The sequence below is a fragment of the Panicum virgatum genome, chromosome 5K (genome assembly GCF_016808335.1).
Source record: "Panicum virgatum strain AP13 chromosome 5K, P.virgatum_v5, whole genome shotgun sequence".
Classification (NCBI taxonomy): Eukaryota; Viridiplantae; Streptophyta; class Magnoliopsida; order Poales; family Poaceae; genus Panicum; species Panicum virgatum.
In genome coordinates, this window is record NC_053140.1 from 45736023 (window position 1) to 45804434 (window position 68412).

Sequence of the window (68412 nt, forward strand, 5' to 3'; positions counted from 1 at the left end):
GCGCTCATCGCTTTCCTCCGGGCAAATGTCGACGTGTTCGCCTGGGAACCGTCACAGATGCCCGGGATCCCCAGGGAAGTGATCGAGCACAATTTGAGGATCTACCCCGACGCCACGCCGGTGCGCCAGAAGCCTCGGAAGCAGTCCGTGGAGCGGCAGAACTTCATCCGCGAAGAAGTCCGTAAGCTCCTACACGCCGGCTTCGTCGAGGAGGTCCACCACCCCGAGTGGTTGGCCAATCCGGTCGTCGTCCCAAAGGCCAACGGGAAGCTTCGGATGTGTATCGACTACATCAGCCTCAACAAGGCATGTCCAAGAGACTCCTATCCTCTTCCGCGTATCGATCAGATCGTGGACTCCACCTCCGGGTGTGACCTTTTGTCTTTCCTAGATGCATACTCTGGTTTCCACCAGATTCAGATGTCTAGAGAGGATAGGAAGCATACTTCTTTTGTAACAGTAGATGGGCTTTATTGCTACATTGTCATGCCGTATGGTCTAAGGAATGCCTTACCCACGTTTGTACGAGCTATGAACAAAACCTTCTGTAATCTAATTAGAGATATTGTTGAGGTTTATGTCGATGACATTGTGGTCAAGACTAAGGTAGGGTCAACACTAGTGGAGGACCTGTCCCTCGTCTTCGACCGTCTTCGCTCCACGCGCACGAAGCTGAACCCAGAGAAGTGCATCTTCGGCGTCTCAGCAGGGAAGCTGCTGGGTTTCCTGGTCTCGCATCGAGGCAAACCCAGCCAAGATCAAGGCGATCGAAGCAATGAGGCCTCCTGGCCGCATCAAGGACGTCCAGAAGCTTACTGGATCTCTCGCTGCTCTTAGCCGCTTCATATCGAGGCTGGCCGAGAGGGCCCTTCCCTTCTTCAAGCTATTGAGGAGGTCCGGTCCATTTTCTTGGACCGAAGAGGCTGAACAGGCCTTCCAGGAGCTGAAGCAGCACCTCACCTCGCTGCCAGTATTGGTGGCTCCAGAACCCGGTGAGCCGTTGTTTCTGTATCTTGCTGCATCTGCGGAGGCGGTCAGCATGGTGCTGGTCGCCGAAAGGATGGAGCAAACTCGCGAGGGGAGCTCCAAGGTCCTGTTGGCCAAGGATGGTGAGCCGGACCCCGGACACGGGGGCCCGTCAGCCTCACCCCAGCTTGAAGGTCCGGATCCTGCACAGGCAGGTCCGGGGGAGCCTCATCCTAGTGGGAACCCAGAACCACTGGGGGCCCAAGGGACAGATGTGGTGGACAAGGGCGAGCCGGACCCGGGAGATAGGGTCCGGACCGTCCAGAAGCAAGTCTACTACGTCAGTGAAGTCCTCCACGAGGCAAAGGCCAGGTATCTTGAGATGCATAAGCTTATCTATGCAATACTTATTGCGTCCAGGAAACTGCACCACTACTTTCAAGCACACCGAGTTGTTGTAGTGACCTCTTACCCATTAAGAGCGATCCTACACAACTCCAACGCCACAGGCAATATCGCCAAGTGGGCAGCAGAGCTGGCAGAATTCCAACTGGATTTCCAGCCACGCCATGCGGTCAAGAGCCAGATCCTGGCTGATTTCATAGCGGAGTGGACTCCTTCCCCAAGCAACCCTGGGGGTCCGGTCATAAATGCTGGACCCCCGGAGCCGGAAATCAGGACACCAGTCTTCACCGAGCCTCACTGGACACTCTTCTTTGATGGGTCCGCCCGCGAGAAGTGGGCCGGGGCTGGTGTGGTCCTCATCGACCCAAACGGAGATCAGCTGAAGTACATGGTGCACCTTGAGTTCAAGGCCACCAACAACATGGCGGAATACGAAGCTCTGATCTTCGGCCTGACGCAAGCCCTCTCATTGGGGGTTCGGCAGCTTCTGGTGAAGGGGGACTCCCAGCTAATCATCAAGCAGGTCCGAGGGGATTGCAACTGCAACAATCCCCAGCTCGCGGCATACCTCATACACGTGAGGAAGCTCGAGAAGGACTTCGACGCCTTGGAACTGCAACACGTTCCCCGCGAGCACAACTCAGCAGCAGATGATCTCTCTGCGAGAGCATCTACCTGGGCATCTGTGCCCGAGGGTGTCTTTGAAAGACGGCTGCTGAAACCTACCGCCCAGCCTGCCGAGCCGGGTGAGGGGGATCAAGCTGGCACCTCGAAGCTAGCGGTCCCGGCAACATTCCACCTATGGTGCCCGACCAGGGCTATGTGTTCTGTTGAGGAACCTGGTGACCTCACAGAGCCACCCCCACCTGCTCTGGGAGCTCCCGATGCATGGATCTCCGAGATCCGGGACTACCTGAAGGATAACATCCTCCCTGATGACGATGTGTCCGCTGAGCGCGTAGTCCGATTGGCTAAACGTTACGCGGTGGTAGAAGGGGACCTCTACCGCCGTGGCACCAACGGTGTCCTCATGCGATGCATTTCCCAGGGAGAGGGCCGCGAGTTGCTCGCGGAGATCCATGGAGGCGAGTGCGGAAGTCATTCCTCCTCTCGCACGCTTGTTGGCAAGGCCTTTCGGCATGGCTTCTACTGGCCAACAGCACTCCAGGATGCGGCTGAGCTGGTAAGGTCCTGCAAAGCATGCCAGTTCCATGCAAAACAAATACACACCCCAGCTCAAGCTCTGCAGATGATTCCACCCTCATGGCCATTCGCTGTGTGGGGTGTGGATATCCTGGGGCCTTTCCCCCGGGCTGTCGGCGGATACCGGTTCCTCTATGTCGCCATCGACAAGTTCACCAAGTGGCCGGAAGTTACTCCTGTGGTGAATATTACTAAGAAATCAGCAGTCGCATTCCTCAGGTCCATTGTGTGCAGATTTGGCGTCCCAAACCGCATCATCGCGGACAACGGGACCCAATTCAAAAGCAGACTCTTCCAAGAGTACTATGAAGACATCGGCATCCAGCTATGCTTTGCGTCTGTAGCACATCCCCGCAGCAATGGACAGGTTGAGAGAGCGAATGCAGAGATCCTCAGGGGACTCAAGACCCGCACCTACAACTGCTTGAAGAAGCATGGTGCCAAGTGGGTTGACGAGCTTCCGTGTGTACTATGGGGCAACCGGACCACACCCAGCCGGGCCACCGGGGAGACTCCGTTCTTCCTGGTCTACGGGGCTGAAGCATGCCTTCCCCCAGAAATTCACCTGGGCTCACCACGGGTCCAGGCCTTTGACGAATCCATGCAGGAGCAGCTGCGGTGCGACGACGTGGACCTCGTCGACGAGCGAAGGTGGCGAGCAGCAATCCGAAACGCACGCTACAACCAGGCGCTCCGGCGCTATCATCAACGGTTCGTGCACAGCAGGGAGCTCCGGGCTGGCGACCTCGTCCTCAGACGGATCCTGAGCCGAGCAGGGCTCCACAAACTCTCCCCCAGTTGGGAGGGGCCCTTCAGGGTTACAGAGGTATGCCGGCCCGGATGCGTTCGCCTCGCCACAGAAGATGGGGTGCCGCTGCCCAACCCATGGAACATAGAGCATCTGCGTAAGTTTTACACCTAGGCAGAGCAGGGAAATAAACTTTTCCTTTGTAATAAGATAGAGTCAGCGTGCGGCCCAGAACGGTTGAGGGCCACCCTCGTAAACCCGACCTCTGGCATCCATCGCACCGTCGGCTAACGCGCGGCTCAGAGTGGTAGAGGTCCGACCTCATAAACCCGGCCTCTGACATCCATCGTGCAAGCCATGTACATCAAAGATTGCAAAGGAAATAATTTCTCCCAGTTCTGTCTTTGTGTCAAAATTTAAATTCGCATGCCGATTCTCAAGTTTTTATCTAACCCCCGCGGGGACCTCTACTCTTGTTGCTGCAACTAAGATCTGCATTGAGCTGCTGGACTGCCGTACAGATCCGGACCCTCTTGCTGCTGGAGTGGGGTCCGGATCCCTAGGGACCTACTCTGGGGAGCGGGTACTTGTTTCCTAGGGTGGTCCGGAGCCCAGTGTAGCCGCTTAGCTGGTTCCGTACCCAAAAGCCTGCACACTCCACCGCCCTGTAACGAGTGCTCTAGTACCTGGAGCCGGGTAATTAGGGGCCCGGACCTCGTCCCAGCTCAAGAGCTGGCTTCCTAAATCCAACACGACATGTCCAGCACTATATCTCAAAGGATCGAGCACAACAAAGTGACCTCACCCACTGCTGCGAAGGGTCTGGGACGGTGAAGCCAGGTCCGAAAAGATCGTGCTGTTTCCTGGAATGGTCCGGAGCCCTGCGTAGCGCCTTAGCCTGGTTCCGACCCTAAGCCTACGCACTCCACCACTCTGTAACAAGCACTGACCAACCTGGACCTGCGCATCTTGAGCCCCGGACCCTGTACCAGCCTGGCACTGGTCAGGGATGAGTCCCGCGGGCCTGCTACTAAGCTGTGAATTTGAAGTGGTATACAGGTTAAGCCTCCTCTAGGGTGGTAGCCAGCCTCAAACCATTGAGCCTACCTACCAGGGGGTCCTAGCATCCGCTTCAAAGCCTTCATGCAGACCAAGGTCCAGTTTCAATGGTAGACAGACTCAAAACAACTGAGTCTATCTCCCAGGGGGCCCGAGCATCCACTTTGTCCCAGACACCATGAATGGATTCTGCATGCGCCAAACAGCTAAGTTGCAGTATCATTGCTACCATATAAGCAAATTTGATTCTTCTCTCTGTAGTTCTGTATGCTACGCAGGGAACAAGACGCTTGCTCGTCTTACAAACTATGTGACACCTATGCCCAAGGAGGTCCGGAGTATCTTCTACGGCTCACGTGGCAGACAGGTCCAAACAACTGAACCTATCCGCCAGGGGGCCAGGGCGCCGGGGTGCCGCATACCGCAAATCAACAACCGACAAACAGCTAAGTTGAAGTTTCTTCTATTTCAAAAACTTTCAACTAATACAATGTTTGTTACATAATGCAAAAGGAAAAAAGATACAATCCCCAGCCTAAGGGTCCGCAGGCTCTCGCTTGAAGTAGGCGGCGACGAAGTCAACGACCTCCCGCACGCTGTCCCGAGCGGCGGCCTCCGTCTCTGCTACAGGGCCATCGACCACGGGCGCCAGCGAGATGGCCGGGTCGTGGCTCCGGAGGCAGGTCAGGATGTGCTCCGCCACCATCCGGATCAGCTCGCGGCCCTCGGTTTCGAGCTGTCCAGTAAGGACCGGCCCCAGGCGCTGGAGCCTATCCGAAGCAGAGCTCAACACTGGGAGGGCGTCAGCTATCGAAGCTGGCGGCTCCGCCACCTGGATTGGGCTCATTCCAAATGGCACCAGTGCGAGGCTCGCTTCGGCCGCCCAGTCAGCGATCCGCTGGGCTCCAGCGCGCTGGTCTTCCTGGTGCTTCTGGACCGCCTCCTGGACCGCCTCTTGCACCCGGGTGTCCAGGGCCACCTTGGCCACCTCCACCTCGCGGGACCTCTCCTCGAGCTCACAGGACCTCTCCTCGAGTTCGCGGGACCTCTCCTCCAGCTTGGTCTCCCTCTGTAAGGATCACCGGGGTGTCCGACCCTAGAGGGGGAGGGGGTGAATAGGGTCGCTAATCGCTTTTCTATCCTAGGGCTCAATCTAATTGCTTAAGATAAACCTAACACGTCCTACACATGCTAGTTATGACTAAGGTTTATCTATGCTACCCTCTACTTACCCCAAAAGACTTGCCATCTATAGCCAATCCTAATCAAACTAACTAGGAAAGTAAAGGTAAGCAAGAAAGAGTAAATGCGGAAACGTAATGCGGTAAGTAAAGCGGTAAGGGAGAGGATATGCAAACTCCCGTGAAGACACCAAGACACACGATTTAACGTGGTTCGGTTAGGACACCAAAGTCCCTCCCTACGTCCACGGCCACTTGCTCACAAAGAACAAGTGTGATACCGAGTCTCTTCGCTTGATCACCGTCTTGCCACGCCTCCAAGGCTCCCGACAAGCAAAGGCTAAGTGACACCAAGTCACAAAGACGAGGTCACCGCCACCGTCTATCTCGAAGCGTCACCACGGCACCGTCTTCACTATCTTGGAGCTTTAACACCAAGTAGGGGCCTCCTTCCCCGCACAAAGTGTCGTTGCCACTCGACACCAAGTCGGAGGGTCACACGACGAGTACAAGTGTTTGCTTGCCGCAGCAAGACTTCTCTCAAGGGAGCTCTCGCAAGAACTAATCCCTAATCAAGCACTAAGCACTCTAACAAGTGTGCTTAAGCCTATATGATGTACAATGAAGTTCTATGGTGGTTGGAGATGATCTTTAGCTCTAGTATACTTCTTTGAACTCCAGCACACTCAAATGGTGCGGCCTTGGGGGTATATATAGGCAGCACAAGCAAATATAGCCGTTGGGGAAAAGCTGCCAGAAATGTGCTTAACACCGGTTAATCCGATGCTCCCCAAATTGCCATCGTCGGTTTAACCGGTGATACTAAACTGCCCACTGAAAACTAGCCGTTACGTGTACGGGCAATCAACCGACGCAATCGACCGGTGTATGTAATGTTAGCGTCGGTTTAACCGGTGAGTGCAACTGTCCTCTGATCCTTGAAAAACAAACTCTCTGGACAACTGCACCGACGCCATTAACCGGTGCATCATCGGTTCATCCGATGTATGCATTTTTCTTGGTCTGCTTCTGCCATTGCACCGACGTATTCAAACTTCCTATCGTCGGTTCATCCGGTGCCAAACCCTAGCCCGCAGGCCATCTCTGTCATTGCACCGATGAGTACATTTTGCCTTACGTCGGTTCATCCGGTGATACTAAAACTCCCAGACGTGCTCAAGTCAATGCACCGACGTGTGTAATTTGCTTGGCGTCGGTTCAACCGGTGACTTGATTTCTTTTAGGGGAACCCCCGTAGGGGCGGCCCTTCGGGCCTAGCTTCGCCTCTCTTCTCTTTGTCATCACTTGAACCTAAAAGCCTGAGTATATCATCTAAGCAAACACATTAGTTCAAGTGTTGCGTGTGTCATCAATCGCCAAAACATTATATTGAAATATGGCATGAGAGGCCATTTTCGCTACACCCTCTGCTCAGCCCATGCCTTCAGCTTCTTGAGCGAGTCTCGCTGGCGCCCGAGCTCCTTCTCTATGCCGGTGGCGTGGGCCTCCCGCTTGGCGAGGGACTTCCGGCCCTCCTCCAGATCCGCCTCGTCGGCAGCCAGCTGGCTGGCTCTCTCCTGCAGTTGCTCGCGCCATCCCTGCAGAGTCACAGAGAAGACGTCGAGCTCCTGCCTCCGGAACTCGAGGTCCTCGCTGCGAGTCTCCAGCTCGGACTGTTGAACTGCGAGGTGAGCCTCGAGGTCGGACCGCTGAGCAGCAAAGCCAACAACCTCCAGGGTGAAGTCCTGCTCCCGCTGCGCCAAGGATTTCTCCCGGTTCGACACTGCGAGCTCTCGGTCCAACACCTTCTTAAGGCTGGCTCGGTAGGCCTCTTGGTCCGACTTGAGCTTCGACCGAGCTTCCGCAGCGCGGGAGGCTTCTGCCTTTGTGTGCGCTTCCAGGCGGGTGTGCCAGTCGGAGAGACGCTGGCGCTCGCTCTCCAGTGCAGACCACTCCCGCCGGAAGGCCGCCTCGGCGGAGGAGGTTGCCTCCTCGATCGACCGCCGAACCTGCAAACAGCACCTGAGGAAGGGGAGCCGCATCCTCCTCCGGGGGTTGGAGCTGCAGGAGCCGCCTGCCAAAGACCACCTCCACTCCTCCTCTGCAACAGGACCGGAGCTGGAGGTGGGGGGCTTCCGCGTGCGGCAACTATCTCCGGTGCCCCCGCTGCGCCGTGGTGGACGCGTGCCGTGCCACAGCTCCGTCGGCCCGCTGGCAGCTGCGCGTGTCGGAGCGCGGGGGCCCAGCTCGCGCCCCCGCTGCCGCGTGGGACGCGGCCAGCCTGCTCAGGCCCCTGGCGTCGGCCCCGGCCTCAGCCCGGCCGCCGTTGGACCCGTGCCAGCTCCGCGGCTCGTGTCGGGCGCGGCCGGCCCAGCTCCGGGGCCCCCGCTGCGCCGTGGTGGACGCGGCCGTGCCCAGCTCCGGCGCCCCCTGCAGCTGCAATGTCGGGCGCGGCCGGGCCCAGCTCCGGCGCCCCAGCTGCCGCCGTGGTGGACGCGGCCGTGCCCAGCTCCGGCGCCCCTGCAGCTACCGTGTCAGGCGCGGCTGTGCCCAGCTCCGGCGCCCTTGCAGCTGCCGTGTCGGGCGCGGCTGTGCCCAGCTCCGGCGCCCCTGCTGCTGCCGTGTCAGGTGCGGCTGCGCCCTGAGCCGGCATTTCAGCCGCCGCGGCATCGGGCGCGGCAGCACCCAGCGCCGGCGTTTCCACCGCCGTTGTGTCGGGTGCAGCTGCGTTCAGTGTCGGCGTTTCCACCGACGCCGCATCGGGCGCGGCTGCACCCAGCACCGGCGCCACCGTCACCGCCACCGCGTTGAGCGCAGCAGAGTCTAAAAATGACACGCCAGTTAGCATCACGTCATGCTCCACGGGGCTAGCACAGGTCGCCGTACCTGAGGGTCCCGTACCTGCTGTCGCCGTCGCTGTCGACGCCAAGGCCGCCGCCGCCTGGGCACCTGCCGATGTGCCAGCGATGGTAGAAGAACCGCTGGGGCGGGGAGTCCTGGCAACAAAGCAGGGAAGCCTTTTAAAAGAAAAAACAAACAGAGCACCGGCGCAAGGGAAGAGAGCAGGATGACACTAACCCAGAAGTACCGGGTACCCAGCGTCCCCGGAGCACCGGCCTCTTCTCTTGCAGGTGCTGCTGTTGCTGCTGCTGCCCCTGCAGCTGCAATGCAGGCGCAACCTGGGCTTGCTCTTGCTGCTGCTGCCGCTGCTCTTGCGGCTGCAGCTGCTGCTGCTGCTGCTGTTGCTGCCGGCGGGAGGAATTCCGCGGCGGCGATGGTGGTGGTGCAGTCGCCCCAGAGGATGCGTGGGGGCCGGCAGCCCGGGAGCTACCCTGGCCCGCGCCCTCAGAAGACCTCTGGCGCTTCGCGGCGGGCTCCGAGACCAGGGTCCCGTCGCCCCGGAGTAGCCTGCGCCGGCCTCCGTCGCCCGACGATGCACCGGAGCTGCCTTGTGCCCGGCTGGAGCCGGCTGTGGCCGCGCTGCTAGCCGCGGCCTGCTTCACCTTCGTGGTGGCGCCGGATCTCGTAGCGCTCAGCGTGGCCTGATCCCCGGATGCACCCGGGATCCGGAGCCCGCGGTTCGCGTCGCCTCCGGTCTGGCGTGGGGCCAGTCCCCCGTCGTCCAGAGTCGGCAGGGTTGCCAGCACCGCCACCCTCGCGGAGTCCTCGCAGAGGGGGACTATGCCCTGCGGGAGGATCAGGTTCTCCGGGATGAAGGCGTCCCCCGTCACATTTCGCACCAGAACCTCCAAGGCCTCCTGTGTCAGGTCGCTCCCCTCTCCGCGTTGGGTCCTGCTGCAGTCGTTGAGACCGGTGAAGTTCCACGCTGCACGTGGCCGCTGCTTCAGGGGAGCGATCCGGCGCTTCACGAAGTCTCCGAGCACGTGCCACGAGGTGAGGCCGCTCTCTGCCAGCGACCTGATCTTGTCCAGCACGGAGTCGAACTCCGGCTGCAGCGACGGCTTGGCCCTCCAGGATGCCTTGTCGGAGGCGGGCCCCTCGGTCGGCAGGGTGAGGCGCTCGTTGGCTTCAGTGGTGGTGATCACCCAATCCCTGCGCCACTCCTCCCACTTCCCGCCAGCCAGGCCGGGAATGTAAGGAGTCGCCAGGTCACTCCTCACCTGGAAGTAGTACCCTCCCACCTCGTCCTTGCTCCTTCCGGATCTCACCAGAATGAAGAAGTAGCGGAAGAGGATGACGCAGGGCCGAACTCCCACGAACATCTCGCATAGGTGCACGAAGATGGACGTCAGGAGGAGGGAGTGCGGCGTCAGATGCTGAAGTTGGAGGCCGAAGTCTTCCAGCAGCAGCAGCAGCAGCAGGAACAAAGAAATCGGCAGTCCCACGCCAGTGGAGATGTGCGAGATGAATAGCACAAACTCCTCGGCGCGGAGGTTGCCAAGGGGAACCGAGCCTGCTCGCACCCCCCAGCCGGTCTCCTGAGCGCTCCATCCCAGCAGACGGCGCACTGTGTTCAACTCTCCCTCGGTCTGGTATCGGCGGGGGTGAACAAGGGATGCCATTGCTCAGTGGAGATGAGAGGCAGCCGGCGCGAGGGAACAAAGGGCAAAGGGGGCTCGAAGGCAAAGGGGCGCAAAGGTTGGAAGGGAGAAGACGAATGCGGGAAAGTAACCGCGGAATGCGGTACACCCCATTATAAAGCCTGACTCAACCGGCGCGCCCCGGAACCGTCGCTGGAACCCAGGCGACGTCCGCACCTAGTGTTAACCGCCCATTCCATGGCAAGGGGGCCCAGGCCCACCTGTCAGGGAGAGCGGGTAACCAACAGAGGTGTGAAAAGGCGGGATCCGAACCGCCGCCCGCGCGCGTGAAGCGAGGCGGAAGCTGAGCTGACGTGCGCGCATTAATCGCAGGCGTGGCCGAGCTTTTCGGGAACTGCGCCGGTGGTAAATATTCCGTTTACTACGGCCACAACAATGCCGAGCGTCGCGCGCATGACTAGGTGAACCACTATTATGCGTGGGGATCGTGAGTCAGTAAGCCGTTGCGATGTGATGAGGCAGCAACCAACCCAATGGGTGGTCAAAGCCGGTCAAGACCCCTGCGGAAAGGAGCTTCAAGCTATATAGAGCCAAATCGCAGAAGTGGCCCCACCTGTGGGTTCGTACCTCCCCCAAGGTGGGCCCGGGGGCCACTGTCGGTACCCTGTAACAGGGATACCCACTCTTACTGCAGCAAGGCAGGACCCGCGTAGTTATCCGTAGCTGCGCGGGAAAGACGGAGTAGCCAGGCCCCACAAGCCAGGCTTTTCCCTCACCAGGCCAACGGCCCCGGACCGTTCCCCGCCTGAGGATGGGTCCGGTGACGCCACGTGTCTCCACGGAAGGGAAGCTCCGAGCTGACCGCCGAGGCCTCGGACCCCCCAGAGGGGTCCGGGACCTCCTGCGCCCGTCCGGACTCCCCTCACCGTGTAGGGGTCCGGAGCCGCCACGTGTCCCGGAGACGTGGGATCGTGCGCGAGTCTTCCGCAGGAAGACTCGCCCACCTACCGCATTTAATGCGATGGACAAGGCGTGCTCTGCCGCCGCGGTACACAAGACAGCCTTTTGTCAGGCCCCGCTGCGCGCCGCGTATTACCAAGGAGCACAGTACAGCCGCCTGAGCCGCGCCCGCGCAGAGCCCGTCTGCCGCGTTAAATGGATACGACGGCACGGCACTTTTCCATCATGCCACCTACGCCGCTCCCTACACAGCCGTTCAGCTACGTGGCAGGCGATGCTACTAGCTACGTCAGGCTCCGTCTCGACAAGACAGCGCCAAGACATGATGGACGGAGGGCTCCGGGAGCAGGCGAGGGAATCCAAGAGAGAGATCTCCTTTGCCTGCAACGCCATAATGTATGAACAATCCGTTATTTTATATTGCATCGTTGGACCCACCTGTCGGGGATCCAACAGCCGTGTACGCACCCCCTTGAGATATAAAAGGGAGGTGCCCACTGTGCACAGGACGATCTCCACAATCCAGACTGACTCAAGCTCTCGCAACCTTCTCACTCTCGTGGGAAGGCAATACAACACACAGTGGACGTAGGGTATTACGCTCCGGCGGCCCGAACCACTCTAAATCCTGCTGTGTTCCTCGTGTTCTTGAGTGAGACCGATCTAAGACTAGCTACCCCCTGAGTATACACCCTCTGGACTAGGGCGGGTGCCTTCCGCCACCCGACTGTGGTTTGCAGCACCACGACACAATGCTTTACAAATCTTTGGAGCATACAGAATACTCCACGGGCTCACTGCAATTGGTACAACGTAGTAAAACAGAAGCTATCGAATGGTTCAGTTAGACAACTGATGCTGCGCAAGCCTCGACCCCCCCCCCCCCCCCCCCCCCCCGGTCAGGTCCAATTGCGGTGGCCACCCGTCAGCTCCACTCTCGGCGGCGACGATCCGCAGCCTCTCTGCCCGCGGCCTCCATGCGCCTCGTCTCCGGTCGTGGCGAGTGCGCCGACGGTCCTCCTCCCCGCTCGCGCGGCTCCCCAAGTGCGGCAGGATGATAGGCCCGGCGTCCTCCCGCGGCCGCGACCTGCCTCCCAGCGACGTGGCGGCGTCTCTGGCCTGGCGCTCGCGCGAGCTGGGGGCAGGGGCGAGCGGGGTGCCGGAACGGGTCAATTTGGGCTCGAGCGGGGTGAAAACGGAGGTGCGGCGGACGGGTTTTGGATGCCAGTCAGCGTCAAAACGGGATGTCGCGGTTGGATGATCACGAGCTGTCGGATCCTTGTTCAACGCCCCAGATGGCCTGAATGTCAAGCCGTGACATGCCACACGCATGTCCCCGAATCTGCGTCCCCCGCAACTACCGTCGGCCGCTTGCTTAAGCCCGCGACAACCACTAACCTTACGGGCCCACCACGCAGTCTCTAGAACAAACAGCGCAAATGTGCTAATCCCTCTCGTATCCGTCTGCCCCAATCCTCCTGACCCGATCAAACAAGTCGAAGCCACCTCCCAATTTCCCCACGCCCAGCCACGCGGATCGCGGTCCCCGTCAAATTCGCCTCCGGCGTCCACTCGATCCGACGCCGCCGAGTCGATACTGTTGGATTGTGTCTCCGCAGTGATTTGGCCGCGGGATTTGGAGGGCGCGGGTCGAGGAAGGAGATCGAGGCGTGCCGCGAGCAGCAGCCATGAGCGAGGTGTTCGAGGGCTACGAGAGGCAGTACTGCGAGGCCTCGGCCTCCCTCTCCCGCAAGTGCACCGCCGCCTCTGCCCTCGATGGAGGTAAAGCAAGCTTCCCCTGTTTAATCTGACCCCCCCCCCCCCCCCCCCCGCCTTGATTCCGTTGGGGAACCCCCGCTTTTGTTGATTGTTTTGCTGATTCGGTGGAATCTCCGCAGAGAAGAAGAAGCAGAAGCTGTCCGAGATCCAGTCCGGCGTGGAGGAAGCTGAATCGCTGGTAAATAGATGCCGCAACGGCACTGGCACCGGGACTCCGGGAGGCTCCTCTGCAGCCTTCCCTCTGAAAAAAGAAAAAGAAAAAGAAAAAAGATGCCGCAACGCATTCTGTTCTGGGATCCCCTTGGCTAGATATACGATTATGGCGCCCTCATTTCTGCTGTGGGGGAGCAATTGAATTGGGGGTGGTACAAAATTAGAAACATAAAAGTGGAAATCGGTGCCGTTTTGGGAATTTGAGGGAGTTGTGTACAAGGGCTGTAAGACATTTTATGTGCTTTTGTCTGGGTTTGGGAGGTTGGGGAGACAGTAGTTTATGTTTTTGTTCTATGCGTTCGCAGATTCGGAAGATGGACCTGGAGGCGAGGAGCCTGCAGCCGAGTGTGAAGGCTGGTTTTCTTGCGAAGTTGAGGGAGTATAAATCTGACCTCAACAATGTCAAGAGCGAGCTCAAGAGGATATCAGCGCCCAATGCTAGGCAGGCTACCCGGGAGGAGCTCCTTGAGGCTGGCATGGCTGACACTCTTGCAGTGAGCTCCTGGACTCCTATCAATAGCTTAACACTAGTACATCAGGGCGTTTATTATAGACTGCATCGGAGCAAAGTTGTGTTTGGTCCGCTGTTTGTGAGTTAGTAAGGAGCTGATAATAATCTGCATTCATGCTTTTAAATTTTGATGTTGTATTTGATACCAGGTGACTTGGTAGATGCTGAAATGATCATTGAGAATTGTTGTTTCACCATATGTATTGGTATCCCTATAGGCTATATACATGATTGATGGTGACGGATTGGACTTCAATTCGTTTTGGAAATGAGTCTGGGCCTTGTTCATTTATACAGTCTGCTATTCAGCTGTATTTTGCTTGTAACATTGTGCACTAATAATATAGCAACGAGATATCTGAACTAGGAACATAAATGCTTTTAGATTACAGCTTAATCTTGTTGTCAAATGGTAATTCAATTACTGGCTCTGTTAGGTCCTGTAGTTAGAACATAAATGCATGTTGATAATCCAGCTAACTTGCAACATTACATTTAGGGCTTTTCTTTCTTTAACATCCCCGTTATGGCTCTGTGGTAGGATCCTGCCAGCATGTTTGTATATGTTCCCATCCGTATCTGACATTCAAGATTTAATCTATGGCTTGTTGGCTTTCCTAATCTGTATATGTTCAGCTGGCATGATTACAAACTTTTGTTTTATGGGAAATATCGTGCTACAGGTTGGAAGTTGGAACTTAGAAGGATATATCACATAGTTTTACCTTTTCAGTCCTCATATAAATTTTTAGATTTTGATTCTTAATACCGTACCTTGTACAAAACCACTGATTGGCATCCAGATGGTTGAGCACGTTGACCTCTATACGCCCCTTCACTAAATGTGCATCCCTTAAGCTTGCTAATTTTGTAATCACCTTTGTATTAGTATTGGATGAATGAAAGAGGTGGAAATTATGATACAATCAAGAAATCCTTGGTCACATCCTATATAGCTGTAATGTTCTGTTGGTCACTAAATAAGACATAACTGTTGCAGTTCTAAAAAAGAGCCTTTACATGTAGATGTTTTTTCTGTTATTATCACTAGAGCATACTTATTTAGTCTGACAGAAGTAAACCACATAATCATACGGGCATACTATTGTCCAATTGCATTTTACTTGTCAATATCTATTCACACAGAAATGTTCCTCAAGTAATAAAGTAGTATAAATTTTTTCCTGCGTGTTCGAGAAAAATACAGCAGTATAATGTATAAATTCAATAGTTGTTTTATAATGCTGTTTAGTACCTAGGGAAGTGATTCAATTACCTACATTAGTTATTCCTAGAGTTGACTATACAATAGGAATGCTGCCTCTGCATTCATGTTGGATCTATCTTGGTTACGCTGAGGTGTATACTGATCACAGAGGATTGTTGCATGTCTCAGGTGTCTACTGATCAGAGGGGACGATTGATGATGACAACTGAAAGACTGAATCAGTCCACTGACAGAATTAAAGAGAGCCGAAGAACTATGTTGGAGACAGAAGAACTTGGTGTATCAATTCTTCAGGACCTTCACCAACAACGACAGTCGCTACTACATGCTCATACCACTGTATGTGTCCTTTCTTAACAGTTCTACCAATTTTGGTTGTTGTTTTCTGACTTTACAGGTTGAACAGATGCAGTAATTCGTACTAACAAAACATGCATCACAACACTACTAGTTTGGTTCATTGGACCGATTTACTCTATCTTGTCTTTACTCATAGCAATTCACTTTGGATTTTGCTTTGTGCAGGATATCTTGTGAAAACCAAATGTTAGTTATCAACTGGTTTTTGATTCTGTGGTTTGCTAATGAATTTTAGTGATCTGTGCTGTTGCGGTTGAGTGCGGGTTTTTTTCCTTCTTTTGTTTGAAAGATCTATGTGTTGTTGTGGACCCTTCTTTTTTCTCCCTATAATGTAATGACACACAGTTCTCCTGTGTCTTTGATCTAGCCCATCAAATATTCTATCAGGCGTACTAGCTCTGAATATGTCTCCCAAACAATTAATCATTCATATTTTTTTGACTGTTCAGAGTAGAATTCTGTTTCATCCATGTCCTAAGTAGTTCTATCTCATCACTCCATGTGGATACATAATCTCGATTGCTACAGAATAGTAGAGATTAGATTGTGCGGAAGGAATTTAGACTTTGTCTAGTACTTCTGTGCACATGTTATAGGTTAGATTGTACTTCTTCAGGAATGTAGACTGTGGAGCTATATTTTCTGGAACTCATGGGTAGATTAGTCCATCCTGTGAGGGTGAGCATGCACTTATTAATTGTTCTGAATCATGTGATATCTCTACATTTTTATATGGATGACAAAGGTATGGTGATTGAATTTAAAGGGGAAAGATCCTTAGTCTCAAAGGTGCAAGGACTGTGTACGCTTGATTTCTTATTTTATAGATCAGGATGGAAGATTTCAAAACTTTGTTCTCTTCAATGGATTTCTTATTTTATAGATAAGGATAGAAGATTTCAAAACTTTGTTCTCTTCAATGTAAAGAGGAATTGTGACATCCCTTTTAGTATAAAATGCATGCAACACACCTGTTCCTTGTTGAAATGAATATCAGAGCTGGTCAAGTTTTTGTTCATGTTTCCTGTTAATAGTGAGTGTAGCAGTATGGATGTGGGGTGTGATACAGGTCCACAAACCTGCATGTTGTCTCTTGAGTTTCTAGACCCCTTTCTTCGTCTTAATGTTACGTATTGATATGCAGGTCTCCTGTGTCACGTATTGATATGCAGGTCTCCTGTGTCTCGAGTAAAGATATACTTTCGCAGTATGAATGAGTTCCGTGCATAATCTAAAATTTTAGTACAAATTTGTGTTTAACTAAAAATACTTGCAGCATGATCCCCTCGATTGGTATGTTAATATGCATTTTTTTATTGGTGATACAACTTCCCTGTTTGTGTTGATTAATGAGATTGATGTCCTTCTGTTGATAGTTGCATGGTGTTGATGATAACATTGGCAAGAGCAAGAAGATCCTGGCAGCAATGTCAAAGAGGATGGACAGGAACAAGTGGATCATTGGGGGAATCATCTCGACTCTGGTTCTGGCCATCCTCATCATACTCTACTTCAAGCTTGCTCATTAAGCCTGCTTCCAGGTAGGTTGGCTCGCATCTCTCTGTCCAGTAATTGTGTGTTACGACTTGTCTGAATGCTGTGTATTGAGTAACACGCTGTCTCTCCAAGCATCATTTGTTTACCCCCAAACCTCTAAAGCTTCAAGTGGCTCATATTGTGTACAGTGTCAGACACTCCAATTATGTAAACTACCCAAAGAGTGAAAAAAGATTACTTCTGAGTGTGTCTGCCTGGGACAAGTTGTTCTGTCCTGTGAAGGGCGTGTAGCTAACTTTGCGTGCATCTGTCCATCTGAATTCTGAACTGCTGCCGTTGTCTACCTTCCAATTATTATAATTAGGCTGCTCTGTGGCTAGTCTGTTATTGGTGTCGTGTTGGGGTTTGGCCAGATGCTTCCTGAATGATTGGGTGGTAGAATGGGGCTTCGCAGGCTCGCAGCTGCCTTGCTGGTGTGCATGCGCAGAAGGTCAGGTCTATCAGTGCTGCAGTAACTGCAGCCGCAGGGCTAGAGGTTGGCAAGTTGGATGTAGCGATGAGGCCGCCGTATGGTGTCGGTGTGTGCTTGATCCGCATCCGGTTTGGATAGGGGAGATGGGCATTGGGGGTGATGCTCCGGTATCATGATTTGATTGTGATGCAGGATGAATTGTTTGATAGACGATAATGATATCAGCCGTATGCCATGTGATGACCGGCTAGGAATGGCGACATCATACGTGTGACACTCCGGCCCAGGACTTAATAGGATTAATAAGATATTTATACCAACAAGTTGTAATTTCTATTCCGGAAGCCGTTTTCCAAAGAACTCCGAGGTTAAGCGTGTTTGGCCCGGAGAAATTTGGGGATGGGTGACTGACCGGTAAGCTTTTTCCGGGTGCGCACGAGGGTTTTCGGGTGCGCACGAGTGAGGACAAAGTGTGTAGAAAAGACTAGTGTTGGTCTGTGAGGGCAGTCTATGTCCTAGAAAGCAGCCAGATGTAAGCGGGCCCGGCCTCGGGGAGGCGGGACGTTATAGAATGGTATCAGAGCCCACTCTCGCGGTTTCACGGGCACGTACAGACGTAAGTGCGGAGGCATGAGCACGGGCGCATGAGGGCGCAGATGCCACCGGCATGTGCACGGGCGCGTGGCGGGTCAGTGCGCGGGCATCTGGGATGCGCCGTTGGCACTGGATGCACTGGACGTATGGACGTGGCAAATGGGCTGCTGGCACTGGACGTACGGGACGTGGCCAAAAGAGGACGTTCCTAGCTTGGGATTGACCGACGAGGACATCGGTCTCTTAAGGGGGTGAGTATGTGACACCCCGGTCCAGGATTTAATAGGATTAATAGGATACTCATACCAACAAGTTGCAATTTTTTTTTCGGAAGCCGGTCTCCAAAGGACTCCGAGGTTAAGTGTGCTTGGCCCGGAGAAATTTGGGGATGGGTGACTGATCGGGAAGCTTTTTCCGGGTGCGCACGAGTGAGGACAAAGTGTGCAGAAAAGACTAGTGTTGGTCTGTGAGGGCAGTCTATGTCCTAGAAAGCAGCCAGATGTAAGCGGGCCCGATCTCGGGGAGGCGGGACGTTATAGAATGGTATCAGAGCCCACTCTCGCGGTTTCACGGGCACGTACAGACGTAAGTGCGGAGGCATGAGCACGGGCGCATGGGGGCGCAGATGCTACCGGCATGTGCACGGGCGCGTGGCGGGTCAGTGCGCGGGCATCTGAGATGCGCCGTTGGCACTGGACGCACGGACGTAGCACTGGGATCGTTGGCACTGGACGTACGGACGTGGCACATGGGCTGCTGGCACTGGACGTACGGGGCGTGATCAAGAGAGGACGTTCCTGGCTTGGGATTGACCGACGAGGACGTCGGTCTCTTAAGGGGGTGAGTATGTGACACCCCGGTCCAGGATTTAATAGGATACTCATACCAACAAGTTGCAACTTTTTTTCCGGAAGTCGGTCTCCAAAGAACTCCGAGGTTAAGCGTGCTTGGCCCGGAGAAATTTTGGGATGGGTGACTGACTGGGAAGTTCTTCCCGGGTGCGCACGAGTGAGGACAAAGTGTGCAGAAAAAGACTAGTGTTGATCTGTGAGGACATCCTATGTCCTAGAAAGCAGCCAGATGTAAGCGAGCCCGGTCTCGGGTAGGCGGGACGTTACAACAGGGGAACAAGTGGTACGCTTGGGGAGAGAGACTAGGAAGGGAGTGAGTGGAATCGATGTTCACTGTTGTGGTACTGTGTATCTTGCTCAAAATACCTGGTTGAAACGAGGCAGGTTGTAGGAAGGCACTGTTGAGCGTTGACCATTATCGGACGCAATGGCAGAGGGCGACGGTTTCCCTTATACTATGTACTATAACACCAAAGGTTGGACCGTTTGGTCAATGGTCTATCCCTATCCCTTGAGCCTATAGCTGGACTGCAGGAGGCAGTGTTCCTCTCTCCAGTACGTATTCTACAATTATCGTGCAAAACGGCAGTTCAATCAGGCTAAATGACCATCTGAAGGGAGTTATGTCAGTCTCAATGGAAATTTTATGGAGAGTTTTATGACATTAAATATCATTGATTTTGTTGGTGTGGTAAGGAGAGAGAAAGATGGAGTTTTATGGGTTGTGAGGAGAGTTTTATCACCATAAAACTCATCTGGCACGATTACCTAGTTCTCAGTCTACGTATCTGTATCCATGAAATTTAGTCTCAGTGAGAGTTTCATGGACACAGATATCTAGACTGTAAATTAGAGAAATCGTGCCAAATGAGTTTTATGGTGACGAAACTCTCCTCGTATTCCATAAAACTCTATCTTTCCCTTTTCATGCTACGTTAGCAAAATTAATAATATTTACTATCATGAAATTCTTCATGAAATTTTCACTGACACGGACCTTATACACAGGCACCCACCGCTTGCATGAATGGACCGTGATGCTACGGTGATGCGACGCAAGCGCACCGAACAGAAGTTTCGCGACACCGGCCGGCCGCTGGACGGGAGGAAGAAACGCGGGTTGGTTGGTTCCTGAACACGCCCGTCGTCGCGCGCGTCACGGACGGTTCCTGATCGAATCAGGCGTGACGCGCGCGGGCCGCCGCCCGCCCGGCCGGCCGGCCGAGCCCAAACTGAAACGGCCAACCGAATCCGCCGTAGCCAACATGCGACGTCCAAAGTCCAAACTGCTGAAGCGGCTTTACCTCCCCCAGAGTTCCCTGATGAACAAGGTTAATCCATTCCCGGATCGCGTTCACGACATTTGTCCATCAAATTATAATCCACGCACATGCCGTATAATTGGATCCGAATGGTAGTTTTGTCAAACAGCAGGAAAGTACGTGCAACACCAACATGCATGCAAGTCATGATGGCCTTGTTTGGTTTCCTAGCGCAATTTGTGCTGGAAAAGGAATCTTGCATAAATTTATTTGTAAAATCTTTTTCGAGATTGGTGTAACCTTTCACAACAATCTAATAACGGTAATTAATTTATAATTTGCTACAGTGATGCTACAATAATCATGTTCTAATCACGCGGTCAAAACTCTCATTAGATTCTTCAGTTTTCTAGCGCAGGAGTTTTGAAGCTAATTTTATAAACTGTCTTCATTTAATATTCTTAATTAGTGGTCAAAATTACTACAGTTCCTAGCGTAACGCAAATCAAACAGGGCCGATAACCTGACGCCGGGCTCCCTGCCTGCTGCCACCAGTACCTCCTTGAATTCTCGTGTCAACCCCTGCGCGTGATCCCGGATCAATCGTGACAACAACGATAAGGTCAAGTTGGCCTTGGATCCATCCAAACAGCTGAAATTCCGCAACTCTCCTATCTTTCTTTTCGTGGATAGATGCTGATAACTAGTTTAGAATCAGTAAAATGAAAATATACAATGGATGAACGATTCTCGTGTTAATCTTGAATGAACAGTAACTATATATATGTTAGGTGTTCGAGGGAACCAAGGCATCGGTTCGGACGGGACCGGCCCCTTTCGAACGGCCGTTTCTGTACGGACACGCCTCTAATTAACGATGGGATTAACTGACTAAACCATGTGTTAATCACGTGCTTAACGCTAATTGATCACACGTCTAACTATTGCTAACACAAGCGCTACGTCCGTCGACGTACTAGCACATTCAATTCCCGGCCGTTTTCCGGACGCATCTCGTCAAACGGCCTACAGCAGATAAGTACTTGCAGCAGCTGGTCCGTTGCTACATGCGATCCAATCATGACCACACGCATGCAACGTTTTATTCCCTTCCCACATGAGCAGTCAACACGTCTCTCGTCACCCGGCCGCCTCCCCGCGCCGGGTCGAGATCGTCGTCGCGGTGACGCACCGCGCGGCTTTGCCCCCGGCGATAGGCCACCGCCGCCGCGCCGCGCCGACGAGAGGGTGAGGGTCCCGAGACGACCTCGACCGGTCGCGCGCGGGCGACGGAATTGTCTCGTCCGCGTGTTTGACGATCGAGCTAGATAATACTATACGAGCGCATCCTGGAAAAGGAAGGGGAACGGAAGGAAATTGGAGCGTGGATGGATGGATCGATGATCTGTTCCGTTCCGTTCCGTCGCCTGCTTCCCTTCGTACAAGAGTTCGGCGGCGCGTGATCCTGCCACATTTTAAGCCCTTTGTTTTTTTAACATGTTCGGTCGTACATGCATGTTCTTCACAAAATTAAACTAGGAGCTTTTTTCTATAAAAAAAAAGAAAATCAGACTAGGCCCGAATTGACCGGTCAAACCACGGCTCGTATACAGTACATAGTGCAGAAAAAGGGGGAAGGGTGTTGGCAGGGTGCACTTTTTCTCCGTTTACTATACACGTACTAGCTCTAGTAAAAAGGGAAACAGAGAGAAAGGCTAGCTGTTCGTGTTCCCATCCCATGCATGTAAAAACGCACGCTCTGCGCGTCCTAGATTTACCGCGCCGTCTATATTGCCACCGATCGATCGAGCTGGAGCGCCGTGCGTGCAGTGCAGGTGACAAGCTGCCAGCCCTCTAGCAGTAGCACGGAGCACTGCAGCAGGGCTAGTAGTATTGTTTGTGCTTGTGCGCGCATGTGGGGAGCAACGCGCTGCAGGGGGCGCGGGCGCACGCGCCTTTTGGAGCCGGCCCGGACGGTGTTCTTCTCAAGGCGCACGCCTCCGCGGCCTCGGCCCCTCGACACGAGCTCAGGGGCGCGGGCGCGGCGCGCAGGCGGGGGATCGGAGAGGAGACCGGCGGGGCAGCGGCGCGGCCTGGGCCTGCCGTGCCGCCGTCGTTGCCAGAGCGAGACAGCGCTGGTGGGCACACATGCATGCATGGGGGTCAGCCCCAAAGGGAATGTCTTTTGGCATCGGGCAGCCCCCAACCAGGGTTAAAGGCGCCTCGCCGCGCTCGGACCCGGTCCGGCCGATGCCATTCCTCCTCTAGTCCTCCTCCTACCCAGTTCTAGGGTAGGGTAGGGCTGGCTGGCCCCAAAAGCGCCCTGCAAAAGCGCATGCATGATGCAAGATGCACTGTTCACCCCTCTCTCTCTCTCTCTAGCTGCAGTGTGTCCCTGTAGTGCTCTCTATCTATCTCTCCGTCTCTCTCATGGCAGGAGGCAGGAGCCATCGCACACACCGACCGAAGAGTAGACTCCGATTCTTGACACGAATGAGCCAGGAAAGTAGAGGGCTAGAGGGAGAGCTCCATGAGAGAGAGAGAGAGAGGCCTGTTGCGAGGAAGGAAAAGGACGTGCCCAAACTCCCATACGTGTGCCCGGCTTTGGGCTAGCTCTTAATCATATGCGCCATGATTCCACTCCGCAAGGCCACCGCGCGCACCCACCCGCGCATGACTACACGACCCCATCGATCGGGCGCGCATTTCGTCTAGGGTTTTCCCCCCTGCTGCTGCTATGCCACTATAGCTTTCGCAACGCATCGACCGATTTGACAGCAGCAAGCTAGCAGCGTCGATCGATGCATGCACGGGGGCTCGCCGGGACGAAAGCTTTCGTCAGCAAAAGGCCTTTTCCGTGTTATAACTTACTAACAAACATAATCCCCCTCCTCGCTTTTGATCTCGTCACCTAAAAAGGCCTGGCCCAGCCTCGGTAGGTGATCGATAGATAGAGAGAGATACTCGAGGATAAAAAGACGATCGAGAGATATGAATTCAGACGCAGAGATAGCTTAGATAGCTTGGATAGATTTAGCATCTCGATCGATCTCGTCGTCTTTGCTGATCGATCGGCCAGAAAGCTCCAGCCTAGGGGCCGCCTATAGCTTTGCGTATCTCCCCCTCCGCTCCCTTTTTTCTCTGCTTTCCTTCTTGGAAAAGATATTTCGTTGGGTTTGCTTGGGCACGAATGGGGCGAGGAGGGAAAGTGGCTAATCATGCACCAAAGTAGCAGCAGGAAATGTATAGTAATGTGCAATTTGCTAGCTAGCAGAGATTGCCAGCCTCATGATTATGAGTCCAGTGATCGAATCAGCTGCCGTTCTCTCAGTCGTCGTAGCTCAGGCACCACACACTGATGACGACCCATGTCGTCTGGGCCGGGCATGCGATGCGACAACCGGTCAAACACAATAGTTACCATCATCGTCATTGTTTTTTACTTGATGATTTTGATCTTTCCACAGTATTTGGAGATGCTAGCTACTTTATTTGACAAGTCTATCTAATAATAATGATGCAGATTCCGTATAAAAAAAGTCTATGTACAAGTTCTGACCGTAAATTGGTAAGATTAAAATTCACAAATTTTAACGGAGTGGATTGTTGATTCTAGGATGTCCAGTAAAAAAGGATCGGAGGGCAACGTTCTAGAATACATTTGGATCGGCAGCAGTCACTTCCGAGCGATCGTGAACTATATAGTACGTCTACTACAAGTCTACAACTTCATATGTACATGTCATCATCATCATCCTGAGTTCCTGACCCTTTCGTGGTCTCGTAGTCTTTCACTGAAGCTACATCGATCGTTTAATTAACAATAATGCTGGGGAAGATCAATCTTTGCACATAAAGTATATCTATTACTAAATACTCATAATGATCACTATGAGTACGTCGTAATCTACACAACTAACAACAAGAACTTACGGCTAGATAAACAGTTCGATGAAACAGCAACATGCATCATGCTTGTTACGTGTATAATCCACTCAGCAGGCACAGTCATACACGAACAGTTACTGGCTACAACAATTTGCTGCCAGTATTCGTCGTCGATCCGTTAGGATTTACATACCCAGCTGGAGAGATGTTACTGCTCCTTCTCGGCAATCCAAGGAAGCCCGGGTTGCTGCTGCTGCTGCTGCCGAAATAGTTGTAGTGCTGTGACCTGCTTGGCACGCCGCTCGTGCTCGTGCTCTTGCTGCTGGTGCCTAGGGTTTCCAGCGCCTGGACCTGGGACTTGAGGAACTTGAGGTAGCTCGCCGCCTCGTCCAGCATGGACGCCGTGTCCATCTTGCTGCCGCCGGGGACCAGCTTCTGCAGCACGCGGAGGCGCTCGCTCACGCGCTCCCGCCGCAGCCGCGCCGCCACCGTCTGCGGGTCGCTCGAGATGCGCACGTTCTTGCGCCGGGGCTTCTCCGCGGACGCCGCCGCGGCGACTTCGGGGCCGAGGTTGACGGGCCGCATGGCGGCCGCGCGGTAGATCATCTCCTTCACCTGCGCCATCGCCTCCATGTCCGGCTCGTACCCGCCGCCGCCGGAGGGGTCGCGCGCGCTGTGCTGGGCGCCCTGGCCGAAGCTGATGTTCGTCGCCGCACGCCGCTTCGCGACGCCGGGGCGCGGGAGCGCCGCTGGCGCCGGCGCGGTTGTCGCGTTGCCGGTCGCCGGGTACTCGTCGGCCACCTTCCGCTTGGCGTGGAGCGCCTGCTGGTGGGACGACGCGTGGGTGAACGGCCGCGGCGCCGTGGTGGTGGGCGACATGATGGACGTCGGCGATACCACCTCGGTGTCGTGGCCGCCGCTGCTGTAGTTGTTCGACTCCCCGGAGGAGATGTTGCCCCCGGTGGTGCCGCTGTAGCTGGAGAGCATGGCGCCGTTCGACACGGCCCCGCCGTCGCCGAGCTCCCTGGTGAACGCGAGCGCCGCGTCGAGGAGGCCGGCGTCGAACGCGTCCCCCGTCCCCGCGCCCAAGAACGCGAGGGGGTCACTGTCCATACCCGCGGCGCCTTCGAAGGCGCCGCAATTCGAGCTCACCTGGCACGCTCCGGTGTCGCCACCGCCGGCGGCGGCGAGGACCCCGTCGCACTGGAGCTGTCCAAAGCAGGCGCCGAGGAAGGCCTCGTCCATCTCGAACCGGCCGCATCCAACCTGCTGGCGCGAGAAGTAGTCATCGACATGGTGGCCGGCGCCGGCCCAGCCGAAGGTAGCGTCCATCGGCGCCGCCGGTCTCGATCGATCCAAGGGAGCTTAAACGACTGACGCAGGGATTCTGGGACGACGCTATAACTGTGCACTGCACGAAAGAGGATGCTTCAAGCGTTAGAGTAATCCATGGCCGCCATACGTGAGAAAAGAACACAACGATCCATCTACGTCAAAGAGGGAATCCAAATCGAGTTGCCGAATGAACATCAAGAAACAGTTCCACGGGTATTGCATTGATGGTCGGACAAGGACGGGAAGGAGATGTCTCGAACCTCATAATTACACTGTCTGTGTATTCTTTAATTTCCCGCACCCAGACATGAGATTTATATGTACACTCTAGTTCAAGAACTCGATCCACATGCTTACAAAAGCAAGATCTACTGCTACTGCTCATGGATATGAGAGATCTTCTTCTCTTCTTGTTTTTTACAGAACGATTTCTACTGCTGGTCAGATTCGCCAGCCGCGTGAGGTAACTAATATAATTAAACCGAGATGTGATTGGATTATTCGGACGCATGAAATCACGTATGCTAATGATGGAGAAGTAATTAATAGGGATACAGGATCTGCTTTATTTGTTCATACCTTCTCTATCAACCGCGACTGCTGCTGAGATAGATGGCAAACGGTGGGGGACAACAACACGCGCGGCTTCGCTTCGCCGACGAGCGCACCCTCCACGCGCGCGGCTTCCAAGTCCCAACAGCCGCCCTTGTAAACACACCGTCAGCAACGGCGCTGAGCCGCCGCCGCCAGCCGGCCGGCCAGCAGCTCGGTCAATAAGCTCGGAGATGAACGACGACCAGCGAGGCGAAGACGACGAGAGAAGCAAGCTAAGAGAGGATCTGTGCCCAACGCTGGCGACTTATTAGTATGCTGTTGTACTAGCTAGCTAGCTATATATAGCTAGTAGTCTACTCCAACGCCGCCACGGGCGTATGCTAGCGAGCGAGGTGAGCGGTAGTACGTACCTGCAGCAGTGTAGGCGGTAGCGGATGGAGTCGAGTAGGCGGCGGAGTGATTGACCAATCACTCAGCAATCAGAGCACCGGCCTGGGCTTCGCGGAAGGGCTCTCGCCGTTTGAGTTAGCTTAGGCGAGCACAGGGAGGCCGGAGGGGGGAGGAGGAGAGGAGAGGAGAGGAGAGCTGAGGGAGGAGACAGCACAGATCATATGTGTGTGGGATGGTCCTCCTTTGATGGCTGCATATGGGCTTCTTTTATAGATGGTAGCTATGCCTATTTTTCCTCCTCGCCTTGCCTACTTATTAACTGTCCCCCTCTCTCTCTTTTTCTCAAAAAAAAAAACTTCCTTGACAAAAAAGATGGTGGTGCTAGTACTACAGCACTGTGTTCGATCAGTTGGGGAAAGATGACGACGCTGATGAGTGGGCGGCACACGAACATGCATCCATCCACAGTTGACGCGCTCTCATAAATACATGCCCAAAAACGTCCAATCCTTTTGTATATATCTATCTATCAATTTGCGCAATCGTTACGTGTTACATGAGTATGCCGTCCAGTGCTAGCTAGATTCAGTTGCAACAAACGATAGATGTTCCCTTTGCTCGGGTCAAGCTAGCATCAGTCTAATCACACGCATAAACTAGATTAACAGTGCAGTAAATATGATACTATTTTCCAGACAATACTGGCAGCAGCGTATCGTATCAGTGTGTATGCACTCGAAGTAGCTAGCCAGCTAGTAGAATACCACCAGCTGGTTTTCCACGTAAAAAGGTTTCCACAACTTTCCTTGGCCTGGCTCCGATCTGGGGGCTCTGCAAGCTTTGTTTGCCTTTGTCACCGCAGCAGGGCTGAGGAATCAGAAGAGGGAAAATGATTTTGACGGCTGCCCGCTGCACGCCCTCTCCAGCCCTGCCCGTTTCAGGGCCGGGCGCAGTAACTTTCTGGACGCTCTCGCCTTTTTTGCCCATTTTTGAGAGGAGCAAGGGGGGCAGCGCCCAGGCCGCCAGCAGCCTCCCCTCCTGATGCATTTTTTTTTTGAAGTAAAACCCCTCCTGATGCATCACATGGAAGTTTGTAGCTTTATTCCTGGACGTGCACGCATGATTCCTCCCTCGCCCAGCGTATGACCATGCATGCGGGCATGCATAGACCTGCGATGATATATTCACTGCGCGCGGTAGAAGGCGGCCGCTAGGCAACAAGGTTTTACTGAAATGGTGAACTGACCAACATGCATGCAGTCGGTGAAACCTTTCTTCAGAGCACTGAGAGCGGCAGAGCAAGAGGACAAGGAAGCTGCAGCAGGTTCATGGTGATATGAAGAAGTATATTCTTTCAAAAAAAAAAGATATGATGAAGTATTATACTATATGCGAATTGAATTGGGGTAAGGTAAAACTGACAGAATAAGTAAACTGTATGATAGCAATGCAAAGCAAGGAGAGCAAAAGAAAGAAAGACCATGCCAAGCTTACAGAAACAGAGACAAATTTCAATGATTTATTGGTGCGCATATTGATCTGTTTTTTCTTTGATTCAGACGAGATAGGAGACCGCGCCTAATCTTCAGAGTGTATGATAGGGTGATGGAGATCTGGACCACATTGATTATGATAGGAAACCAAATTTACAAATGCTAGCTAGGCTTTATTATTAATCGGAGAGATTGTTTGCATGTATTTTTTCCCACCAAATGGAGACGTTTGCTACTAGTTTGGATCACAGTACCACTGGTCAGTTCTTTTATTTCTTCTGGGGAATCCACTAGTGGGCTAGCTAGCTACGTGTGAGTTGTGACGATGCAAGATGCTGGTGTATAGCCCTCAGCCCACAGTATTAGCAGAGAGGGACAAACTGGTGGTAGCCTGGTTTGTAGATTTTGTGCACATGGCGCTTAGGGCTCTAATATCATGGCAAACTTACTCCAATATATAGTAGCATGTTCAATAATCATCAAAGGAAATAAAAGTGCACTCGGGCGAGTAAAAAAGAAGTGCTGACAGGATCTGCATCTTGTTTTTTTCTAGGGAGTTGTCTGCAGTGATAAGATGGGGGCGAACATGTAACTCAGGGGAATGTCCTAAGAAAGTAACATTGTCTAAGGACAAGTAATAACCCCACTTGCTCCAAGAATATAGTATTGTATTTTTTGTAATGGAGCTCTAGTGTACGTGCTGTCTCATTTTATTGGGAGGCACATGCTAGCTTTGTCTTCGCATGGTTAACGCCACCCTGCGCTTTAATTAGTTTGCTAGCTATTCTGGTTTTGGATATCAATACGATTTATCTTTTTGGGGGACTTATAATTGTGATTAGACATAGAAGGCAATAAAGTGCAGGTATATAGAAGCAATACGCATATATAATTACATGCATCATTCGCTCATTCAGCCCTCATGTGCAAAAAAAAAAAATCACATCACTAATATATGTGATGTAATCGTCCAAGGCGTAGAAGTATTTCAATTCAGTGATTAGACCTTTCATAGTACCGCGCTGAGGCTTATATTGTTTCCCCCAATCCATCAAGCTTCGTTGCACATTTAATCACCAATATAATATGCAATCAGGTCCTTAATAATAATAGTATAAAATCACCAGCCAGCATCGCCCCAGCGAGTGATGATGAGCAGTAGAGCCCTCACATGGACTGCTTCAAAACCTGAACACGCCAGCTCCTAATAACAATTCCGACGAGCAAATGCGCTGTCGTTTACCAGACGGGGAGGGAAATTAAAGGGTCATTTTCCGGAGGCAAATGAATTCGGTGGCCGGAGAGCAGCGAGAGTTGGTTGAATAATGTTCTCTCCCCCTGAATAAAACCGACGTGAGCAAATCGCACTCGCGGTAACTAACTGCATTTCTAGGTCCAACCACCTGCACTCTCTCTGCAATTTTGTTTGATTTGTTTTCTGCAAGTTGCGCTGCTTTGGCACCTCCGTCTTGGTCGAGGGAGGATTCCTTGCGTCACTACTTGCATACTCTACCACGGCTCTGCTGCACAAGAGAGGATAGGAAGCTCTCCATCGGCCATCGATCTCTCATCAGAGATGAGACCAGCAGCAGCTGCTAGCTAGAAAACAAGGCGCCAATTCCGCTCTCGATCGGCGGGGGAACGGCCAGGGCGCGGGCACGTCGGCCGCGCTCGAGCTACCCGGTTTCGAGTTCGAGATTTCGTCAGCGGCATCGGTTGCGGGAGGAATCCACAGTTTCGAGGAGGGGGGCGTACGTGAGGACGTTGAACCGCGCGCACGGCACACCGGCCGGGGTGACGACACGACGGCGGCGGCCGGGCCGGGGGGGGGGGGGGGGTGCAGCTGGTAAAAGTTGATAGCTTCCCTCGCATGCTCATCTGTCATCTCTCGCCGCCGGGCAATGGCATTATTTCTTACTGTACATGTTATAGGTAGGCATCTAAAAACATGGATCACTACTACAGAATAGGCCTTTGTTCCAGACCATTTGTTCTGATTACCTTTGGGCCCGGGATAATATGCGGCTTTTGTCCCGGGTCCAACGGCTAACCGGACCAGCAGGGGGGACATGGGCCTTTTGTTCCGGTCGGAGGCACCAACCCGGACAAAAGATCTCCTTTTGTCCCGGTTGGTGGCTCCACCCGGGACAAAAGGCCCAACCCTTTTATTCCGGTTGGTAACACCAACCCGGACAAAAGAGTGACTCTTTTATCCGGGTTGGTGGCACCAACCCGGATAAAAGAACCCTTTTGTCCCGGTTAGTGTTACCAACCCGGATAAAAGGCCCCTCCACGTGAAAGTTCAAAAGGAAGTTATTCTATACTGAGTCACATGTACTACTTAGATGAGTTGACAAGGAAACCATGCACTAGACAAGAGGTCTTGGGATCGAATCCCGCAGGATGCAAAAAAAAAATTAGCGTGTGGGACATTTTGTCCCGGTTCTGCCACCTGGGACAAAAGCCTCCAGCCTTTTGTCCCGGAAGGCGAATCCCGGTTCCAAAACCGGGACAAATGGCCCTGTGGAACCGGGATGAAATGCTGTTTTTGTAGTAGTGGGTGTTACTGTACATGTTATATATGCATGTATATATTTTATTTTAGTGAATTAGCTACGTATTTCTTTTTTTTGCGAAACGATTAGCTATATGTTAATTAAAAAAAAACAAAAAAACAACTAGCTATGTATAGTATAAATTTAGCATTTAGATTAATGTGCTCGGTTGAAAGCTACGTAATATTTATATTCCCTGGATTAATTTCTCTGATAGTACAAACGACAGGGCAATAAGTTGCGGAAAACAACCATCCATGTCGGCAACAGGCTCTGGAGTTATGGCGTGTGTTGACATTGTATGTATCTCGATCTGCCAGGAACTGGAGGTCAAATAATCCGTATGCTGCTAAGATTTCTAACAAAATTTGACTTCTTTCTTTTTCTGAAGAAACAAAAAATGACTTCGATATATCTGAGCTCAAGAAAAGTCCAATCTAACAAATCCTATTGACGAGTTCTGTTTTCTTGGACAACTTTGTCTACCGCGCAACATCAAGAAATCTATATATTGGATATCCCAGAAATTTGTATTAATAGTAGCATTATTTTTTCGAATCTATTCTAAGTAGACTACATATATAGATGCTATTTATAAGCCCAATGTTAGTTGCGAGTGTTTAATTGACTAGTATTTCACTTAGATCAACAGTACTTGGGTAGGAAATGAATACTGTAAGTTTTGAATTTGGACCATCAACCACAAAAATATATAACCACAGATCAGATAGCTTAAATAAAGAGATTCAGATGAACTGTTGGTTCGGTGCACTCAATAATCTCCGAACTAAAATTTCTGTCTCATGGGATCGACCCACTTTTGTCAGATACTCGAGTTTTTTTTTTGGATACTAAATACTCGAGTTATATGCATCATGATCTCTCACATGGGCGGCTTGCGGCTGTTCGTACTTGCCAGTTTTGAGGCATCTTACAATGATTGGAGTCGAGCAAGGAACTTCGTTAGTTATGCCATGATCTGTTCTCCATTTTCCTGTTTTGTACGTATATGTATAGGGTACGGTGGTTGGACACATCAGGACATGTGTATCAGATTCAAGACTGAAGTGTATATACTTGGATCTCCAGCTGTATGCCTGTATATGAACTAGATTTGGTTGAATTAGATCATTTATTTCGAGCCTAACAACCTGAAATGTTGCCTGATTATATTAGCCCCAAAAATGTTTGCTGAACACGGAGTCACGGATCATGGACTTTACTATTTTAAAGAAAATGATGTGGGCTACGGAAAGGTATTAAATATCACACCTGAACAAATATGAGGAACCACAATTTTAACCCTGGTCCGCTAGCTCTTCCCCAAGTACACTATACTAGCCAGCTGCACTAAGTTTGTTTCTCACTATTTTAAAACACTTCACCACACTTAAGCATGCTCCCCGCAAATAATCCAGTTCATGCGAGTTAAATATCACTATTAATTTGGCAGGAGCAGAATAAATTGCCTGCAATATTTTTGTCATGTCTTCTCCAAGAGTTCCTAATATTCTTTTCTCAAAACTTGTTGTTTGCCAACTCGCCAAATAGGTATGGAGAGACAAAAAAGAGTTCATCTCCAATAGTCTCCATTTTCACACTCAATAATGGGAAGTTGTGGTCCCACAAGAATAATTTCACGAGAAACTTCTATAGCTGGCGGATGTAACAGAACCGCCCAAATTAAACCGGCTTAAGTGCGCTAACTATCATCTTAATGGTTAATCAAGTTACTGTGCACTTAAAACGGTGTAATCCGGACATCTATCGGTTTAAGGATCGAAAAACACTGGAAGTCTCGCACGAGGACGAGCACAGATGATTACAAGCAGACAAAAGTTCTCAAGTTAATTTACAAGCAGAACTTACAACAAGTTTACGTAAAATATCAGAGTTCAAAATGCAGCGGAAATTAAAGAGAAGTTTAGTTTAGAAGAACAACGATAACTATGCTGACGTGAGGACGTCACATCGAGCCCACCGATGTGAACCCTGGTTAGCTCCAACCAGCAGCAGCTACCTGAAAATAGGGTAACAACAAACCCTGAGTATACTAATACTCAGCAAGGCTTACCCGACTATGGTATATACTTAGCCGACTCCTAAATATGCAAGGCTTTTGGCTCTGGAGTTCTTTTGCTGAAAAGCCATTAGTACTGGAGCCTTACTTTCAATATTTTAGCTCCAATTAGTTTGATAAATAACACTAGATTTGCTTGAACAGCTAATACACACATGGATGATCATATTATCTTTTTAAGAACATAACCATACATCCACCTTTCATTTTTCTGTCCTTTCAATCATTACTACGATGCGACGCATTGACCAAGGCTCTCATATCCGCGAGTCACGGCGAATCGATCCGATTTAACCTTGCAAGGTGGACCTAACTCACACGCCTAGTGCGACCCCGTCGAGTCACACCACGCAATTGTTCCCATGATTACCCCGAAGTCTGAATCAAGCCCGCAAACACCCGGATGATGAGCCCCGCACGTGCGAACACCCGGTGAACCCGTGGACGACTTCACCATCCGTCATCCCTACCCAGCACCGCAGGTCGAGACTCAGATTTCGACGCAATTTAGGTAATTAGCTTACCAGTTTCGACTACCTCCTACTTCCGGCATGTGGTTAGTACTGTTCAATCCTCAGTCAAAGGGCCAACAACGGAACGGTCCTCAATCGACACAGGCGGAGACTCAACTTTCCTTTAACCCATAATCATGTCCAACTTTCCTCCGCCCGGTCTCCATTTTCTTTCCTCATTAATTCATTCTCTAGTAACATTTCCATAAGTAACAAGATCTATATCTCGCGAGTGACAAAAAATCACTCGACTTTTACCGAGTTCCTACTTAGCAAAGCATTTCTAACGACACCTGCATACTAGTAAAAACTCATAGGTACCTAGGGAGAAACATGCATACTAGAGTTCCATACAACTCCTAACAACATAAATGCACAATACTTAAATAATAATATTGAATACTGAAATTAAGGGTTATGCTCCGGGGCTTGCCTGGGATAACACTGAGTCAGTGTTAGTACTAACAAGGCCTTGGGCCCTTCTGACTTTGAGCCGGGTCTTCGGTTGCTCCAGCGGGTTCTTTTCTCTTTAGGATGCGTCCACCCAACACCGTCTTGTGGTTTGGTTCCGTCAGCACGTGCTCCATGTCCACACGTTGTACATCTAGCGTACCTAAATGAGATGCACCAAGGCAGAGGTTTGAATGCATGGAAGTGTAGTAGACGATACCGTAAAAAGGACAAGTAGGGCAGGTATAAAGCCACGCTTGGATGGGCACGAACATGATGCAATGCAATGCGATACGATTAGGAATAAAGATATGACCGGGCAATCATTTATCGAGCAAGCACCGCATACACACTCAAAAAGCAAACTGGGTTGGTGCTACAACACGAGAGTTCATTCAAGTATTTTAGCCTGAAGTGTTTCCTACTAAAAAGCATTACTAGCTTGCTTAGAAAAGGCTAAGCAAGGATATAAAGCAAGAAAGAACAATTAGGACAATTTATTTAACCAGCAAGTCACAAAAGTAAATTAAATAAAAGCAACCCATGAACTAGTTCCCAAGAGGTTAACATAATTTATACAGGACTAACACAAATTGTTGAAATTAACAAGCAACCATGATTTTCCAGCATTTGTTGATAACAGGAGGTAATTAAATTTAATCCCAACATGACATACAAGTTAACTTAACTCAAATGTTAGCAATTTGAAAAAAAAGAAAAAAAATGCTATATAAATTGAATGCATACAAATAAATCATCGATAAAAAATTCTGTTCGTTTCTGTAATGAAGAGATTTTTTTTGAAGGGGGGCAATGAAGAGAAATATATAGCGCTAAACCAAAATTGAGCTGAAGCCACGCTTTTTCCGAGGAGGGAGTTGATGCCGCAGTAGACGACAACATGTTGGCATCCGTGGGTCAGATTAGGTCAGACCCTCCACCGTCACAAACCGCGGCACGGTTGGAGAACCGGCCGATCCTCGTTTTTAATTCCCTGCGCCGGTGATCATCGCAGTTGCGGATGCAGACAACGCCCGGCGCTGTGTGGCGTGCTCGATCACCAGCAGCTAGCCATCACGCGCGCGAGCACATAACTAACCCTGTAACCCACATGATCCGCCCTCTCGATCGGTTGATTATCTCGTCTCGTCCTGATCGTGGGCACTGCACGGCCGATCACGGAGCTTACAGCGCAACAGCGAGAAATTAAAACCCGCAGCTGATCGACCACGGGCGCGGATACGGATCGATCTCGATCGATATCTGGTGATCGGCCGTCCCGGTGCCGAGCTCGACCCGGCCGGTGCACCCGGCAGCGGCTTGACATGGACGTACGGCAAGGACGCGCTGTTTGATCGGTTCTCGGCGACCGTTGGCGAGCGAGGCCGGCCGGAGGCTGCTGGCAGCTCGGACGACGGCGACCGGTCGGAGACCCGCCGGCGGCGTACTGACGTACGTACGAACCACGCCGTGCCACCGCAGTCTGCAGCGAGCCTCACCTCATCAGCCCAACCGCTCCGCCGGCGACAGCCCAGCAGGCACGTTCAGTGCACCCGGCCGGCGGGCGCTCGCATCCTGACACACGTCGCGCGATCTGCGTTTGATGGGGGAGGATCGGAATCGGAATCGGAACAGTGACACCAGATCGCTCGATCGATCCAGGGCTCCCAGGCACGCGCGGCCGGGTGCGATGAACAATGTGGACGCGCGAACGCCATGATCAGCTCACCTAATTAAGTCAAAGCTGGTTGTACGTACCTGAGCCGCGAGCAGATCGATTTTTAGAGTTTCCGTCACGAGCAGGAGTAGATTAATTAATGGCGGCAAGTACGCTGATGATGCCGTAATCCGGCTCCCTAATTCCTCCCCTCCACATCTCTGGCGCGCAGACGAATTCCGCCTAATAATCCGTCGCCTATCGGGGAGGAGGACGGGAGTGGTTGTTAGGTGGGATCGATCGATCGATCGGCAGCTTGTCACTTGCTTGCTGCGCTGCCCCCGGGTCGCCCCCAAAATCTTGCAACAGGGCATTGTTTGGGGGAGGAAAGGTTGGGGAAGCGAAGATTGCGTATTCTCGGTTGACCGGCCGGGCCGGTCGTTCGAAGAAGAGAAGATCGCGTGCGTGTATCGCGCGCGTCAGGAACTCGGGATTAATCGGGTTTGTTAATTGGTTCGTGGTCGCGGGTTCAGATTAAGGTTTGATCAAGAGTGCCGGAGCCACTTGCCTCCCGGCCAGCAGGTGGCTGTATAGTATATACGCGATCCGTGTGTTCCTGCGTCGATCCGAGGATGCAACATGGGAGGGCCACACTATTATAGTCCTGCTCTTGGTACTCATCCCCATCATCCATCTAGCTTACTACATTGTATACTGCAATTTGTTCCTCCTAGAAGGTTTGGCCAAAGAAAAGTACAGTCATCTGCGCCGGTTTTCTCAACCTGGGCCGTGTTTGGATGAATCCGCGAAATTTTTTTCACAAAAAGACGAATGCATGTATGGAGTACTAAACGAAGTTTATTTGCGAAACCTTTTCACGGATGAGTGTAACTTTTCGAGACGAATTTAATGAGCCAAGTTCCACATGATTGGCTACAGTAATGCTACAGTAACCATACCTAATCATCTTTTGATCGTACGGTCAAAGGCTTTATTAGTTACAGTAACTGCTACAACACCATGGTTGTGAAGGTGGTTTTATAATTGTACTTTATTTAATACTTCTAATTAGTGGTCAAAGAGTCGAAAAAATTTCATGAAAACTTTTTCACAGCCAACTAAAAACACGGCCCCTGGATTGGAAAATGGGGGCGTCTCTCGTGGTGGTTCAATGCGCCAAGCGTCCAGATCTCCGCCATTTATGCTCGCTGATCCTGCGATCGCAACCCGTAATTACTAGCACCCTGCTGTCGATTCGATCGGGCAGGTGTCCCGCGCGTGTCACCATGCCGGCTAGGTGGCTGCTGGCTCGGAGGGCGGAGGGAGGCCAGCTGCATGCTCTCGCTGTCACGCATGGTCCCGGCCGGCGCCGGCTGCACTCTCTCTCTCAGTCTCACTCGCTAGAAACAAGCTGGCTCAATGCTAGCTCTAGCTGCTAGTAGCAAGGTTAACCTAACCGGTGGGAACCGGTCCGGTATGACCGGTTACCGGTCAAACCGGTCCGGTCCGGTTCCGGCCGGTACCCAACCGGCCAAAATTCAAATTTTAAATTTGAATTTAAAAAATGAAAAATTCTCAAAAAATTTCTAAAAATACTTCAAGGTGTGATGAATCTAATGGTGTCAAATTTTCTCAAAAATTCATTCATTTAGTATAGTTTGTGGGAATTTAAAGTTAAATCAAAAAAGAAAAAGAAAAAAATGGGCCGGCCCATGAAGGCCCACCGATCAAACCGGTCAAACCGGCCGGTAAACCGGTCAAACCGGTCGGTAAACCGGTAAAACCGGCCGGTAAACCGGTTGCACGGGAGCTTTTGAATTTCAAACCGGTCAAACCGACCGGTAAACCGGTCAAACCGGTCGGTAAACCGGTCGGAACCGGTTGCACGGGAAAATTTGAATTTATTTGAATTTAGATTTGAATTTAACCGGTTTCCACCGGTTACCGGCCTAACCGCTCCGGTAAACCGGTACCGGAGGGCGGCGGTAACCGGTTTCCGGTTGGGAAATAAAACCCTGGCTAGTAGTCGTAGTAACTGATGGATTGGAACATCAGCGAGGCAAAATCTTATCAGGATCGCTGGTGATCCATCATCTGTCCGACTGTTACCACCGGACTGACAGTACTGATCCGGGGAGCGGCAACAGTAATCCACCGAGGTGCATTGATACCACGGTGGACCACACGGCGGGCGGACCAGGAGGCGTTGCGAGCCAAGCACGCTCTGCCGCGACACATGCCGCCATGCCACTCGGCGTCGGCGGGCGCGCGCACGAACGCGCCGAGCAAGCGCGCGCAGCGCAGGCATCATCTGACGACGGGCGGCAGCAGAAGCCCCCGCCCGGGAGTCTCGCCGAGATCCCCGGCCGGGGCCGGCAGATCTTATCTCATCCAGCCCGACACATCTCTCCCTGCTCCTGTAGCACGCCGGCAGGCCGGCTAGGAGCTAGGCTGGGAGAGGCGGACGCATCGGCCGGGGCAGGCGCACACGGGCACGGCACAGCCACTCTGCCGTCAGCCCCCGTTTACTCGGCATGGCCCGGGGCCTCGACCGCGGCCCCGTGCCGATCGCGTGCCGGTGCCGTGTCCGCGCGCCGCCGGGCTGCGGGAGATGGGCACACGCCGCGCGGGCGCGTCACGTCCCTTTCCTCCCCGCGCGCGCGCGCGCCCGGACCACCGGCCGGCCCGGCTGGCCGCAGGTCAGACCCCCGCAATTATGCTCCCCGACCCGTCAGTTCAACGTACTAGTAGTACCTGCGAGCCTGCCGCGCCGGGCCTCCAAAACCGGGCCCTGTGCATGCACGCGCCGCTGTCCCGGCCGCGGAGCCGTCGCTCTCGCATGCAGTGGTCGCCGGCCGTCGCCGTCGCCGGAGAGCGGGAACCCCGCTGCCGCCGGCGGGGGGCTTCTGTTCTGTGCCACAGATTTTGCCGATCGGGTGGCGCGCGGGTGCGTTCGGAGAGGGCCGGGGTGCTGCCTGGCTCCTTCTTTTGTCCCGATGACAGCGATGGATCGGCGCGTCGGCGTCGGGGGCGTGTCCGTGGCCGGGACGCGCGAATTGATGCACCAACCCCCCGCCGAGCCCAGTGAGCCATCGGTGTCTCGCTCCATTGATAGGTGCGGAGCGCGCGTACAGTGCCAAGCCTCGGAATGTAGCTGGGCGGCCAGCTCGGGTCGTTTCTTCCTGCCATTGCGGCCACCCATGCCACTGCGCAGACACTTGCCTGTCCAAGATCACACTTCTTTTTTCTAGCATCTTCTTTTGTAGGTGGGGGAATTAAACTGGCATTGGACCGTGATGCATGCGGTTCGATCGGCTTGCCACTGGCTATCGGGATAGCTAGCTTGATGGCGCTCGTGCTTGCACGGGTCAGAGCAGCCTAGCTTAGCTACCTTGGCACAGGCCGTGTTTGGCTAACCGTCACATCAAATTTACAAAAAAACAAATTTCCGCATGGAGTACTAAATAAAGTCTATTTGTAAAACCTTTTCAGGGACGGATGTAACTTTCTGAGATGAATCTAATGACGGTAATTAATTGATGATTTGTTACAGTGATGCTACAGTAATCATCTTCTAATCACGCGGTCAAAGGCCTCATTAGATTCGTCTCACGATTTACAGGGGGTGTGGAGGTGGTTTTGTAAATAGACTTCATTTGATATTCTAAATTAGTGGTCAAAGGGCCAAAAAGATTTCGCGAAAATTTTTACACGGGGAACCAAACACGGCCCTGGTGTCGTCCTAGCTAGCTAGTAGTTAGACGACTGTTGAGAGTGGTACAACCATTCAGGGGTTGTTTGGTTCCAGGGACTTTTTTAAGTCTCTGGAACTTTTTAGTATTTAGAAGTATTAAATAAATATTAATTATAAAACTAACTGCAGAATCCTGGGGCTAAACTGCGAGACGAATCTAATGAGGTATCTTAATCTATAATTAGCGAATGGTTACTGTAGCATCGCTGTAGTAAATTATGAATTAATTAGGCTCATTAGATTCGTCTCGCGAAAAAGCACTCAGCTGTCAAAAAACATTTATAAATAGATTTTATTTAATACTATAAAATAGTCAGATTCCTTTTAATATGATAGGGACTTCTGAAAAAAATCCTGGAGCCAAACAAGGCCTCAGTAACCAGTGGAATGAATCTCCCGGTGGTCATAGGTCGTCATAGAATAGCCTGCTCTCTAGCTCTTTTCCCAGTGAACTTGCGTGCATGTCCACGGCACATGTGTAGTACGAAGCGCAGTGACAGCCAGCATATTTAGGCTCTGTTTACATCCGACCCAAAAAAAAAAATATCACATCGAATGTTTCGACACATGTATGGAGTACTAAATGAAGTCTATTTACAAAACTTTTTGTATGGATGGGCTGTAAATCGCGAGACAAATCTAATGAGCCTACTTAATCCATGATTTGCAACAGTGATGCTGGGTACAAACCGGTACAAACCGGCGATAATATCCTGCTAGCCCAAAAAAACTAGGAATTTCCGGAACTGTCTGGGTTTTCCAATCTACCACATCTCGGATTTTGCTGGTGTCGACAGAAATACCGTCCTCTGAGATGACATGGCCTAGAAACTGCACCTTTTTGAGCCAAAATTCACACTTACTGAATTTGACATATAACTTGTGCTCCCTGAGACGCTGAAGGACAATGCGAAGATGCTCTGCATGCTCTTCTTTATTCTTGGAAAATATAAGAATGTCGTCGATGAAAACCACGACAAACTTATCCAGCTCGGGCATAAATACCGAGTTCATGAGATACATGAAATGTGCCGGAGCGTTTGTTAACCCGAAGGACATCACCAGATATTCATAAAGTCTATATCTGGTAGAGAAAGCCGTCTTAGGAATATCTTCGGCTTGGATCTTGATTTGATGATAACCCGAGCGGAGATCAATCTTGAAAAATACTTTGGCCCCGAATAGTTGATCAAATAAAATATCAATCCGGGGAAGTGGATATTTATTCTTGATTGTGACGGCATTCAGAAGTCTATAGTACACACACAATCTGAGGCTTTGATCTTTTTTTTTAACAAAAAGTGCAGGACAGCCCCAAGGCGATGTGCTAGGATGGATATAGTCTTTATCTAGCAATTCTTGCAACTGTTTCTTTAATTCCGCTAGCTCATTGGGTGGCATCCGATAGGGTATTCTCGAAATCGGTGCGGTGCCCGGTTGTAACTCAATGACGAACTCAACATTACGATATGGGGGCATACCGGGTAAATCATCCGGGAATACATCCGGGTACTCACATACTATTGGTATGTCAGCCAGGCTCTTGGCCTCAATTTGGTTCAGAGTAAGTGTCGAGGGCATATGGTCCCTCAGAGTTAAGGTCATAGAACCTTGAATGGAAGGTTTGATGTGCACAGAATGTGAATTAGTGTCTAGAAGAACTCCTTGTTCCTTCATCCAGTTCATGCCAAGTATAATATCCACTTTTTGAGTTGGTAGAACTATAAGGTGTGCACTGAAATCTTTTCCTTGTAACTGAAGAGGCACTCGTCTGACAACTTGGTTGGTAATTAATTGCCCCCCAGGCGAGTGAATATTGTACAAACTTGGCATGGTTTCTATTTTCAATCCCAGCCTATCGGCACATTCCTTACTAATGAACGTGTGTGACGCACCAGAGTCAAATAATATAGTAACGGGTTGATCGTTTACTGAAAATGTACCCGCCATCACTGAAGGTCCTTCTGGGATACCCTCAAGGGTGGTATAATGTACTTGCCCCGGCTTGAAGTGAGCCACTTTGTCCTTCTGATTCTATTGACTTGATTGCTGGCCTTGCTTGGGTGGCATCTGGCAGTCACGTGCAAAGTGACCCACTTGCCCACAGTTGTAGCACGGATATAAATTCGGGCGCACCCCCGGCTATTGCACCCAAGTCTTCTGCTCATGCTGCTGAGGAACAGGGGGCCTAGCTACCCCCTATAGTTGTGATTGCTGAGGTGGCCTATAACCCCATGGTTGCTGCGGAGGCCTGTACCCCCATTGTGGCTGATATGGGGCACGCTGTGGGCCCGATTGCACCAGTCGAAACCTCTATGGGGTGCTCCTAGAAGATCCTACTGCCGGCGCCTTCCTCTTTTTCTCTGCCTTATGAGCTAGATGGGCGTCCTCCTGAGTGATAGCCCCATTAACTAGCTCACTGAAGGTGTTGAACTGAAACATTGCCAGGCGATCTTGGAGCTTACTACTGAGCCCCTGCCTGAAGCACGCCTGTTTCTTCTCATCTGTATCCACATGATACCCGGCATATTGTGAGAGTGTGTTGAAAAATAGGCATACTGCAACACATTATTATTGCCCTGCTTTAGGGCCATGAACTCATTAAGCTTCCTTCTCATGACTCCTGCTGGAATGTGGTGTGCCCGGAATGCTTCTTAGAATTGTGCCCATGTAAACTGAGTACCAACAGGAAACATAGCCACATGGTTGTCCCACCATGTGCGTGCAGGACCCCTGAGCTGCTGAGCTGCAAATCCTGCCTTGTCCCCCTCATTGTATGGGTATAAAGTAAATTTGGACTCGATGGTCTTGAGCCAACTGTCGGTTTCTAACGGCTCGTCCGCTTTGTGAAAGAGCGGCGGTTGAGTGCCCAGAAATTCCTGGTACCCAGGAGCGGGAGGCGGGTGGTGTCCTAGGCGTGGTGCTGCCCCCTGCTCCACAAGCTGACGGAGGAGCGCCGTCTGCTCATCACGCCCGGTAAGTATGGCCGCAATGGCCTGAACCAAATCAGGAGGGTTCGGAGGTGCTGGCATTCTGCATTCAACCATGATTGAATTAGTCACATGATTTTGATTACAAAACAATCAACCATGGAAGAATGCAAGAAGCACAAATTAAATCAAAAAGTAGGAAATTTTTTTGCAACCAAATCCGGACTATCCGGAACAATATCCGGAATATCCGGACACCCCCACCCGGAATATCCGGAACTATATCCGGAGTATCCGGATACACTCGTCCGGACTATCCGGACCTATATCCGGAGTATCCGGTCACACTCGTGACGTTTCACACCATCCCCACTCCTAATGGATGAATTTAAAACAATGAATGACATGATGCATGATGTATGATCGTCCTACGGTACCCTCTCAACCCAAAACTAACTATCTACCCACGACTCTAATACTAACTATAAAGGGCTTAATACGAATAACCCCCACCCATATTAGTAAACCAATCTCATCCTAATTCAGAAATTCATTTTTAATTTGTAATCTCTGAAAATTAGTCATGCTCGTACCACCCCCGATGCGTTTCGGCTCTGATACCAGCTGTGACGGAACCGCCAAATTAAAACTCTAATTAAGCGTAATGACCGTCATTTGAATACATCGGGTGCATTAGCTTAACGGCTTAATTTGGCGATTCTTTCTCAACCCACGCCCAATCGAAACAATACCGGTAGTCCCACGCGAAGGTGGGCGCAGATGGTACAAGCACAACCCATATTTGAAAATATACGAGAGTGACAAACTATAACAACAAAGAGTTTTACAAACCAAGCTCGAAATACATAATATTATACGAGTGTAACTGCCTTTTATACAAAGTTTGATAAACATGAAATCTGTCCACTACAATATATAAGATCGACAATGAATTACACACTCAGCCCACGAGTGTGCAATTCCAATACTCCAAAGCTACGCGCCTGGGTCCTCGACGTTCCACCCATCCGCATCCAGTCGAACGAACTTGGCGCAACACGGACAGAAGTTTACGTGTGCGGGTCCTAAAATTATTTTTCCAACAAAACCCTGAGTATACTAATACTCAGCAAGGCTTACCCGACCAGGGGTATACATAGCCTCTATCTAGACATGCACGGCTTTTGGTTGGTGGTTATTTTGCAGAAAAAGCCTCTAAAGGGAATCCTTAATTTCAACTTTTAGCACCATATTCTATATGTTTAAATCATTGACTAGTATTTGCATCTTCTAAGCAACCATAACAAACATAGAATATTAATCCAGGATAACAATTTCCAAACCTCACTTATATTCCATAAAGCATTACTACGATGCAGTGCTGCGATCAAGGTGCTCATATCCGAGAGCGACTGACGGCGAATCGATCCGTTATAACCTTGCAAGGTGGACCTAACCAACACGGCACGCAAAGGACCCGTCGGACCTCACACACCAACCTTTCCCCTCCCCGCCTCGAACTACAGGACTGCCCCACCATCATATGGTGCGCCGAGCTCAACGTGAGACCACCAAAAGTAAACATTTGCATCCCCATTTCTCCGCGACTACTCGACTACCCCAGGAGGTGAGATGGAGTCCTGTACTTTTGAGGTGAGGCAGTACTCGGCTTACCGGTTTTGACTACCTCCTACTCCCGGCATGCGATTAGTACAATTCAAACATGATCACAGAGCCAGACAACGAACGGTCCTTAACTGACACAGACGGGGCTAACCTCTCCCCGCCCGGTCTCCCAATTCTTTTCTTTTCCTACATATGCCAATATTCCATATATTGACAATAATGAGATGACCTATATCTCGCGAGTGAACAGAAATCACCCGACTTCTACCGGGATCTAGTAAGCATAGCTTGTCTCTCATCCTATTCATACTAGTATTCTCAAGGAAACCTAGGGATCATACAACTAGGGTTCCAATCAATTCCTAAACCTAATGCACAAGTATTAGAAATACATATATATGTGTCATAAATTTGAAATAATAGGGCATGCACCGGGGCTTGCCTTCGGGCTGCTGCTCGACACTGGGCTCAGCTGGGTCTTGGGTCGAGTCCTTGTGAACCTCCTGCTTGGCTCGCTCTGGCTGCTCCTGGGGCTCCGCAATCACCTCGTACACAACCTCCTCTACGGCGGCTGCTACACGTATGCATATGATATGAGAAATGTAATTATGACTTGTAATGGTAAATTAGTCATTGAACAAGTATAAGTACTAATAATCTACATAAAAATACACCCATACCAGTTGACAACATTTCCAGAGATTCGGAATATCCGGACCACTACCCGGAGTGTCCGGACCCCCAAGTCCAGAGTTTCCGGGCCTATACCCGGAGTTTCCCCCGGAGTGTCCCAAACCCGGAGTATCCGCGCTTATACCCGGAGTCTCCGGGCCCGACAGCATTTTCGCCCCCAAAACTGAAATCTTGATTTTGGCAAAACCAACCCACCAAAATCAAAACCCTTTTAGATCCTAGTTGAGGGATGCATATAGAGTTGATTGACCAAAAGAAATCACTTAAAACCTCCTAGAAACATAGATCGGGGCGGCACAAGTTGAATACCTAGGATGAGTTTTTCTTGAATGAAGAACTTGAAATCCAAAGCCACCCCGAGGAGGAGCACATGGGGGAAAGGGTTCTCCACGCCGATTGAAGCTTCCTTAGCCTTGGAATCAAGTTGAGAGGGAGCATTTGCACTCTAGGGCACTAGAGAGAGAGAGGGAGCTCATGAGGAAGAGGGAGAGAGTGCACGTGAGGGGGAGAGGGAGAGGGAGTTGTGAGGGAGAGAGAGGGTGAGATCCCTGTTTTAATGATTGTGGGGCCTAGAAGACAAAAATTACATGAACTAGGAACTCTATGTCCGGAGTATCCGGGTCTACAGCCAGAGTATCCGGGCAGGGTGTTACAACTCCTATATGGGAAGATATCTCTGATGGACTGCTGCTTGATCGAGTGTGGTTAGCACGTAGCATCCTGGAACAGCTAGCATTCAGAGACGCGTTTGCCAGTTCGCTTGACGTTTATTGCACCGTACCGAAATGTCGTTGGCTTCGATATATCTCGAGTTGGTCCCGAACAATCGCAGCAAGTTCTGACCAGAACCGGCAAGAGTATATCCCGTCAATGATAGCCCCCTTGTAGTACCACGCGATCAATTAACGGCCTACAGTTCCAAGGTGGTCCAGGTGGCGACCTTGCCACAACTGAAAACGGCGGCATCAAAGACCAGCAGGCCACATAGCTTAGTAGGGAGGGTAGCTTAGCCACGCTAGCCACGGGCGAGACCACCTCGCCAGTCGCCACCAACGTTACGTGCAGAGATGCTAGCTGCCCCGCCGGCCGTGCGCGTTGGACGCGACCATCCCTCATCACACGCGCCCCACGCGCGCTCGGCCGAATCGAAGCGAATCCACATCCCTCGCATTCACATGCTCGGCGGCGGCGCGCGCCCTGGCCTTGGCCACCGCCCGCCGGCCGGCAGCTGATCGGTGGAGCGAGGTTTATCCTGGTGAAACTCCTCGGTACGGACGGAAACCGAACGTTTGCCGTGTGCAAGGTTTGCCGTGTGTTGGATTTCGGGCACACGGCAAAGCTCACGTTTGTCGTGTGCCGCAGATCTAGCACACGGCAAATATATATACACGCACAGCAAATGGCCCTTTTATCGTGTGCTACTCATGGAACCACACCGCAAAAATCAAGCACACGGCAAACATCGGCAAAGACATTAGTTGCCGTGTACTAGCATAGACGGCACACGGCAAACATTTGAGACACGGCAAAATACGAAAAATATTTTGGGCAAGCCAGGCAGGCCAAATTTTTGCCGTGTGCTAGCCCGTAGGGCACACGGCAAAGATGTTTGTCGTGTGCTGTTTTGCCCTTTAATTTACCGTGTGTTTTTGGTCTTTGCCGTGTACCTCTTCACGAGCACACGACAAATGTGATTCAAAAAATTTGAACCAGCCCTTAAAAATTTTGTGGGTATCTTCATATTGTTCATGGGTCTATAATCTATATTTTGGTATTTTTTGGTTCTTTTTCTATATTTAACATTTTAATTTCATGAAACCGAATTTTAGAGAAATAGTCAAATTTGAACTACAATAATTGTATGTAGTTCAATACTGTAAGGAAAAAAATGATATTCACACCCAGAAGTCCCATGTGAGACCATATCAAAAAAATGGATGGAAAATTCGAAGATCTTGGTCATGTACCATGACTAGGATCGTCTAGTCATATCGTTTTAAAATTCTATAAAAAGCAAATGAAGCCTAAAAATCACAAGATTTGTTCGGATATCATCATTTCGTGTGTGTAGCCTGAGGTAAAAAAATTGAGAAAGATTCGCACAAGTTGTCACGGACACTGCTTATAACGCGGTCAAACTCCGAGAAGATTCGAAGAGTTAATACGAAGGAGTCACTCAGATTTCTATTCAAAGTGACGGGCGAATTGGGGTTGGACTTCTAAACTTTTTGTATATGCAATAGACTACTTAGTTTGTGTCATGCCAATTTTTTGTTATTTTTTGTATCTTTTTGGTATTTCTTAATTTTTTAGAAGTAAATAATAACATGTGATATATACATATGCCTACATGAAATAATGGATTTTTTTGCATGAATTCATCAAACTTAAAATTGTTGAGTGATGTTTGCAAGATGTTTCAATTATTTAAACAATAAAATTTAGTTTAAGATATATGGAAAATAATTTTGTTTTTTTGTTTGCCGTGTGCCTCTATTAAATGCACACGGCAAAGGGCCCCTTTGTCGTGTGCTCTGTATCTGGACACACGGCAAAAAGGCTCTTTGCCATGTGCTTTGGATCTAGGCACACGGCAAAGGCGCGGCAACAGCACTTAGCCGTTTTGATTCCGTGCCGACAGCCACTCACTTCACTCGTGTTGCCGCCGCGCCTCCACTCCGCCCCCGCCTCCACGCCGCCGCCGCCGCCGCGCCACCACGCTGCCGCCGCCACGCCGCCATGCCACCCCGCCTCCACCGCGCCGCCCCGCCGCCGCCCCAACGCCGCCGCGCCACCATGCCATCGCCGCCGCTTCCTCGACGCGCCGCGCGTGGACCCATGAGCCACCGCGCCTCCACGCCCGGGCCGCCGTCGCCTCCTCCACGACCCACCGCGCCTCCTCCCCGGTCGCCACACCCGGGCCGCGGTCACCTCCTCCCGGTCGCCACGCCCGGGCCGTTGTCGCCTCCACCCAGGTCGCTGCGCCTCACCTCGCCATGCCGACGTCGCCTCCTCGCCGCTAGCTCGCTTCCTCGCTGCGGCCACCCGCCCACGCCGAGCCGCCGCTACCCGCCCACGCCGAGGCGTCGCCCACGCCCACGGCGCACGGCGAGGCGGGCCACAGCCGGGCCGTCGTCCCTGCGCCTTGCGCGCGGGATGCCGGTGCCACCGCCCCGCCGCGCCCACGCCGAGCCACTGCCACCCGCCCACGGCGCACGGCCAGGCGGGCCACAGCCGGGAGGCCGGTGCCACCGACCCGCCACGCCTCCACCCGGCTCACCCCGCCACGCCGTTCCGCGGCGCGAGGCCCGCCGTGCGCCCCGACCGCGCAGCACCTGCCCACCACTCTCCACGCGCCCCGGCCCACCGCAGCGGCAGCCGCAACCGGCCTCTCCGACGCCTCGCCGTGCCGTGCCTAACTACCTCGGCCTGAGCAGGTCCTCGGCCCTCTCCGATGCCTCGCTATGCCGTGCCTGGCTGCCTCGGCCTGAGCAGGTCCTCGGCCCTCTCCGCCGCATCGAAGCCGTCATCGTCCCGGCCGCTGTCGTTGTGCCCCTGCCCATGGGGAGGAAGGTTCGGCCTAGTCGCCCTAGCAGATTTACTTCATCCTATTCATATCTGTTGCGTAGAATTGTAGAGATTGTCAATTGGTTGCCGAATTGTAGAGAATCGTAGTTGCTGCCGACATTTTGAAGTGACACAACTGTAGTCATTTTTTTGCAGGAGAGCCTAGTGTCAAGTGGCACGCCGTCGTTGAGCCATGACGCAATCCGTCTGCACCGACACGCGCGTCATCGCCTCGCCCGCCATCAAGCCCTAGGTGAGCACGTGCGAAAGGCCCCTCGCTCCATCTCTTGTTTGTAGCTCCTTTAACTATGTTAGGCGTCTCCCGTTCGAAGGAGATACGGTTCGAAATATGCAGATCTTTGTATATGTATGACCGTATCTGTTTCGAATTGTCCATGTTTTTTGGACAGCCCGATAGGGTGCGTAGATGAGGTTAGTTCTCATGGTCTACGCCGATCCGAGACGGAGTCTCGGCATCATCTCCTCGTTGTTCTCCGGATACACAATCTCCTTTTTCGAGACGTGTATTTGGAGAACAGCGGGGAGGTGCTGCCGAAATTCTGCCTCGGATCGGTGTAGAGCATGAGAACCAACCCCAGCTACGCATCCTCTCGGGTGGGATTAGGACCTATCTTAACCTATTAGAAATGGTAGACATCGTGTAGATGCAAGGATGATCTTTTATATTATATTATTCATTGATATGATAGAGGATGGATGACCGTGCGTGGATGTATACTGGATGGAAATGTGGGGGTCAGTTGTCCGGGGAGTGGATTGACAAGACCGAGACTTTCTTGGACGGAGCATTTGCAAAGCTCAAAAGAGGCAATACCACCTGGTGTCCGTGCAACAAATGTGGGAACACGTGTCGACAAACACGCGAAGTCATGACGAATCATCTTTACAATTATAGATTTACGAGAGACTACACCCGGTGGACCTACCATGGCGAAGCCAATCGTATGAGAAACAAGGTCGTTAGGCAACGCATCGAAGAACATGACACTGATGCCGGGGTTGCAGACATGTTAGATGACTTTCATGAAGCACACTTTGATGAAGAACGTAGGGAGGAGGAGGAGCCAGAGGCAACCGCGAAGGCGTACTATGATATGTTGGCTGCAGCTCAGCAACCCCTTCACGGTCATACCAAGGTTTCACAGCTGGATGCCATTGGCCGCCTAATGGCCGTGAAGTCCCAGTTTACCTTGAGTCAAGATGCCTTTGATGTTATGTTACAAGTTATTGGCAGCATGCTTCCAGAAGGGCACATTCTTCCAAAGAGCATGTATGAGGCGCAGAAACTCCTTCATGCACTGAAGATGCAATATGAACAGATACATGCCTGTCCCAAGGGATGCATCTTATTTAGAAAAGAACATGCTGAAGCAAAGTACTATCCAAAGAGTGAATCCTCTAGGTTTGTAGAGGTAGACTCTGGTGATGGTCAGAAGAGGCAGCTCGCGGTCCCCGTGAAAGTCCTACGGTACCTGCCGCCCATACCAAGGATCCAACGTCTGTTCATGACCGAGGAATCCGCGAAGCAGATGACATGGCACAAAATGGGAACTCGTTACAATCCTGATAACCTTGTGCATCCATCCGATGCTCAATCATGGACCCATTTCGACGGGATTCACCATCACAAAGCTTTGGAGGCTCGTAATGTACGTGTTGCGCTGGCGACAGATGGCTTCAATCCCTATGGAATGTCGGCTGCGCCTTACACCTGTTGGCCCGTGTTCGTTATCCCACTGAATCTCCCACCTGGCGTTATTTTTCAACGACAGAACATATTCTTGTCGTTGATAATTCCTGGGCACCCTGTAAATAATATGAGTGTGTACATGGAGCCCCTGATTGACGATTTGCTCCATGCTTGGGACGATGGGGTTTGGACATATGATCGAGCTACAAAGACAAACTTCAGAATATATGTTTGGTACCACTATTCCCTGCATGACCTGCCGGCGTATGGGATATTCTGTGGCTGGTGTGTCTACGAGAATTTCCCTTGTCCAGTATGCAAGGCAGCATTGATGTTCATTTGGTTGCGGAAGGGTGGCAAGTATTCTTCGTTCGACAAACATCGACAATTCCTACCTCTTGACCATCCATTCAGACGAGATAAGAAGAACTTTACAAAAGGTGTTGAAGTTAAAGACCATCCACCGTAGATGATGACGGGTGCCGACATTCGTGCTCAATTAGATGGTCTCGTGATCAATGCTGAAGGTGGGGGTTTTGTGGGATATGGTGAGCAACATGCTTGGGCGCAGAAGTCGGGCTTGTGGAGGCTCCCCTATGTGGCTGACCTTCTTCTTCCACATAACATTGATATGATGCACTCCGAAAAGAATGTCGGCGAGGCATTGTTCGGAACAATCATGGATATTTCAGATAAGACAAAGGATAATGTTAAGGCCAGAGTGGATCAGGAAACGTTATGCGATAGACCAAAGCTAAAAATGAGGCCTCCCGGATCAGGCAAGGCGTGGAGAAAGCCTAAGGCCGATTTCGTTCTGACGAGGCCCCAGAGGAGACAAGTACTAGAATGGTTCCAAACCTTGATTTTCCCTGATGGGTATTGTAACACCCCAGGTGTTAATCACCTGTAGTTATGGTTAATCGTGTATTTGATATCGTTGTTAGCACTAACCTTGCATGCATAAAATCTTTTAATTACATTTTTTGCTAGCTTGTTAACACATGAAATGATGACTAATTTTCAAATCCAATGAAACATGCTTTAAAAATAATTTTTAAATTCTTGCTCAAATAAACTTTTGCCTAAAAACAAAGTTGTAGAGTTTGGAATGGCGAAAAACTTTCGTGTTTATGGTTTTTCAAGTTTCAGTACAAAAATTTGATGAAAACTTTTAATTTTGCTTTGAATAGGACATTAATGCTTTGGTTTTAACATTTCAAATTTTGAACCATGATTTGATCTTCAAATAAAGTTTTGCCTAAAACAAAAGTTGGAGGAAATCAAATTTTGAACAACTTTCATTCTTGGAATTTTTCGAGTTTCTATATGAAGTTTTGAGTTTTGGACGGTCAAAATCGAGCTAAGTTTCGTTGAACCATTTTCTCCCGGTGTTTATCTGCTCCCTTCCGCCACCCATGGCCACGTGACGCGCGGCGAGCACCTGCTCGCCGACGTGCTGTGCGCGCCACGCGCCGGCTCCCGTGGCAGCCTGGGCACGAGCCTTCGCGACCTCCCCGGCCTTATCCTCTCTCGGCATCTCTATCCACTCCCTCTCCCCCTTCCAGTTCCTCCCTCCTCTAGCTTGGTCGAGCCGAGCAGAGCCGCTATCGCCGCCGCTCCGGCCATCCTGGGCCACCGCGCCTCGATTCACTCCGCGAGGAGCCGCACCACATCCACCCGCACCTCCTCCCGCAACCTCAACTCCCGGCCAAGCTCTCCCCAGTTGGAATCGACACCCCCGCCCACCGGTCTCCATTAAAGTTTCGTCGAAACTCAGGCCGTCGCCGAACTCCATCTCTCGGCCACAGTTTCCACCAACCAACGGCTAGAATCGACTCCTCTCGACTCGCTGAAGCTCGTGCTCTCCACGTTCCATCGCGTTCCACAAGTTTCCATGCTCGTTCATGGCGCCGCCACCGCCGCCGCTCACTGCTCCCGGCGCCGGCGCCTCTCCGGTCGCCCCCAACCCTCAACGAGACCACCCAGAGGTAGCTCTCGTGTCCCTCATGCTCCCCCACCCCTCCCCGGCCGCCGGGAAGGCCTCCTCTTGCTGGTACAAAGCTCCCCGAGCCTCTCTGTTCCAAAAATCGCGACCAGGGGCTCCACACAAGAATTGGAACAAGTCCAGGGGGTTTTCTGCGAAGTCTATGACTCATATGAATAGTGCTGCGAAGGGTTCCTTTGTAATACATTGGCTGAAACTTTGAAAAATCGTAGTAAATCATAGAAAAATCAGAAAAATGCAAACTAAAATTTGTTGGATTCCTTGTTCTAAGATCTACAACTTTCCTTGCAGGTTGATCTTAAGTTTCTAAATAATTTTTGATCTAGTTTAAATGTTAGTTTAAGTGGTTGCAAGCTTTGAAAATGCATAGTAAATATTAGAAAAATGGTAAAAAGGTAAAACCAGTTGGGATAGCTTTGTTTTGACATGTATAACTTAGGAAAAATATTTAAGCTGCTGGTTGTTTAATGTTTCTGTGATATTTTGATTTAATCATGAATAATGCTTGTTTTAGCTTGTTTATTTAATATCTGCAGTTTTGGAAGTTGAAAAATTATGAAATTTATGAAATAGCTTACTCTTTACATGTTTAGTTCACTGTAAAAATTTCATGTCCAAAACCTATGCACATGTGTGTAAATCTATTTTTGTTCAGCTTGTCTTGTTTAGGCTAAAATAAATGCTTTATGTTAGAAATAAATGTTGGTAATTTGTTTTTACACTCTTTATCAGTATATTGTCATGCTAATTAAGTTGTGCTATCAGGTTCTTGCTGCATGACAAGTTTTTACATTTATATGGTTCCTAGATATAGTTTTTCTTTTGTTTTTGCTAAGAAATGTCTTCCTGCATAGATAATTGCGGCAACTTGTTTTGTTCATGTGCTAACCTTGTGAAATCATTTAGAACTAGTATGTTGGTGGTTTTTATAAAACTTGCTTATGTTGGCTTGTTAGCTAAATAAAGTCTTTAGTTGCTCTCTCGTGCTTTGCTTACCATACTTGATGTTCCTTGCTATCTTTCTATGGAAGATTTGAGTAGTATCTAATTAAACACCTTTTGGTGCTTAAATCGGTGTGGTGTGACTCGGTTTATCTTGTATGCCTTTTAAATGCCTCGTGTGTTGTTTTCTTTACGTTCATGCATTTGCATCGTTGCATATCATATAGGTACGCTAGATGTACGACGCGTGGAGCTAAAGGATAAAGTCGGAGCCGGACCCGAAGATGATGTTTGGTTGACATATCCAGAAGATGGATGGATGGATCCCGATGTGCACGACCGAAGGCAGGTGCTCGTCAAGCGAGTGTCATCTAACCAACACTAACTAATTCAGTGTTAATCCCAGGCAAGCCCCGGAGCATAACCCTTAACTTCAGTATTCAATGTTTATTTATATAATTATTGTGCATTTACGTTCTAGGAGTTGATGGGAACCGTAGATGCATGATCCCTAGGTTTCCTCAGTTACTCCACTAGTGTGCAGGTCGTTAGTATTGCAATGCTTAATTAGGGCTCGGTAGAAGTCGAGTGATTCCTGTCACTCGCGAGCTATAGGTCCTGGTTACTTATGGAAAAGTGGTTTGAGAATGAATCTGTGAGGAAAGAAAAATGGAGACCGGGCGGAGAGGAATTGGATTATGGATATGGAATGTTTGGAAAGTGGACCTCCGCCTGTGTCGATTGAGGACCGTTCCGTTGTTGGCAGTGCTGATCGAGGATTGAACAGTACTAACCACATACCGGAAGTAGGAGGTAGTCGAAACCGGTAAGCTGTGTACCACCTTACAGCGGTGATTTGAATTCCGCCATGCTACGCTGGGCGTGGGAGTTGGCGGGTGTTGGATAGGATGCCGCCTCCGGGTTCTCCGGGAGTTCACTGCGAGGGGCCCATCACCTGGGTTTTAGCAGGCGTAGTTCAGATGCCGTGGTAATGTGGAAACAGTTGACGCGCGTGGCCCGACAGGGCTTGCATGTGTCGTGTGAGTTAGGTCCACCTTGCAAGGTTAAATCGGATCGATTCGCCGTGACTCGCGGTTATGAGAGCCTTGATCTCTTTGTCACATCGTAGTAAGAAAATGGAATGAAAGAGGAATGGAAAAGATTGGTTTGTGAGTTACTGAAGAATAATATGCTCCACCATGTGTGCTCTAGATGTTTAGGCGAATTTAGTTAATACTCGCTGTACTAAATGGAGCTAAAATATTGAAAGTAAGGATTCACTCCTAGCAGCATTTCAGCAAAAGAACTCCAGAGCCAAAAAGCCTGGCATGTCTAGATAATGGGCTAAGTATACCCAACGTCGGGTAAGCCTTGCTGAGTATTAGTATACTCAGGGTTTGTTGTCACCCTGTTTTCAGGTAACTGCTGCTGGCTGGAGCTAACCAGGATTCACATCGGTGGGCTCGATGTGACGTCCTCACGTCATCGTAGTAATCGTTGTTTTTCTAAACTCAACTTCTAATTAGTTTCCGCTGCATTTTGAACTCTGATATTTTACGTAAACTTGTGTGTAAAACTCCACTTTGTAAATTAACTTTGAGAAATTTTGTCTGCTTGTAATCATCTGTGCTCGTCTTCGTGCGAGACTTCCAGTGTTTTTCGATCCTTAAACCGACAGACGTCCGGATTACACCGTTTTAAGTGCACAGTAACTTGATTAAACATTAAGATGATAGTTAGCGCACTTAAGCCGGTTTAATTTGGGCGGTCCTGTTACAGCTGGTATCAGAGCCGAAACGCACTGGGGATGATTACTTGCATGCTTAATTAAGTTTAAAACTAACTTTTTGGCTTGCAAAATGTTCGGTTTCGAAAGTTTGACGCTAGCTGCGCTAAGGAATAAGATAGATAGCTCGTATGCCCTATCTAGGTTTTATTAGTTATGGTGGCATTTATGTATCTATTTTATTCCAGCACTTCCAGCATTTACTTTCCGTTAAACCTTACTTTGGTGCACAATTGTTATTCTGTAACGACGCACCTACGCTGAGGTAAGCAAGGTGAGTGTTCTGATAGTCCTTAGAATAGCCCACGTGTTTCATACGTGCGCGGGTCCCGTATGTTGAGCATACGAGGAGGTGACAAGGCTCAATTCAAACAAGCCTGTCGCTATCTGCCGCCTGATATGGAGTGCGGATTTCATGTCGTGTGATTGTGATCACGGCCATTTCGTAAGGCAATGTTACGAGATGTAAACCTGTCATGCGGTTGGCCATGACCGTGACCCTTGGGACACGTCTACCCTTGGATGTCCCGTAAGGCGAGTGTACGGGAAGTGAATACGTTGTTATGACGTATGCAGCGCTGCCCATTCAGCGTCGAACGTCTGGGTGCCATCTCTATAGTGGATGGTAATGTATGTGTGAATATGTGGAAAACTGCATATGCGTTACCCGTGTGGCGTAGGACACATGGGGGCCGTTCGTGTGTGCTGGCACGAAGGGTCCAGAAATGGATATTTATATCTATCTCTGTGTTCTTTTGCAGGAAACTAACCACGTTAAGCGCGTTATAAAATCATTGATCGTAGGAACGACTAGTCTATATATATAGGGAGAGAACGTAATTGTGCCACCGATTGTCCTCGTATACCATATTTTGGTACTTGTTTGGGTGAGAAACGCTAGAACGTGCATGCATCTTGGCATAATCTTGAGTTTGATTGATTGTCATGCTTGTCGCGTCGTTTGCTAAAATGTGATGCTTTTACCTTAAGGTTCACCTAGATTTTGTGTTGTTAGTAGTGAGACCTATACAATCTGCTAGTCTGACCCTGGTTGAGAAGATCTTTCTCAGCGGCTTTGGATCATGTGAGAACCTTTCCAGTAGATCTTAGCTTGTCATTCAAGTCAACCTCTTGATTCATGTCTTGGACCAATTCCAACAAAACCACTATTACTTTTCATGGCAAAGCCTTGAATTTGCCAACAAAGTCTTTCAATCCATCGTTCAATGATCGGCCTATCATTGATTTCGTAATCTATATTGTTGGCTATTTTGATTCTAACACCGGAACTTTGTACATTCCATTCTTGCTCAGTAGTTTTGGATAAATTAAAAAAAAAGTTTATGACAAAATAACTTTTTGAATACAGTCATTGCAACAATCATGCATCACGTCATTGGTCAGTGCATGGTGTTGCATCATTGTCGAGAATCCATAGATTGACTAACGGGAATGCGTTCGAGTGTAACATCGTGGGTTGTCTTGGATTCCCTCTAACCTATCTTGACTCTTCTGGCCTGTTGGGTTGCTACTCTTGTTTTCTCTTGTGGTGGTGTTTAGTTGCATGACCCTGATGCCGTGACGGAACCTAGGGCCTCATGTGTGTTGCAGCCACATGATGGAGCCACTAGGAGCGCGCTGGTGTCTCGGTATATGTGACATACCTCACCTCAATCCATTCTTATGCAACCCTTACTAGTGTCCTAACTTCTAATACTTACTCAAGGGTATAGGGTTAACACGAGTTTAGTCACGAGAGAACGGTCCTAAGACGCGTGTTGTATTGTGTGCATCGCAAACTCATGCGTGTATGCATCATATTTTGTGCACCTCATATATGCATAAAACCTGGGCCTCATCATCTTTGCACCATGGTGTATGCATCATTGGGCCAGCATCATAACTAATGCATCAGGTCATATGCACCATTTCATTGTGTATGGAACATTTTATCATCGTGTTGCACCAGCATTGCAATCATGCATTCCAGGAGTGCATCATTATCCGAGCCATCAAGCATTTGCACTTTGGGGTGGAACATTTTATCTTTATTTCTTGGCATGGTGGCATCGCATTAGCATAAATAAACATGTTTTACAACTAGTATCGTGCAACTCATTCAAATAATATAATTCTGAGCAAGGATGTTCCGAAATTTCCATTTAAACCCATCTTCCGTGCTATCCTCACTTGTTCTCCCAAGCCTTGTGCTGAATCTCACCGACATCCGCTTTCTTCATGTCATGATCTCAGCATTGTGAGAACTGACCATCTTGTCTCATCATCATTCCTTGTTCGGTTTAACTTTTCTTTTAAGATCTGAAAACCTTATTTTGACTCAGTTATCCTATCTAGCTGAAGAACCGTGTACGAAACGAGTTTGATGCTTTCTTAAAAACGATCATCGTCATCAGGAGGCGTCCCTGGCTGCATGCAAGGAGGAAGTTCCTTTCGCTTTAGTGGCAAAATCCTAGATCTGGAATGTGTTCGTAATCTTTGGAGTTCCATAAATGACCCTGATCAAGGTTTGGAGCTAGAAAATCCTATATGCAGTGCTAGTTACGGTTATTGTGCTACAAAAAAATCTAGTAACTATGCATCGTGTAGACCTTTTGTTGACTCGCCAACCCAGTTAAGTTTTCTCAAATACTCGTCTATATCTGTAGTAGGCTCATGTGCCTGCTGGTCAAATTCTACCAAACAATCATGGTTGAACCTCTCTGTCGCTTATTCTAAAGAGGATCTGGTGCAAGATTAATCTCTTTTTATGCCTTGGCCTTAGAATCTTTTCCTCGTAAATCATGTCATTACTTTATCATTTTTGTTTTGTACGCTGCTTGTTTCATCTCTATTTTTTTTCCTCAGTTTTTTTTATTTATGTTTATCGGCCTTATCTCATGTGGGTGCTCAACCGGACAGAATCTAATGTTGCTCGTTAATCAAGTAATCGTGTCGATGGACGCAATCTAATCTGTATGTGAAGCTTAAACAAGAGTTTTATTTCTTGCAGTTTGTGGTAGCGAATCTCTATTACTCTCATGTTATACTTCCGTTTTTTGATCACCTCCTTGCTATCCCTCCGTCTTGTAATTCTTATCCATGCACGATCTATTTATGCTACAAGGGATTTCTCGTTGGAAATATTCCTGGCAGCACCGCAATGAAACCAAGAGCCTACTCTGAGCAATCGACACAGGCTGGTACCGCTCGACACCTGATGGTATTGAGATTGCTAATCATGATCCCTTATACAACTATGTCGGTATGCTATCTCCTTGTGGGCATTCCCCGCATCTAGCGTTCGTGGTTCTGCCTGGAAATCTCTATACCGGCCCAAAATCTAGTGAGTCTTTCTTCCGAATTTACGAAGGGGCTGGTCTTTGAAAGAACTGTTAATGGACGAAAATATTAGAAGACTGAAAAAGGGTGGTAGACAAGCGACCCTGTTAAATCTGCCGAGAGGATCAAAACTACCTATGCTATTGCTGTTGGAACGAGAGGGCATACAACACTGAAGTTGGACAAGTTACTAATCGAAGAAAATCGTGGGAGATATCGTGATTTTGATACCTTGCTTCTTAAACTTTCTCTACGTTCTCACTCTTTATCTGCAAAGGATCATATCGTCAACAGCAATCTTCTCTAATGTGACTTTGTCCAGCTGGCTTTGATGGTTAATCTGTTCCTCTCTCCTTGAAAGTCTTTCTTCTGAATCTCGGGACGAGATTCTTTTAAGGGGGTAGGGTTGTAACACCCCAGGTGTTAATCACCTGTAGTTATGGTTAATCGTGTATTTGATATCGTTGTTAGCACTAACCTTGCATGCATAAAATCTTTTAATTACATTTTTTGCTAGCTTGTTAACACATGAAATGATGACTAATTTTCAAATCCAATGAAACATGCTTTAAAAATAATTTTTAAATTCTTGCTCAAATAAACTTTTGCCTAAAAACAAAGTTGTAGAGTTTGGAATGGCGAAAAACTTTCGTGTTTATGGTTTTTCAAGTTTCAGTACAAAAATTTGATGAAAACTTTTAATTTTGCTTTGAATAGGACATTAATGCTTTGGTTTTAACATTTCAAATTTTGAACCATGATTTGATCTTCAAATAAAGTTTTGCCTAAAACAAAAGTTGGAGGAAATCAAATTTTGAACAACTTTCATTCTTGGAATTTTTCGAGTTTCTATATGAAGTTTTGAGTTTTGGACGGTCAAAATCGAGCTAAGTTTCGTTGAACCATTTTCTCCCGGTGTTTATCTGCTCCCTTCCGCCACCCATGGCCACGTGACGCGCGGCGAGCACCTGCTCGCCGACGTGCTGTGCGCGCCACGCGCCGGCTCCCGTGGCAGCCTGGGCACGAGCCTTCGCGACCTCCCCGGCCTTATCCTCTCTCGGCATCTCTATCCACTCCCTCTCCCCCTTCCAGTTCCTCCCTCCTCTAGCTTGGTCGAGCCGAGCAGAGCCGCTATCGCCGCCGCTCCGGCCATCCTGGGCCACCGCGCCTCGATTCACTCCGCGAGGAGCCGCACCACATCCACCCGCACCTCCTCCCGCAACCTCAACTCCCGGCCAAGCTCTCCCCAGTTGGAATCGACACCCCCGCCCACCGGTCTCCATTAAAGTTTCGTCGAAACTCAGGCCGTCGCCGAACTCCATCTCTCGGCCACAGTTTCCACCAACCAACGGCTAGAATCGACTCCTCTCGACTCGCTGAAGCTCGTGCTCTCCACGTTCCATCGCGTTCCACAAGTTTCCATGCTCGTTCATGGCGCCGCCACCGCCGCCGCTCACTGCTCCCGGCGCCGGCGCCTCTCCGGTCGCCCCCAACCCTCAACGAGACCACCCAGAGGTAGCTCTCGTGTCCCTCATGCTCCCCCACCCCTCCCCGGCCGCCGGGAAGGCCTCCTCTTGCTGGTACAAAGCTCCCCGAGCCTCTCTGTTCCAAAAATCGCGACCAGGGGCTCCACACAAGAATTGGAACAAGTCCAGGGGGTTTTCTGCGAAGTCTATGACTCATATGAATAGTGCTGCGAAGGGTTCCTTTGTAATACATTGGCTGAAACTTTGAAAAATCGTAGTAAATCATAGAAAAATCAGAAAAATGCAAACTAAAATTTGTTGGATTCCTTGTTCTAAGATCTACAACTTTCCTTGCAGGTTGATCTTAAGTTTCTAAATAATTTTTGATCTAGTTTAAATGTTAGTTTAAGTGGTTGCAAGCTTTGAAAATGCATAGTAAATAGTAGAAAAATGGTAAAAAGGTAAAACCAGTTGGGATAGCTTTGTTTTGACATGTATAACTTAGGAAAAATATTTAAGCTGCTGGTTGTTTAATGTTTCTGTGATATTTTGATTTAATCATGAATAATGCTTGTTTTAGCTTGTTTATTTAATATCTGCAGTTTTGGAAGTTGAAAAATTATGAAATTTATGAAATAGCTTACTCTTTACATGTTTAGTTCACTGTAAAAATTTCATGTCCAAAACCTATGCACATGTGTGTAAATCTATTTTTGTTCAGCTTGTCTTGTTTAGGCTAAAATAAATGCTTTATGTTAGAAATAAATGTTGGTAATTTGTTTTTACACTCTTTATCAGTATATTGTCATGCTAATTAAGTTGTGCTATCAGGTTCTTGCTGCATGACAAGTTTTTACATTTATATGGTTCCTAGATATAGTTTTTCTTTTGTTTTTGCTAAGAAATGTCTTCCTGCATAGATAATTGCGGCAACTTGTTTTGTTCATGTGCTAACCTTGTGAAATCATTTAGAACTAGTATGTTGGTGGTTTTTATAAAACTTGCTTATGTTGGCTTGTTAGCTAAATAAAGTCTTTAGTTGCTCTCTCGTGCTTTGCTTACCATACTTGATGTTCCTTGCTATCTTTCTATGGAAGATTTGAGTAGTATCTAATTAAACACCTTTTGGTGCTTAAATCGGTGTGGTGTGACTCGGTTTATCTTGTATGCCTTTTAAATGCCTCGTGTGTTGTTTTCTTTACGTTCATGCATTTGCATCGTTGCATATCATATAGGTACGCTAGATGTACGACGCGTGGAGCTAAAGGATAAAGTCGGAGCCGGACCCGAAGATGATGTTTGGTTGACATATCCAGAAGATGGATGGATGGATCCCGATGTGCACGACCGAAGGCAGGTGCTCGTCAAGCGAGTGTCATCTAACCAACACTAACTAATTCAGTGTTAATCCCAGGCAAGCCCCGGAGCATAACCCTTAACTTCAGTATTCAATGTTTATTTATATAATTATTGTGCATTTACGTTCTAGGAGTTGATGGGAACCGTAGATGCATGATCCCTAGGTTTCCTCAGTTACTCCACTAGTGTGCAGGTCGTTAGTATTGCAATGCTTAATTAGGGCTCGGTAGAAGTCGAGTGATTCCTGTCACTCGCGAGCTATAGGTCCTGGTTACTTATGGAAAAGTGGTTTGAGAATGAATCTGTGAGGAAAGAAAAATGGAGACCGGGCGGAGAGGAATTGGATTATGGATATGGAATGTTTGGAAAGTGGACCTCCGCCTGTGTCGATTGAGGACCGTTCCGTTGTTGGCAGTGCTGATCGAGGATTGAACAGTACTAACCACATACCGGAAGTAGGAGGTAGTCGAAACCGGTAAGCTGTGTACCACCTTACAGCGGTGATTTGAATTCCGCCATGCTACGCTGGGCGTGGGAGTTGGCGGGTGTTGGATAGGATGCCGCCTCCGGGTTCTCCGGGAGTTCACTGCGAGGGGCCCATCACCTGGGTTTTAGCAGGCGTAGTTCAGATGCCGTGGTAATGTGGAAACAGTTGACGCGCGTGGCCCGACAGGGCTTGCATGTGTCGTGTGAGTTAGGTCCACCTTGCAAGGTTAAATCGGATCGATTCGCCGTGACTCGCGGTTATGAGAGCCTTGATCTCTTTGTCACATCGTAGTAAGAAAATGGAATGAAAGAGGAATGGAAAAGATTGGTTTGTGAGTTACTGAAGAATAATATGCTCCACCATGTGTGCTCTAGATGTTTAGGCGAATTTAGTTAATACTCGCTGTACTAAATGGAGCTAAAATATTGAAAGTAAGGATTCACTCCTAGCAGCATTTCAGCAAAAGAACTCCAGAGCCAAAAAGCCTGGCATGTCTAGATAATGGGCTAAGTATACCCAACGTCGGGTAAGCCTTGCTGAGTATTAGTATACTCAGGGTTTGTTGTCACCCTGTTTTCAGGTAACTGCTGCTGGCTGGAGCTAACCAGGATTCACATCGGTGGGCTCGATGTGACGTCCTCACGTCATCGTAGTAATCGTTGTTTTTCTAAACTCAACTTCTAATTAGTTTCCGCTGCATTTTGAACTCTGATATTTTACGTAAACTTGTGTGTAAAACTCCACTTTGTAAATTAACTTTGAGAAATTTTGTCTGCTTGTAATCATCTGTGCTCGTCTTCGTGCGAGACTTCCAGTGTTTTTCGATCCTTAAACCGACAGACGTCCGAATTACACCGTTTTAAGTGCACAGTAACTTGATTAAACATTAAGATGATAGTTAGCGCACTTAAGCCGGTTTAATTTGGGCGGTCCTGTTACAGGTATGTGGCGAATCTGAGGAGGGGAGTGAACTTGACCACTATGCGAATCAACGGGCTCAAGTGTCATGACTACCATATATGGATCGAGCGGCTACTTCCAGTTATGGTTCGAGGCTACCTCCCTGATCAAATCTGGTAAATGCTGGCAGAGTTGAGCTTTTTCTTCCGCCAGCTTTGTGCTAAGGAGTTATCTCTAAAAGTAGTTGAAGAAATAGAAAGAATGGCGCATGTGTTGCTCTGTAAGCTGGAGAAGATTTTTCCACCCGGCTTCTTCAATCTGATGCAGCATATGATTTTGCACCTCCCGTACGAGGCATGAATGGGTGGGCCCGTGCAGCACCGTTGGTGCTATTCAATTGAGAGATGTCAAAAGATACTTAGAACTAAATGTAAAAATAAATGCAAAATTGAAGCTTCCATCGCAGAGGCATATATTCTGGAGGAGGTATCAAACTTCACATCAAAATATTATGCTCACAACTTTCCTAGCGTCCACAATCCACTCTCTCGTTACAATACTGCGGAATCTAACTCCACCCTGAGCCTTTTCCGAGGCCAACTCGGAAGTGCAAGTGCTGCAACCATCAAGACCTTGGATATTCAAGAGTGGCGTGCTATCATGCTATACGTGTTGACCAACCTTTCCGAAGTTTTGCCATACATAGAGTAAGTTCTCAGCATTCATTTAGTTCTCAAGTCATTTCCTTTTCTGCATCCAACTCTATCGTTCGTATTTTGTACAGAGAATTTCATATGCAATTCTTGCGTCGATCAAGGGTGCCTAGCCTCCATGAAACTGAGACCCTACTTAGACAGGGCGCGGGAAATGAAAGTCCTGATTTCATTTCTTGGTTCAAACAGAAGGTAATGTCCAATTCTGCTCGTTTGTAGTATATGGCATTACAAGTTGCTCGTACGTGCGAATAATATGACGAACTTGCAGGCACAAAACGATGCGTCGATGAGTGCCGAGTTGCGGCAGGTTGCCAATGGCTGTGCCTATAGGGTCAAGTCGTTTGGAGCTTATGACGTGAATGGATATCACTTTCATAGAACAAAGCACGAGCAGATTCGGCGCAATCGAAGAACAACAAATACTAGAGTTTTCACACCAGGAGATGATGGGCTCGAGTCCTATGGAACACTTGAAGAAATATACAAACTGTCGTTTCATGGGTCCATACCTCTGAAACCTGTCATATTATCTGTCATACCCATGCCAAACCGACAATCGTCTCAAGGGTTGGGATGTTGTGTATAAGGTGTCCCCTCACGGTAAACTACCTGTCCCGAACAATAAAGATTACAACATAGACCCAAACACATATACATGAGAGTTCTTTCAAGAAGATGGGCTACAAGGGAGTTTCCAAATAGATTTAACCGAAGCAATCGGAATGGAAGTAGACAATGAAAGTTTTGTTCACGAGGATGCCGGGGATGAGGTTCATAATGCGAAGGACTTGGAATTACTTGAGCGATTACGTTTAGGCAATGACAGTGATGATGAAAGCGTTTCTCCTTTGGAGCACGCCGTTGATGATATCGACGGACGTGATAGCGATGATGAGACTTACGATCCAGCTAATCCCGATCTTGAAGAGTATTTCTAATACATGTAAGATTCGTAATTGCAACAATTATATCAGTTTTTCACTTGTTCTAATTATGTTTATTTTTTACTACTTACAACAATTAATTTGTAATACATGTTCAGATTATGTTTATTTTTTTACTACTTGCATTAATTAATTTATAATTATTGTTTTGATTGGTCTGCCCCTTTTAATTTCAGGTGATAGATCAAAGATGGTGGGGCGCGGCGGAGGTATGATGCAGTCGTTGGAGATCGTGCTGCGCAGAGTTGCTGGGACAGGTGAGTCCTCCCAGACGGCTGGAGGGAGGACGAGGAGGAGGAGGGGTGAGGCAAGTTCGTCGGTGCCTCCACCAGATGAGGACGCCGGCACGTCACGGACGAGGAGGAGGAGCGGCAGGAGGACGAGGGGGCCTCGCGCGAGGTCACCCTCCCCTGAGGATGAGGAGGAGCCGCCGCAGCAGCAGGAGGAGGAGGAGGATGAGGAGGAGGAGGTGGAGGTGGACGGGCAGGAGCAGGACCAGGAGCACGTGGAGGAGGCCTCTAGTGAGGAGGACGACGACCAAGGAGAGGTGGTAGGAGACATACCCGCCGTCTGGATGCGAGGCCCCGCTCGTCTCCCGAATCGACCTATACCGCTCGAGCAACGGCCGATTATTCGGCCGGACGGTAAAAGGTAAGTAATTTTAGCCTATTTCATTACGTTTCGTACTTATATATTTCAATTCCAATTTTACACAAACATTTTTGGCAGGAACTTTGTAATCGTCGTTCCAGGTGTTCACAAATGCATCCCCAATGGCATTCTGGGCCTGCTTTGCATGAACCACTACCCTTGATGCATCGAGAATGATGGCCGTCATCAGCCGGCGTCGGCTTGGGAGCACTACATCCAAGCCATCGATAGACCGAACCGGGAAGGCAGGTGCTTTGCGAGCAAGGCAGAGTGGGTGTTGCAGGAACTGTGGGTAAGTCTTGTATGCGCTATAATTGTCAATACATCTCATTAATTGGACATTCTTGATATAATGGCTTCGTTCATCATCATGTGCAAGATTTCTACAGGTGCGAGGAGGGAATGATGACCGTGGCGCGCGAGGTGGTAAACACGGCCTATCACAAGCTGGTGGCGGATATGCTCTACGAGGCGCGCATCCAGGCCAACTGTGATTACAAACGTCGCATCGAAAAAGTGAAGACCAACAAAGGGGTTGTGCGAAACCTCAGGCTGACTCGGGAACAATATGTGAGGGCAAAATACAATATTATTAATATTGACTTTTACTAAAATGAAGTACGCTACAGTTGATCTTCTGATATGTCATGTATGACCTGCAGGTGATTTCTTGGTGGTTAGTCGGGAATGAACAGTGCTGGGACATGATAATCGACAGGTGGTATGCGGAAGGTTGGGTGGAGATGCACGAGTCTTGCCGGCAACGGCGTTTGATGATGCCAGGTGCACCGCACCATCAGGGCAACAGTCACCTACGACAGTACGCGGCCAGATGGGTACATGAATTCATTTCTTCATTTTAACGCTCAACCGTACACAATTTATAATCATTTTTCTTTTTTCACAGTCAGCGTCACATGAAGGCGAGCCGTGCCCCCCGATCAAGGCGTGGGCTTTGGCCCACAAAGGGAAGGCGACATCGGATGTCAACTACAATCCGGCGGACCCCCCAGAAGCGTACAACAACGCGACTGTCCACAAACGCCTCAGTGAGTACAACTCGATGGCAACGGAGGTGAATGGGCCGGACTTTGATCCGAGCACGGAGACCATTGATGCAGAAGTCGTGATGAGGGTGGGAGGAAGGAAGTAGCATGGCCGGTACTGGATTGGAGACAGCTTGATTGACACCGCCACTACTCCCACTCTCGCGCAGATTCGAGCCAGGAGCACCAGCTCTAGCCCGGCCATATGCCCACGTCAAAGCACTACGGAGATCCAGATGGAGGCACTGAAGGTTATTTCTGTTACAGCAAAGGTTTATTAAATTTGACATATGTTTCTTGGTACTCTAACCATGCAATCTAATTTTGTAGGCCCAGATGCAACGGGACTTTGAAGCACAGCTCCTAGCACAGCAGCAGGCGTGGGCGGCACAGCAGCAGGCGTGGGCGGCCGAGCGGGAGAGGATGCAGCAAGACCTTCGTCAGACACAGGAAGCCTCCTAGCAGAATCAGATGCAGCTGGCCCTGGCTTTTCAATTCATGCAGACTCTGGCCTCGCAAATGGGTCTTTCGCCACCGCAATTCACTCAGACTACTATCCCTGCGCGTGCAGCTACCCCTACTCTTGTGAGCGATTTCACAGCCTTCTAATTTCATTTATCGTTATTTGACTAATAGACAACCCTACCATGATTTAGAAACAATGCCTTAGAAACAAAGACTTAGAAACAATGTCTTAGAAACAAAGACTTCAAATTAATGGTTTTGAATTTGCAGCCTCAATCGGCGTCATCAAATGATGGGCCAACAGAAATGTCCCCTTCGCCGATGCCTCAGAATGTGTGGCCGCCTCCTCAATGGGTGACTTACCTGCAACAGTTCCAGAACTGTCCACAGTCGTAGCACCCGCCGCCGCCGTGAGTTGTGCTTGTATGGACATGCACTCTTTGTATAGACTATCGTTTGAACTTGTGCTTGTATGGACATGTATGAACTACCAGTGTTTGTATGGACTTGTATCGACTACATTTGGGCTTGTATGCATTGCGATATTTGCTATATTTGGATTTGGACTTCTATGGATTGAATGTGATCAAATTGTGATATATGAAATGATCGTGACATTTAATGTAATATATATGAATTGCCTGTGATGTTAATTTGATTGGAATATGAAATATTTGTGATTAAACAAAAAAAAAGAATCTGAAAATTAATTTTATCGTGTGCTACCATTTTTTGCCGTGTGCCATATCAAGGCACACGACAAAACTGTCATTCTTTGCCGTGTGTATGTCCCGTGGCATTGTTTGCCGTGTGCCTGACCACGTGGCACACGAGAAACTGTCCACATGGCATGCTGTGTCGACAGTGCAACTTTATTTTACCGTGGGCCCGAGAAAACACACAGCAAAGCCTTTACTGTGTGCCCAAAAAAAGGCCCACGACAAACACACTGTATGCTGGCCGAGTTTTGCCGTATGCTGTTTACCGTGTGTAACACGTTGAGTGTTTTTGGGTTTTTGGTGTGTGCTTCGGCACACGGCGAACCCACTGATTCCCGTAGTGCCTTAGTTCCCAAAACGGGAGCGAGCGAGAGCGAATCGGTCACGGTGAAGGTCTTGGAGCCTGGGACAGCTACAGGGCCTGATCGGAGCACTGGAGCGTTAGAGATCGGGCCAAACTGTTGCGTTTTGGACATTTGGCCCATCAGTGCTCCACCTTCTTAGTTCAGCCCGAAATGTACGACAATTTATATTGGTTCCGGGCATTCTGGTTTTTGGCTCCAAACTAAAATGACTCAAATTCAAATGAAAAACACAGAAGATGTTTAAATGGAAAGTTCATACATGAAGAGAAAAATACGCAAGGAAAGGAACTTGTTTCTACGCTTGGCCTGCTTAATAAGAATTATTCCATCAGAATGAAATGTTTGTTCAAATTGATTAGAAATTATTGTGCACAAGAAGTAACAGAAAAAGATTATAGATTGGCCCCATTGACACACTGTTGGAGAATGGTACATTGGTACCAGCATGTTAGTGCCGATCCAATAGGAGCCGGCACTAACGTGCATGAACCGTACAAAGCGGGCACGTTAGTGCCGGCTAGAAACTCCAGCCGGCACTAACGTGCCATCTCCAAACGGTCAGCCCGTCTGCCACAACGGTCAAAAGACACGTTAGTGCCGGCTGAAAATTCTAGCCGGCACTAACTTGGTCAATTGCATGTTAGTGCCGGCTGGTAGTTCTAGCCGGCACTAAATATACACACTTGGTGCCGGCTAAAGCCACCAACCGGCACTAACTTGCCCCGCATAAGCCAGGCACTCCTTCCCCAGCCCGACCATTTCATTTGGCCGAGCTCCTCCTCTCTCTCCTGGCGTGTTAGAGGGGAGGTGCTGCCCATCCCCCCCCCCCCAAATTTGTGAGGATTTCACCCATCCAAGTGCACCAAAGGTTAGTAGCTTCTTCCACTCTTCTTTCACGGTGTTTATTCTTTGTTTCATGCTTTTTAGATAAAGAAAATAGTGATTTTAGGGTTGAGGAAAAATGAGCATAATTTTCCAATTTATTCATTAATTTGAGTAAAATAGAATCGATTTGTTACTTTTTAGAGAAGGTTTTCTAGATAGTTTGACTATGACACATTTAGAGTAATTTTTTTGAATTATTTCACGGGGACATGTGTATATGTTATTATGCAAAATTTTAAGGATTTTAAGGATGAGGAAAAATGAGCATGATTTATTAATTTGTTCATTAAATTGAGCAAGGTAGAATTGATTTGTTGCTTTTTAGAGAATGATTACTAAATAGTTTGACTATCACACATTTAGAATGAGTTTTTTTGAATTATTTCATGATGACATGTGTATATGTTATTGTGCCAATTTATTTTGCTATTTAGTTTAAATTTACTAGATAGGTGGTCTATGACACATTTACATTTTTTTTGAATTACATCATAGTAACATGTTTTTAGGGATAATGAGCATGTTTTTTTTAATTTGTACAGATGAACCGGCAATGGATGCATGGAAGCCGGAGCACCTCGGCGTGGATTCAGGGTTTAGATTCTTTTCTCAAGGCGGCAATGGCAAATAGGCCGCCAAAGGGTTTAATGTGTTGTCCATGCAGTGTCTTGAATGGTACTCTATGGAATCACCTGGCCTTGAATGGTTTCATGAGTAACTATAGACTTTGGACTAAACACGGCGAAGTTGGAGTTATGATGGAAGATAATGAAGAAGATGACGATGGTGATAACAATCTTCCAGATTGGGCATGGGTTCATGAAGCAGGTGGCTTTCAAGATGAACCAATGGACGAGGGTGAAGCAAATGTTGCACAAGAGGAGCCACCTGACGAGCTAGGTCAGGCATTGCTTGATGCAAAGAAAGACAGTGAGACTGTGAAGGAGGCATTAAAGTTCGAGAAGATGTTGGAGGATCACAAAAGGTCATTGTTCCCTAATTGCAAACCGGAGCAAAAGAAGTTGGGTACCACGCTGGAGATGCTGAAATGGAAGGCAACTAATGGTGTAACCGATAAGGGATTTGGTGAGCTATTAAAGATTGTAAAGAACATGCTTCCTGAGGGTAATGAACTGCCGTCAACAACATACGAAGCTAAAAAGATGGTTTGCCCTCTTGGATTGGACGTGCAGAAGATTCAGCATGTCCTAACGACTGCATCCTGTATCGCGGCGAATACGAGAACTTGGAAGCTTGTCATGTTTGTAGCGCATTGCGGTATAAGATCAGGCGAGATGATCCAGGTGATGTTGATGGGCAGCCGGTAAAGAAGAGAGTTCCCGCAAAGTT

General features: G+C 49.5%; 2 protein-coding genes and 3 long non-coding RNA genes across 6 annotated transcripts; 4 read left to right on the forward strand and 1 right to left on the reverse strand.

Annotated features, from left to right (window-relative positions):
- Positions 1-12417: 12417 nt before the first annotated feature.
- Positions 12418-16955, forward strand: LOC120707787 (vesicle transport v-SNARE 13-like). Its single transcript, XM_039992795.1, has 5 exons — positions 12418-12806; positions 12923-12981; positions 13322-13510; positions 14924-15094; positions 16492-16955. The coding sequence occupies exons 1-5, from the start codon at positions 12713-12715 to the stop codon at positions 16642-16644; spliced, it is 666 nt and encodes a 221-aa protein (XP_039848729.1). The 5' UTR covers positions 12418-12712; the 3' UTR covers positions 16645-16955.
- A 6788-nt stretch (positions 16956-23743) lies between these two features.
- On the reverse strand, positions 23744-26214 carry LOC120707789 (transcription factor LATE FLOWERING-like). 2 transcript variants are annotated; one of them, XM_039992796.1, is made up of 3 exons: positions 25980-26214; positions 25594-25853; positions 23744-25090 (listed from the first exon to the last, which is right to left on the reverse strand). In XM_039992796.1, the coding sequence occupies exon 3, from the start codon at positions 25009-25011 to the stop codon at positions 23821-23823; it is 1191 nt and encodes a 396-aa protein (XP_039848730.1). In that variant the 5' UTR covers positions 25012-25090; positions 25594-25853; positions 25980-26214; the 3' UTR covers positions 23744-23820. The 2 variants fall into 2 exon arrangements, with proteins under 2 accessions (XP_039848730.1, XP_039848731.1); XM_039992797.1 differs by having other exon boundaries at positions 25594-25865.
- A 23658-nt stretch (positions 26215-49872) lies between these two features.
- LOC120707790 lies at positions 49873-52414 on the forward strand. The gene is made up of 2 exons (XR_005689100.1): positions 49873-50975; positions 52162-52414. It is a non-coding gene; the product is annotated as an uncharacterized LOC120707790 (long non-coding RNA).
- A 3411-nt stretch (positions 52415-55825) lies between these two features.
- Positions 55826-60013, forward strand: LOC120707791. Its single transcript, XR_005689101.1, has 2 exons — positions 55826-58574; positions 59761-60013. It is a non-coding gene; the product is annotated as an uncharacterized LOC120707791 (long non-coding RNA).
- A 4751-nt stretch (positions 60014-64764) lies between these two features.
- Positions 64765-65720, forward strand: LOC120710708. Its single transcript, XR_005689988.1, has 3 exons — positions 64765-64879; positions 64959-65213; positions 65364-65720. It is a non-coding gene; the product is annotated as an uncharacterized LOC120710708 (long non-coding RNA).
- Positions 65721-68412: the final 2692 nt, after the last annotated feature.

Excerpts from the sequence above, each read along its gene's own strand:
- LOC120707787 (XM_039992795.1), top strand. The coding sequence starts at position 12,713 with ATGAGCGAGGTGTTCGAGGGCTACGAGAGGCAGTACTGCGAGGCCTCG. Across the intron at positions 12,807-12,922 it reads CGCCTCTGCCCTCGATGGAG|AGAAGAAGAAGCAGAAGCTG; the intron begins GTAAAGCAAGCT and ends GAATCTCCGCAG. Across the intron at positions 12,982-13,321 it reads TGGAGGAAGCTGAATCGCTG|ATTCGGAAGATGGACCTGGA; the intron begins GTAAATAGATGC and ends ATGCGTTCGCAG.
- LOC120707789 (XM_039992796.1), bottom strand. The coding sequence starts at position 25,011 with ATGGACGCTACCTTCGGCTGGGCCGGCGCCGGCCACCATGTCGATGAC.